The sequence below is a fragment of the Lynx canadensis genome, chromosome E2 (genome assembly GCF_007474595.2).
Source record: "Lynx canadensis isolate LIC74 chromosome E2, mLynCan4.pri.v2, whole genome shotgun sequence".
NCBI lineage: Eukaryota > Metazoa > Chordata > Mammalia > Carnivora > Felidae > Lynx > Lynx canadensis.
In genome coordinates, this window is record NC_044317.1 from 57,594,019 (window position 1) to 57,662,861 (window position 68,843).

Below are 68,843 nucleotides of genomic sequence, written 5' to 3' on the forward strand. Positions count from 1 at the left end.
GAGAATGAGCCCAGAGAAGCAATAGGAAAACCAGGAAAATGATGTGCCTTACAATCTTAGGGAGCAGCGTTTCAGGTTGGAAGGAGGTACCAAGTGCATCGGTTACTTGAGAGGTCAGAAAGATAAAAACTGGGGGACCTGGGTGGCTCAGTCAGTTGAGTGTCCAACATCGGCTCAGGTCATGATCTCACAGTTCGTGGGTTCGAGCCCCACCTTGGGCTCTGTGCTGACAGCTCAGAGCCTGGAGCCTGCTTTGGATTCTATGTCTCTGTCTCTCTCTGCCCCTCCCCCAGTCACAGTCTCTCTCTCTCTCTCTCTCTCTCTCTCTCTCTCTCTCTCTCAAAAATAAATAAACATTAAAAAAAAGTTAAAAACTGAAAAGAAGAAAAAGTTGTTCAGAGTGGTAGGAAACTATATTCGTTTGCTAGGCCACCACAAGAAAGTACTGTGGACTGGGTGACCCAGGAGTTTATGGAAGTTACAGAAATAAACAGAAATTAATTTTCTCATAGTTGTGCAAGTTAGAAACCCCAGATCAAAGTATCATCAGGGTTGGCTTTTTTCTGAGGTCCCTCCCCTTGGCTTGTAGACTGCCATCTTTTCCCTGTGTCTTCACATGGTCACGGTGTGAATGCACTTAATTCCACTAACTGTACACTTAAAGATGGTTGAAGAGGTAAATGTAATGTTATATGTATTTTTACCACAATTAAAAATAACTCTTATTTCTGAAAAAGTCAGTGAAAGAATCTACTCCCGAAACCATTGTTATACTATAATGCTAACTTGGATGTAAGTTAAAAAATAAATAAATTATTAAAAATTTAAAAAAAAATTTTAAGTCAGCGAAAGATTCTTTGAGTGGGAGATGCTGACCACCTAAAAAGAGGAAGAATAGTAATCACAACAGCCAAGGTATGAGAAGGACGTATTTAAAAATCAAAAAGCCATGAAGGCTTGGCCTGAGTTGAGAAGAACACCTTTGCAATTGTTAAAGAAAGGTAGTCCCGGAAAGAGAGCCAAGTCTGTGGTTTTAGTAGAGGACATTGAGGGGCTTTCCAGAGGATGGTGAAGAACAACTTTGCAATTGTTAGAGGAAGGTAGTCCTGGAAAGAGAGTCAGGTCTGTGGTTTTAGTGTAGGACATTGAGGGGCTTTCCAGAGGATGGCTTTTATTATCTCTCAAAGGGGCAGATCATAGGCTGAGAATGCATGGCTGGAGGCATAAAGGGTGTCAGAGATTGAAGAGGGTAAAAATATTGCACTTGTCACCACGGAAATGACAATGAGTTGACCAGGTGATAGCAGTGGGACTGTGGGCAATGCCCAGAGCACGTGGAGTTGGGCCATCACGTATTCAGGGTGGAACCACTCTGCCCTGTAATGAGACTTTCTCCAGTAATGCTCACTTGCTTTAAAAAAAATTTTTTTTTTTTCAACGTTTATCCATCTTTGGGACAGAGAGAGACAGAGCATGAACGGGGGAGGGGCAGAGAGAGAGGGAGACACAGAATCGGAAGCAGGCTCCAGGCTCTGAGCCATCAGCCCAGAGCCCGATGCGGGGCTCGAACTCACGGACCGCGAGATCGTGACCTGGCTGAAGTCGGACGCTTAACCGACTGCGCCACCCAGGCGCCCCAATGCTCACTTGCTTTAGAGACAAGCTCAGGAAAACAAAACAGAACCTGACAGGTGGGCTTTTTCTTCTCCAAGACTGGGGCCTTACAAAGACAGAAGAATGTGAGTCAGGCAACATGGCAAGAGTATTATTGAAATGATGGACTGTGGAGTCGTATCCAAGGGAAAGAGAGGGTGTGCAGTTGGGGGTTCCTATCAAGTTAAGAAAAGGTGATGGTGGGGTTGCTGAGAAAGTAAGGTGGAAGGTGGTTGATGTCAGAGGGATGTGGGAAAGTGAGACGATGGTTGGGGTGGAGGGCACCATCAACGTTGCAGCTCTTAGTGTCTCCCAGATGGTTTCTCGTCATGGAGCAAATAGAAACATGATGATATTTTTTGCAGCTCACGGAGCTAATTAGATAAGCTTGCCACAAACAGAGGCATCCAGGCCACTCTGAGAGTCAAGGGAATCAATACCTCTAGCCCACCTATGACCTGTTCGCGGCACATCTGTGACTAGGAGGTCAGTAGATGACAAAAAGGTGATAAGGCCAGAGAACAGCCTGGGGGGCATGGCGGGGGGAGGGTGGGTAATTTACTTCAGGGAAGGTGAGAGAAGAAAGAATACTTAAAGAAGTGGTTTTGGGGAGCCTGGCTGGCTCAGTTTTGTTTTTTTTTTAATGTTTATTTATTTTCGAGAGCGAGAGAGAGACAGAGCATGAGCAGGGGAGACGCAGAGAAGAAAGGGAGACACATGTGTAAAGCAGGCTCCAGGCTCTAAGCTGTCAGCACAGAGCCCAATGTAGGCCTTGAACTCACAGACTGTGAGACCATGACCTGAGCTGAAGTCAGGCGCTTAACTGACTGAGCCACCCAGGTGCCCCTTTTTAACATTTTTTTTTAATGTTTATTTACTTTTGAGAGAGAGAGAGACAGAGTGTGAACAGGGGAGAGTCAGAGACAGAGAGGAAGACACAGAATCCAAAGCAGGCTCCAGGCTCTGAGCTCTCAGCTCAGAGCCCAAGGCGGGACTCGAACTCACAAGCCGTGAGATCGTGACCTGAGCCGAAGTCAGACGCTTAACTGATTGAGCCACCCAGGCGCCCCCAAGAGCATGCAACTCTTAATCTCAGGGTGGTGGGTTCAAGCCCCATGTTGGGCATTGTGCCTACTTAAGAGGAAGAGACAAGGAAAGAGAAGGAGAAGGAAACAGAATCCCAAGCGGGTTCAACGCTGTTAGCACAGAGTCAGACGTGGGGCTTGAACTCACGAACCGTGAGCTCATGACCTGAGCTGAAACCAAGAGTTGGATGCTTAACCAACTGAGCCACCCAGCTGCCCCTAAATCAAGGGTTTCTGAGGACTTGAGCAGGGAGGAGCTGGAGTAGGGTGGTGGTGACTGAGAGAGCCAGGATCTAAGATTCCCTCCTGTAGGGTCCTGGTCATGGGTTTCCATCATCTCAAGAAACCCCACCTCCCTGGGGAAAACTGAGATCTACGTCACGTTTGTCCCCATGTCCACAAGGCTCACTGCTGGAAAGACAGGACACCAGCAGGGCAACTCCAATTTCAGCTGGTCTCCTTGATGGATGAAATCAACCCAGCCCTTGGCATCTAGAATGACCAATCCATGTATCCAGGTGGGCCCTAAAACCAATGGTAAATGTCCTAATATCCTGAGAAGACGGGGGGCAGATATTTGAGACAGACCAAAGAGGAGAAGACACACACACACACAGAAGACAAGGTGACATAAAAACAGGCGGTAGGGGTACCTGGGTGGCTCAGTCAGTTAAGCCGCCAACTCTTGGTTTCTGCTCAGGCTATGATGGTTCATGAGTTCGAGCCCCTCATCGGGCTCTGTGCTGATGGCACAGAGCCTGCTTGGGATTTTTTCTCCCTCCCTCTCTCTCTGCTCCTACCTCTCTGCTCCTTGCTCTCTACATCTCTCTCAAAATAAAGATATAAACATTAAAAAACAAACAGAGGGTAGATATTGGAGTGATGAGGCCACAGGACAAGGAAACCACAATTCTAAGAAGCTGGAAGAGGCAAGGCACTCATTTTCCCTTAGAGCTTTCAGAGTGAGTGAGGCCCGCTGATGACTCAGTTTCAGACCAAGATCATCATTCAATACCCCATGGATTCCACCGTGGCCAACTGCATGTATGACATAATGGTGATAATGTGTAAAAAGTGGGAAGGAGAAGGTACATACACTGTATGTCTCATTAAGACACACACATGCCAGAGCATGGGAGATAAACCCCATGAAAACTGGGCAGCCTGTCACCTCAAGGAAGTTGCTGAGAATCCGCTAGTCTGAGGACAGTGGGAATATCCCATTTAGATGAAGTCGCTGCATCTAGAGAAAAATCCCCATTGGAGGAGGGCATTTGTGCTCACATAGGAGGCACTCACAAATCTTTGTTGATGAATGAGTGAGTTTCCAGTGGATGTATAGAAATATCTGTGTGATGTTGATATAACAAAGCCCCTTAAAAATCTTTGTAATTCCTGAGTGGTAGGAGATGAGAGGAGGATCTTTTTTATTCAATATAAACCCCTTTCAACCACACCTGAGTTTATGCTAATGAGATGAGTCTTGGTGAGCCCCCAGGTGGGTGGCTCAGGATGGGGGCTGGATGCCTGAGAAACCAATCCTGGGACTGGACGGTTGGAATTTTCAGTGACCATCCTATATTATGGAACTTCCATAAAATTATTATTTTTTTATTTTTTAATGTTTATTTTTTTTTGAGACAGACAGAGTGTGAGTGGGGGAGGGGCAGAGAGAGACGGAGACACAGAATCCAAAGCAGGCTCCAGGCTCTGAGTTGTCAGCACTTGGGGCTTGAACCCATGAACTGTGAGATCATGACGTGAGCTGATGTCAGATGCTTAACTAACTGAGACACCCAGGCACCCCTCCTTTTTTTGTTTTTTAAGAGATGGGATTTTAATTTTTATTTGTTATTTTTTAAGTTTATTTATTTATTTTGAAAGAGAGACAGAGAGTGAATGCGAGCAGGGGAGGGGCAGAGAGAGAGAGAGAGAGAGAGAGAGAGAATCCCAAGCAGGCTCCGTGCTGTCAGAGCAGAGCCCAATGTGGGGCTCTGACTGATGAATGGTGAGAGCATGACCTGAGCTGAAATCAAGAGTCAGACACTTAATTGACTAGGCCACCCAGGTGCCCCCCCCCCATAAAATTCCTCAACAACCGGTTTCTTAGCTTCCTGGTTGGTAAATGCAGCAGAGTATGGGAAGTGGCATGCCCGCCATATTTTGCCCTATGTGTCTCTATTTGGCTGTCCTCGAGTTGTATCCTTTGTTTTTTGTTTTGTTTTGTTTTAAAGCTTATTTATTTATTTTAACAAATTAAATTTTTTTTAATGTTTATTTATTTTTGAGACAGAGAGAGACAGAGCATGAACAGGGGAGGGGCAGAGAGAGAGGGAGACACAGAATCTGAAACAGGCTCCAGGCTCTGAGCTGTCAGCACAGAGCCTGACACGGGGCTCGAACTCACGGACCGTGAGATCATGACCTGAGCCGAAGTCTGACACTTAACCGACCAAGCCACCCAGGTGCCCCTAAAGCTTATTTATTTATTTTGAGAGAGAGAGGGCCCGTGTGTGCACGAAAGAGCCCATGCACAAGTGGGGGAGGGGCAGAGTGGGGGGTGGAGAGAGAATCCTAAGCAGGCTCCTTAATGTCAGCACAGAGCCCGATGCAGGGGCTTGATCCCACCCCAGGAACCTTGAGATTATGACCTGAGCCAAGATCAAGACCCAGACGCTTACCAACTGAGCCACCCAGGCTCCCCGAGATCCGTCCTTTGTAATAAATCAGTAATACTAAGTAAAGAGCTTTCTTGAGTTCTGTGAGCCATTGTAGCAAATTATGGGCCCCCAAAAAGGGGTCGTAGGAACCTTTGATTTATAGTCAGTCGTCACAAGTATGGCATGCCTGGGACTTGGACTGGAATCGGAAGGGAGGCGGGTATGGGGGGGGGGTCTTGTGGGACTGAGCCAGTACCTGTGGGTTCTGTATTACTTCCAGGTCATGAGGTACCTGGAATCAAATGGAATTAATTCCTTGACCCCACAGGGGCACCTGGCTGGCTCAGTCGGTAAAGTGTACAACTCATGAGTTCGAGTCACGTGCTGGGTGTAGAGATTACTTAAAGATAAAATCTTTAGGGGTGCCTGAGTGGCTCAGTCAGTTAAGCGTCTGACTTTTGCTCAGGTCATGATCTCCTGGTTCGTAGGTTCGAGCCCTGCATGGGGATCTGTGCTGACAGCTCAGAGCCTAAAGCTTGCTTTGCTTTGGACTCTGTGTCTCCCTCTCTCTGCAATGCCCCCCCCCCCGCCTCCACTCGCATTCTGTCTCTCTCTCAAAAATAAATCAATATTTTTTTAATTAAAAACAAGATAAAGGGGCGCCTGGGTGGCGCAGTCGGTTAAGCGTCCGACTTCAGCCAGGTCACGATCTCGCGGTCCGTGAGTTCGAGCCCCGCGTCGGGCTCTGGGCTGATGGCTCAGAGCCTGGAGCCTGTTTCCGATTCTGTGTCTCCCTCTCTCTCTGCCCCTCCCCCGTTCATGCTCTGTCTCTCTCTGTCCCAAAAATAAAAAAATAAAAAAATAAACGTTGAAAAAAAGATAAAATCTTTAAAATAAATCATTGGACACTTGGTTTCAGAAGGGTTAGAGATTGGTCATCGGTATGAAAAAAAAAAACCCATATATTTGGTGTCAGATGCATCAGAGTGAAAAGCAGCACATAATCCGTATCCAGGTGAACTCTTCCCAAAAAACCTCTGTTGCAGAGAAGGCTATTAAGCCATCTGGCAGATCAGATGACCTCACAGAGCTCAGCATCAGCCTCCCTGGTCCTGGCACAATGGAGTCATGAACAAAGTGGCCATGGAGGGCTAGGCATGGATTTGCCCCAGCATAGCTCAGCCAGCTGGTAACCCTCCCCCACCAACGTTGCACGCTTCCTAAGAAGACCACCCAAATACCTGGTGGCCTGAGAATCACCTTGGACGCCTTCCATCATGAATGGAGCGATGACTTCTTCCTGCCTGGAATATTTAAATCCGGGTTGCTCTTTGGTTGCCTTGCCTTATCCACTCCTGCCAACAGCCGCATCTATGTACCCGCTGAATGGCCCTATTCACCATCATGTTCACTGTCACACAATATTGCTTCTGATCAAGGAGCTCCGTCTACTAGGAAGTCGGTGGGTGGGTCCGTGCACCCCGTCACCCCTACCCAGCTAGCTTCACAGAACAGAGGTACGGCCTGTTTGGGGCTGGAATACAGCGCCAGGTTGGAGACAACATCCTCCAGGTGGAGGGGGGCTGTCCTACAGGATGGGTAAACACTCTGAACCAGGGGCGCCTCCATGATGCCAGATGACACACACCCAGGAGCCCTAAGGTATCACTTCTCAAGATCACACCCAGTGACTCATTCTTTAAACGTTGGCTTCCTCTTCCTGTCCGGCTGAACTCTGCTGTTTGGGGGAACTTTCTGTTTCCACCAGAGAGGACAACGTAGTGAATTGTGTGAGTGGAGGCCTCTCCTGAACTATTGGGGGGGGGGGGGATCTCAGGAGCGCCACTGTGGGGTCAGGCAAAGATTGGGGCAGGGAGCAGGAAAGAGCTGCCTCTGCACCGGGGGCCAAGGAGGTGTGCGAGTGGAGCCGGGGGACCACCCTGGAGGACCTCCAACTGGCACCGTGTCCTGACTCCTTAGGCAGGGCCTGATGCCAGGCTCACAGAGACCCCTTCCCCTATGCAGACCACAGAAGGACAGAGAGGGTCTGTGCCTACCCCCTCCGCAGGGGCACAAAGGCGGGCATGCAAGCTCCACATCCCTCCCCCACCATCCCATGCGCCCCCCCCCCCCACTTCTGCCGCGCTCACGGCGTCCAGCGCACCCCCCCTCCCCAGTCCCTCCCACCTCCGTAGGGCACGCAGCCTGCTAGACAGGGCTCCCGGACCCCTCCCGACCACCCCACCCGGTCGCGATTCGCGCGGGCTGGGTCTCAAAGCCTCCTTGGTTGTCCGCCTGGAAGGCACCCAGCGGCAGCAGCGCCCGGTTAGCTCGGAGTCGCGCACCGACCGCAGCCGCCACCCAGGCCCCGCCCAGAGGCAGCCGCGAGCAAGGCCGCGCCAGGGACGACTGCGGAGCGCGGTGAGTGAGCCGGGCCAGTAGGGAGGGTCCCAGGCGTCCCGGGCCCCGCCCCGCCCCTATCCCGGGCGGGCACCCCGACCTTCAGCTCCTACTTGCTTCTGGACTCTGTGGCTCAGTTTCAGGGCCCCAGAGCCTCCCTGAGAAAGGACCCCGGGCCCCTTCCTTGCGCCGGGCCTCGGGCACACCAGCTCCTCGGACCCCTCCCTTCTTGCGGGAATCATGAATCGGACGCCCCCAGCAGCATCCCTCTCCCTCCCCGCCCCCCCAGCCCCCGGCCCGGTCCTCCTCGAGCTTCCCTGCCCCTCCCTCTCTCCGGGAGCCAGGAGTGCAGGCCAAAAATATCTCTCAGCTCCAGACCTGGGAGGCTCGGCTTGCGAGCACATCTGAGCGGATGAAAACCCAGGAGTGTGAGCTTTGATTGCTTTTTGCGTCAGGAATCTGGGCCTCCAGCCTAGGCGTCATTTGGAACCTGGGAGTCCCGTGCTCCGACTCCCACCGCCCGAGATCCAGACATTTTGCTGTCAACATCCCTCCCCCCGCCCCCATCGACTGTGAGCTGGGACCCAGGAGTCCCGTCCACCAATGGGCGAGTCCCAGCGTAAATGAGGATTTGGGGACCCAGGAGTCGGGGACCTCAGCCCAGCTCTTAAAGCCTAGGGATCGGCTCTTTCAGGGACCCTGGCCCACAGACCCCATCAAACTGACAGGCCCGGTGCCCCCACCCACCGCGACCCAGATGTCCAAGATTGCATCCGGCCTGGAAGAGCCAGACTGCAGCAGGCGACGAGGGGAGGGGGCCGGAAGGGAGAGGGAGAATTGAGGGAGGTGATACCGGGGTGGGGACCTGGGCTGGGGGCTCCGTCCAAAACAGACGCCAAACAGACGGGTTGCCATGGCAACGGCCTTCCCGGGCCTCCCCTGGAGACTGCGCTAGGGCCGAGTCGGGGAGGGCAGCCCCCAGGAGCCCCCACACCGCCAGCTGTTGTATCTTCCTGTTTTGTCACCACGGCAACAGTGACCTCAGCCCTCCACCCCGCCCCCCTCCCCCCTCCGCACTGGCGGGGCCGGAGAGCCCAAGTCCATGTCTCCCGGGGAGGGGCGTGGTCTTTTCTCGGCTCCGCCTCAAGGGCGGGCCTGGGATACCCCTGGCTCAGGGAGTCCCTTTCTCAGCCCCGGCCCCGCGCTCGCGCCGGGTCCCCGGCCCCGCCCCCGCCCCGGCCCCGCCCCCGCCCACCAACCCCACCCAGTTAGCAAACGCTTCCAGTCTGCAGCTGTCGCCTCTGTCTCAGCAGCAGCCGCCACAGCCCGAGAGGTGAGGCTGCGGGGACCCCCCCGGCGCGGACGCTGCGGTCAGGATTCCTGGGTGCAGAGGGAGGGAAGGGCTGGGGTTCCGAGTGTCTGAGCGTCTAGAAAGACTGGGTCATGGATCAGGACTCGGATTCTGGAGGGGACAGGGCTTCAGACCTGCACTCACATGTCATCTATCTGAGGGAGGAGGGGCTGGGGGCAGGACTCCTGGTCTGAGGGAGGAGGGGGCTGAGGGTCTAGACTCCTGGGTCTGAGAGAGGAGGGGGCTGGGGTTCAGGACTTCTGGGTCTGAGAGAGGGGGGGCTGGGGGTCTGGACTCCTGGGTCTGAGGGAGGAGGGGCCTGGGGCCTGGACTCCTGGGTCTGAGCGGGGAGGGGCTGGGGTCTGAAATCCTGGGTCTGAGGAAGGAGGGGCTGGGGGTCTGGACTCCTGGGTCTGAGGGAGGAGGGGCTGGGGGTCTGGACTCCTGGGTCTGAGGGAGGAGGGGCTGGGGGTCTGGACTCCTGGGTCTGAGCGGGGAGGGGCTGGGGTCTGAAATCCTGGGTCTGAGGGAGGAGGGGCTGGGGGTCTGGACTCCTGGGTCTGAGGGAGGCAGGGCTGGGGGTCTGGGCTCCTGGGTCTGAGGGAAGAGGAGCTGGGTGGGTCTGAGGGAGGAGGGGGCTGGGGGTCTGGACTCCAGGGTCTGAGCGGGGAGGGCTGGGGTCTGAAATCCTGGGTCTGAGGGAGGAGGGGCTGGGGGTCTGGACTCCAGGGTCTGAGGGAGGAGGGGGCTGGGGGTCTGGACTCCTGGGTCTGAGGGAAGAGGGGCTGGGGGCAGGACTCCTGGGTCTGAGGGAGGAGGGGCTGAGGGCCTGGACTCCTGGGTCTGAGGGAGGAGGGGGCTGGGGGTCTGGACTCCTGGGTCTGAGGGAGGAGGGGGCTGGGGGTCAGGACTCCCTCATCTGAGGGAGGAGGGGCTGGGGGTCTGGAATCCTGGGTCTGAGGGAGGAGGGGCTGGGGGCCTGGACTCCTGGGTCTGAGGGAGGAGGGGCTGAGGGCCTGGACTCCTGGGTCTGAGGGAGGAGGGGCTGGGGGTCTGAAATCCTGGGTCTGAGGAGGAGGGATGGGGACTCCTAAGTGCCCTGGTTGAAGGGGGCTAAAATCTAGCAAGAGGAGGTCCTCACGAGAGGAGGCGCTTGGAGCTGGGAGCTTGGGTTTGAGAAAGAGAGGGGTCTTCCCTGCTCCCCACCCCTCCATTCCGAAGACAGAATTCGAACTTCGGGCCAGACAGGCGGTGGGCTGAGGTCCAGCACCGTGCTCGCAAAGGCGAAGACGAAGCTGGGAAGCTGGTGTCCTAGGCTGGGAGAAGCCAAGGCTGAGGCCAGAGGCCTTGGGTTGCTGAGAGTGGAGGCTGGGGTTCAGGGACGCGATTCTGTGCGGGTGATGGGGTGTGGTGTTTGGCGTGGAGGTGGAGAAAGCGTGGGGCGTGGCCGGGGGAGTCCTAAACTGCGCCCAGAAGGCGAAGGGGTGTTTCCTCTCCCTCCGCCTGTCTTCGGAGATGCATTCCTGAGTTCTGACCTCAGGCGGCGGCTGGAGGCGCGGAGGCTGGAGAAGGACCCCCCCCTCCCCTCCGGGTGGTCCCTGCACCACCCCCCTCCTTCCTTGGGGCACTTCTGGATTTGTGGCCCGCCCTGTTTCTCCTTCCCCGCTCGGGACCCGGTAGTACCCGCTTTCCAGGGCGCCCCAGCGCAGGCCAGCCCTGACTTCCTCCTAACGGGTTCTCGGAGGGCGTGGCGGGGAGCTGGAGGCGGCCGCCTCCCGCCTAGCACCTCCCAGGTGGCCCCGGAGGCCCAGCCCCCGCAGGGAGACCTGACTTCCGAGGGTCGGTGGGAGGTGTGGCTACTAATCTCTGGACTGGATTCCAACGGTGTGGTTTCCAGCTTCGAGGTTGGGGTGGGGTGGGGGGGTGGGGTTCCCCTGGGCAAACCCGGGGGTCTCTTCTTGGGGTCCAGGCTCCCAGTCCATGCTCTAGGGACCCAGGACTCACATTTTGGAGGCCCCAGAAATTCAGGCTTCGGGCCTCCCTTCCTGGGACCTGGAGTTTGGACTCGCGCCCCACCCCCCTCCCCGGAATCCACAAGTGGGGCGGCGATCCCGGAGGCCGGCGCGGGGCGGAGGTCCCAGCACCGCCCCCTGGTCCCCGGCACATTCCAGATGGCTGGGCTGACTTGAAGCCCTTATAAGGCACGGAGACGCTGCGCCTGGCCAGGCCGCCCGCCCCCGCAGCCACCGCCCAGGGCCCTCCCGCCGGCCGGGCCCGCGACTTTCTTGGGCTGGGGCGAGGTTAAGATCACTCACACCCACGCCGGCCCGCGCGCGGGGCGTGCACTTTCACCGGGTTCCCTCCACTTCGCTTCTGCAGTTTGGGGACTTGGGGACGGGGCAGGGGCGGGGCTTCCCTGGGGTCACCGCCGGGACCTCTCCCGGCCCGAGGCCAAATCCCTGCCCTGGCTGGGAGGGCGCCGGGGCTGCGGAGGCTGGCCGCGCGTTCTGGGCGAGCTGGTCGCCTGGGTCCCGGGAGGGGCGGAGCGGGGGCTGGGTTGGGCGCGGACTCTCCCTCCCTCCCTCCAGTGCTCTGACTGGCCTTTTCCAGGTGTCTGACCTAATCCACCTCCGGAGCCGGATCTTTCTGCGTCTGGGTCCTCGGCAAAGACTGCTGGTGAGTGGGAGCCGGGACGCCCCGTGTCTGAGGGAGGAGGGGCTGGGGGCCCGGCCTCCTTGGGTCTGAGGGCAGAGGGGGCTTCCCGCCCAGACTTTTGTGTCAGAGGGAGGAGCATCTGGGGGCCTGGACTCCTGGGTCCGAGAGAAGGACCTGGGTGCTTGGTTTCCAAGGAAGGAGACACAGACACCTGTGTACCCGAGGGAGAAGTGTGCCCAGGAGCTGGGCTCCTGCGCCCTCGGGGCCTCTCCTAGGTTCAGTTAGGTAAGGTTAAAGCCTGTTCTACTGCCTGACCCTGGAAGGAGGAAGTTTTATTTCCCTGTGGCTGAGAGAGGCCTTCTGAAATTGTAGGGTGGAAGCTGAGAGATTAGAGGTTTTAGGACCTGGGGGAGGATTTGGACACCTGGTCCCCAGTAGGCTGGACCCTCTCTATTCCTGAGGGTCTGTAGGACAAGGAGACAGAAGGTTCTGGAGGGACAGAAGAAGGAAGTGGATTTCCCAAACCACAGGTGTCTGGTGTGCCCAAGGCTGAGGGCCCAGAGTCCTGGGGTCTGAAGCTGTGTAACAGGACGTGAGAGGCCTGGAGGTTTCCGTGGAAGGGGCTGGGTCGCGGAGAGCCAAGCTTCTTGGGCGCCCTGGGGAATTTGGAGGTTGGACTCCACGTGCGGGAGGGGCCGAGGCGGGCGGAAGCTCGGCGTGCCTGGGTGAAATACTCCACACCCAAATCCCAGGTGGGATTCAGACTGAGGGCCCAGACTCTTGATCTCCGAGGTGAGAGGGCATGCGTGCTGTGGAGAGCTCAGGTCCAGTTCCAGAGACAGGTGGGGGGGGGGGGCGGGCAGAGGCTCTGATCACCTGTGATCACCTGTGAGTCCCGGAGAACGTTCTCACCCGGGGAGGCTGGAAATGCCTGCAGGGTGACAGAAGGAAGGTGGGCAGTGGAGCCCTGGGTACCCAGAGGGAGGAGGTGAAGCCCAGTGAAGAGGTCAGAACCTCTTGTGCGGTCGGGGAGGTTTTTGAGTGGCTGGGAGGCTGAGTCCCTGGGGGAAGGAGGGCAGTTTTGAGAGTCTGGGGTGGTTTCACGGTAGCTGGGTTGCAGAGAGAGGGAAGCAGAGACAGCGGCCCAGACTCCTGGGTTCTGCCACAGGACGTGGGAAACCCCAGTCAGGACGGAGGAGGGGGCTGGCACTTGGGTGACCAACTCAGCCCCTTAGGCCTGCCGCGTCTCCCCCCTCCCCCAGCTTGAGTCCTTTGTCCCCAGGGGAGGAAGGGCTGAGGGCCTGGGTTCCCACATCTGGAACCTTCTTAGGACTCTTCCTTTGCCCTCTTCCCAGCCATGCCGGTGACCGTGACCCGCACGACCGTCACCACCACCATGTCGTCCTCCTCAGGCCTGGGCTCCCCAACCATCGTGGGGTCCCCTAGGGCGCTGACCCAGCCCCTGGGCCTCCTCCGCCTGCTGCAGCTGGTGTCCACCTGCGTGGCCTTCTCACTGGTGGCCAGTGTGGGTGCTTGGACGGGGTCCATGGGTAACTGGTCCATGTTCACGTGGTGCTTCTGCTTCTCCGTGACCCTCATCATCCTCATAGTCGAGTTGGGCGGGCTCCAGGCCCGCTTCCCCCTGTCCTGGCGAAACTTCCCCATCACCTACGCCTGCTACGCTGCCCTCTTCTGCCTGTCGGCCTCCATCATCTACCCCACCACCTACGTCCAGTTCTTGTCTCACGGCCGCTCCCGGGACCACGCCATCGCCGCCACCGCCTTCTCCTGCATCGCCTGCGTGGCTTATGCCACCGAAGTGGCCTGGACCCGGGCCCGGCCCGGGGAGATCACCGGATACATGGCCACCGTGCCAGGCCTGCTCAAGGTGCTGGAGACCTTCGTGGCCTGTGTCATCTTTGCCTTCATCAGCAGCCCGTACCTGTACCAGCACCAGCCGGCGCTGGAGTGGTGCGTGGCCGTGTACTCGATCTGCTTCATCCTGGCGGCCGTGGCCATCCTGCTGAACCTGGGTGACTGCACCAACGTGCTGCCCATCTCCTTCCCCAGCTTCCTGTCCGGGCTGGCCCTGCTGTCGGTCCTCCTGTATGCCACTGCCCTGGTTCTCTGGCCGCTCTACCAGTTCGACGAGAAGTACGGCGGCCAACCGCGGCGCTCAAGGGATGTGAACTGCAGCAATAGGCACACCTTCTACGTGTGCACCTGGGACCGCCGGCTGGCCGTGGCCATCCTGACGGCCATCAACCTGCTGGCTTACGTGGCTGACCTCGTGTACTCGGCCCGCCTGGTTTTTGTTCGGGTGTGAGGCTCCGGCCGGGGGCTCTTGACTCCCCCCTTGTGCCCAGGTTCTCATTTCCTCTTCCGGGCTCCCTCTCTTCCACCTTTCTCCTGTCCTTCCCAATTCCCCTTGCTCTTTTCCGTTTCTTTCGCTTCTGGGCTCCTCTCTCCTTCCCTTCCTGTTTTGTTTGGTTGCCCGTATCCTGTTTGGCCCATTTGCCCTTCTGTTTTCATGGTCTTCTTTTCTGACCTGTTCTGCCTCTCTCGGCTCTTTTCTGATCCTGTCATTTTCTCATCTGCCTGTGTCTTAGCCACCCCTTCCTGTTTTCTTTCTTCCAATTTCCTTGGGAGCTCCAAGACTTCTTTCTTCTCTACCCCCACCTCCAAAGGTGCTGAGCTCCACCTCTTCCCACACCTCTCTCTGCAGCTGTTAATACCCCTGGCCTCCCCGAGGGGCCTCATTGCCAAAGCATGCCTGCCCGCCCTGGCTGTGCCTTGTTGGTGTGTACGTGTGTGTTTGGGGGAGAGGGGGGGAGGGTAGCTAGGGATTGGGCTCCCTTTCTCCCAAGGGAGGGGGGTGTACCATACAGGTCCCCTTTAAGTTAAAAAAAAAAAAATCTCTGGAGGCCAAAGATTTTCCAGTGGGTATGACGCTTAACCCACAGACAGACCCCGGGTCCCTGGGTCCTGCTCGGCACCCAGCCTCGCCTGAGACTGGCTCCAGAACTTGTGCCAGGCTTACTAAGAACCCACTGCCTAGAGGCCATCTTAAAGGAAGTCAAGGGTGAACGTTTTCCAGCCCGACTGCTCTCTGCGTTATCGAAAACCCGTCCGAAGTATTTGTGAGGGGCAGCGATGCGGCCCTCCAGCCTTAGTGTTAAAAATAGCCCGTCCTGCCTTTGCTGGGAGAAAAAAAATGGCCACTGCCTGCCTTAACGGCAATGCTAGCCTGGGTTTGTTTTTTTTCTTTTCCGCTTCCTGGTTATGGGGGCAAAACTTACATTGAGTGGCCCTATTCTAAAAGGGGAAGTTGCTTTTCAATTTCTTTTTCTTGGGGGGGGGACGGGGTTGCTGTTGCCTTAGAGGGATTGCGTTACTTGGAGTGTGGTGCACACACACATACACACACACACACACACACAGGTGTGTTTCTGTGTGTTAGTCGCTTCCTGTAGCTGCTTCCTTGCTTCTCTGGGACTCACATGCATAACGTCATATATATAAATGTATAAATATATATTTTATTTTTTTTTTAATTCCCTGGAGCTTCTGGTCCCCATGGGCCCCTTCTGTCAACCACAGAGGGAAGACTTGTCCGTTGCCCTATTCCCACATCCGTAATTTTTTTTTTTACATCAATATAAAGATAAAAGAAAAAAAAATTGTGCTTGCTTTATTACTGGGGAGGGCTCCAGGAGAGAGGGCAAGGACTAGATTCTTAGGACTGGTGGGAAAAGGGGACAACTTTAATGTTTATTCTTTTTGTTTTGTTTTGTTTTGAGAGAGAGTGGGGGGGGGGGGCGGGGGAGCAGGAGAAAGGCAGAAAGAGAGGAAGGCACGGAGTCCAAAGTGGGCTCCAGGCTCCAAGCTGTCAGCACAGAGCCCGACGCGGGCCTCAAACCCACAAACCGTGAGATCATGACCTGAGCTTAACCGACTGAGCCACCCAGGCACCCCAGAAGGGGACAACTTTATCCTTTGAATCTCCCAATTTACTCTCTCCAACCAGAACTAGTTAGGATCGAAACGGACAAGATTTATCCTTCCTCAGAGTCCAGGAGCACCTCAGAAATAGTGTCTCCGTCTGAGTGCAATGTTTCTTCCAAAATCAACTCTTCAGGTTTCCAATCTCAGGAACAGGCTCTCACGGCTGAGAATCCAGGCACTGGCTCTTCCCCGACTTCTGTCAGTGGCTCACCAGACACTGTCTGTCCTTCCTTCAACTGTCCCCTTCTCCAGGCTCCTGACCTAGCTCAGGTATTTTGTTTCTCCTGAACTAGCATCTCAGCCTCCTCCTTGACTAGCCCACCCCTAGCCCACCTTGGCCCCAGAGGGATGCTTCTAGCATCCAGGTCTGATACTGCCCTCCCCTGCGCAAATCCTTCCACGGCCTACTATCCACTGCCTACAGGTGATACCAAAGCTCCAGTCTGGGCCTTCAGGATCTGACCCTGCCTGCGTTCCCATCATCAGCTCCTTCTTTCCCTTAGTTCTAAGCTCCCTGACAACCGGTCCACAGAAGACCTCGATAAAGAGCAAACGAATTACTCCTACAATGATTCTGTCCCACAGAAATTCCTGTTGTCGGATTCTCCAGCCGGAGGAGAACGCAAATATCTAAACAGAAGTCTGCAAAAATCCCAGGATCATGCAACCTATTTCATGCACTTGGACCCCAGCAAAAGCAACTGGGGAGAGCTATCTCAAAGGAGGGAGGGAGGGGGTTCCCCCCCCCCGGAAGGGCGGGAAGGTCTAATTGGAACAGACGCACCGATTTCCAGCGAGGAGAAGCCTCCTTTTGATCTGTGCAGTGTGCACCCCAGAATTCCGACCTACACCGATGCCTGCCTCCTGCAAGGGAGTCTCGCCCCCTCCCCACCCCATCCCATGCTTGAACCCACTCTGGAAGGCACCAGAGAGAGCAGCTCCAGACCCCGGGGGTGGTGTGCTGGTGATGGAGGAAAGCAGCCAAGCAGACCAAGGTGGGATTCTCAGGTCAGCTTCCAGGACCACTCCCACCCCTACACTTGCCCTTGGGCAGGGCGCACGCCTGGAGGTGGCTGGCAAGGCCAGAACGCCCCATATCTGGGGGAGGGGGGGTTAGGAGGAGAGTCGGATTCCCTCACCACCTCTTCGGCTTCGGGAAGCCCGACCCGAACCCCCAAAATTCCCAGAGAAGGTGTGGTGGGCTCCCCGGGTCCCCGCCCGTGGCGCCCCGCCTCCTATTGCGGGGCACGCCGGGAAACGAAGTTCTCGGCCGCGTCGCCGCAACAGGCGGTCCGCAGGCTCCGACTACAGGTCCCAGGATGCATTGCACTCCGCAGCCCGAGGAGGGCCGTGGTTGCCCTTGGCAACAGAGCGGGTCTCCGAGAGCCGGGACCCGGACGCGCACGGGAGTTGGGGGTAGGGGTGGGGGTGGCGGGGCCGGAGCGCGACCTGAGAGAGGCAAAGACGCGGGCAGAGCGACGGACGGGAGACAGGAGGAGACCGACAGAGCGGCACAGGGTTTTCCAGAGCCAGAGAGGGGGAGAGACGTGGAGGGAGGGGGAGACCCCCAGAGACGAAGAGAGAGGTTCATAGCCAGAGAGGGTGAGAAAGGTGGGGGGCGCTTGGGGGGGGGGGAGAAGGAGAGAGACAAATGAACTCATTCAGAGAGAGAGACCCCCAGCGACAGAGGGTGGGACTGACAGCCCAAGAGTGGGTCAGAGAGGTTTGCAGAGACAGAGACAAAAGTACTTACAGAGACAGGGACACAGTGGGAGAGCGGGAGAGACAGCAAGGACTGAAGAGGTGGGGGAGACAGAGATTGACTCTCAAAAGAGAAAGACGCAGAGGGAGGGAGACACAGAGGCCCACAGAATCACAGACTGAGTCCCCGATTGAGAGAGAGAGAGAGTCACAGGGCCAGAAAGACATACAGAGTCAGGAAGAGGGAGAGCTTCTGGGAGAGAGAGAAGCAGGAATTTAGGAGACCTGCAGGGAGAGGCCGAGGGACACTGATTCACAGTGAGACGGACACCTCTGAGAAAGAGAGAGACCCCGAGACCCAGCGAGGGCCACAGGATGAGCGACAGGCATAAAGGAGACGCGCAGCAGAGACAGAGAGACCAAGAACAAGAGATCGTTCCAGAGGGAGACGTAGACCCAGGCCGGGAGACAGAAATCAAGGCCTGAGCAGCAGACGAGAAAGTGAGACACCAGGCCTCCCCGTTCAGCACTGGGTCCCCAGCACTGACGGCAAAGTTCGTGTCATGAAGCCGAGTGACACAGTCAGAAACCCCGAGATCCGGGTGGCGTCTCATAGGGCTAACCGGGCCCACCGAGGCCCCCCGGGTGGGGAGGAGGACCCGGCCAGGCAACAGGAGGAGGGGGTGGGGGGCGGGGAGGGCGCCTGTCAGAGGATGCCCCCCTCCCTCCAGCCAGCCCCCGGAGCGGGTGTGCGCACGTGTGTTGGGAGCGGGGAGGGCATTTGTCCCGAGCCTCGGGGGGGGGGGGGGGGGGGGCGGAGGGACGCCTTTAAGCTGAAACCCCGCCCCTCGGTCGTCATGGCAACGCCTCCCCCCAGCCGGGGCTCCCACATTTCAGCAGGTGCTTGAGCTTGGAGCTCCCGCCGCCGCCGCCGCCCTTGCCTCGGGCTCCTCGGCGCCCCTGCCCTCGGCTCTCCGCCCTGCCCGCCCGCTCCCCCTGGCGGAGCGGGCGCGCCCCGGGGTGCCGCTCCCTGCCCTGCGCTCCGCGCCTGGAGGTGCCTCGCCCCTCTCCTTCCCTCCTCGCAGTCTCCCCGTGGCTCAGTGCTCTCCCGAGTCTCCGGCTCCTCGCCCTTCTACCTGTTTGCCCCTGCAAGGCGGGATCCTGGTCCCTGCTACGTTCCTGGGGCCATGGCAGGCCTGGGCCCCGGCGGAGGCGATTCAGAGGGGGGACCCCGGCCCCTGTTTTGCAGAAAGGGGGCTCTGAGGCAGAAGGTGGTCCACGAAGTCAAGAGCCACAAGTTCACCGCCCGCTTCTTCAAGCAGCCAACCTTCTGCAGCCACTGCACCGACTTCATCTGGTGAGGGAAGGGGCTGGGGGCCTGAGGGAGGAGGCAACGAGGGATAGAGACTCCTGTCACCCCAGACCCGGAGTGCTCGGGAAGGAGAGGGCTGCAACCCTGGCGCCTGGTCCTAGGGGAGGAGGGAGCTGGGGCCCCGGACCCCTGGGCCTGAGGGAGGAGGGGCTGGGGCCCCGGACCCCTGGGTCTGAGGGAGGAGGGGCTGGGGACCCCGACCCCTGGGTCTGAGGGAGGAGGGGCTGGGGACCCGGACCCCTGGGTCTGAGGGAGGAGGGGCTGGGCACTCGGACCCCAGGGTCTGACTGAGGAGGGGCTGGGGCCCCGGATTCCTGGTTCTGAGGGAGGAGGAGCTGGAGGCCTGGGCTCCTGGGTCTGAGAGAAGGACTGGGGGCCTGGGTTCCTGGGTCTGAGAGAAGAAAGGCTGGGGGTCAGAATTTCTGGGTTCTAGTAAACGAGGCAGCTGGGGCTCGACTCTGGGGTCTTGCTACAGGAGGGAGTCAGACGCAGTGTGGCCGGCAGAGGTGGGAGGCCCAGGTACCCTTATCTGCACTGACCTCTGATCCTTGATCTTGCAGGGGCATTGGGAAACAGGGCCTGCAATGTCAAGGTAAGAGCTGGGGATTCGGACTCCTGGGACCCTCAGGAGGGTGGAGGCTGGGGACCCACGGCCCAGGAGGCTTGACACACGTGTTCTTTGGTCCCCAGAGAGGCGCGGGGGAGCCCGGGGCGGGGGGTGTGGCAAAGACACAGCCTGCGGTGGGGAGGGAGCTCTGACGGCGGGGCCACCGCGGAGGTGGTGCCGGGGGCCCCTCCCTCGGCCGGCTCCAGGTGGGGACAGATATTTGGAGAATCTGTTGCCATGGGAACAGAGAGATTTGGAAAAGGGGAGCTGAAAGGGGGGGCTGGAGATGCGAAGTCAGAGCCCCCCCCCTTCAAGCTGCTGTCGCCATGACAACACCAACAGTCCTAGGCAGGGGCAGGCCCGGGCGGGGTCACCAATGGGCGGGTGGGGGCCGGGCGGGGCTGGCAGTTCTGGGGGGCGGGAGAGGGGGGCGAGTCCTAAAGCACCAGCTGCCACTGCTGAGAACAGAGTGAGTCAGGGAGGGGGAGGCCTGCAATGGCGCCCCCAGACTCACTTCTGCCCAAGTTGCTGCTCTCTCCGTTCTATCAGAGGACATCTCTCTGTTTCTCCCTCCTCCTTGGCCTGCCTCTTTTCTTGCTTTCTTGTCTCTGTCGACGGGATCCTATTTTCTCTGTGTCCCTGTCTCTCTGTCGTCCTCACTCCGTCTCTGCGTCTCTGTGTCTCCCTTTGGCTGTGTGTAGGCACTGGGTTCTCTCTGCTCTGTGATTCTCTTTTGCCTGTTTTGGGGTCCATCTCTTGAATTTCTGTCTCCTGGTTTTTCTCCCCCATTCCATGCTGGGGTCTCTCCTTTGATTTGCTCTCTATTGAACTCTATTTTGGGGCCCCCCCCCCTCTGGTTTTCTTTCTGTTGGAGTCTCCTTCTCTCTGATTTTCTGTCCATTAGGCTCACTCTCTGTCTCTGTGTCTCTATGATTCTCACCTTCAGTTTGCAGCTTTGTGGTTCATCGACGATGCCACGAATTTGTGACCTTCGAGTGTCCAGGCGCTGGGAAGGGCCCCCAGACGGATGTGAGTGCCCGGACACCTGATTCTTCCTCCTTGGGCCGCACCCCCGCCCTCACCCCCTCGGCGTCCGTCCCAATTTCTCCTGCTATTTTTAAGGCTGGGAGGGGAGGGGGGCTGGAGAGATAGGGGGAGCTAGTCTGGCCCAGATTCCCTGCCCTTGGCCTGGAAAGGGGAAATGAGAGGGGCTGAGACAAGCTGGGGACATAGGTGGGGGACAGAGAGGAGGCAGGTGTGAGGGGACCAAAGACCAACATTGGAGAGGGTGGGCTGTCATCCAGGGGTCAAGAGATTTAAAAAAACAGAGAGTTGAGGGACAGACAACTATTGATGAAGATACAGATAAGACAGAATCACAGAAATGCAGAAAAAGATAATGATAGAGACCCAGACAGAGAGACTGAGACAGACAGACAGGCAGAGGATTGGAACAGAGACAGCAACACAGGCGGAAGGAAAAGGCGAGCCACAGGGACTGAGAGAGACAGACAGAGACAAGAAACTCAGAGAGACAGGGCTGCAGATACCCAGAGAGAGAAGCTAGAATAGAAAATGGTAGATATGGAGAATCGCTTAGAAGTTGCCAAGAGGGAGGCCCAGGGAGACCCTGCAACGCACATTCACACATATGTGCAAGTACAGATCCCTCATGCGCACACACGCACACATGTGCATATATATATATATATATATATATATATATCCCCCATGAGCACACACATGTGCATTACAGGTCCCCCATGAACACACACAGATACACACACCTCTGTCTCCCTCCCTCCCCTTCACCCTTCACATGAGGGGAATGTTGGATCCACTTACAAGAACAGTGGATCCTATGTGCCCCTTCACTTTCTGCCTGGCTTGGGGGCTCTTCTCTTTGAGCCTCAATTTCCCCTCTATAAAATGGGACTGAAGGTCTAGTGTTGACCAATAGAGCTTTCTGCAATGATGGAAATGTTCTCTATCTATGCCGTCCAATATGGCAGCCACCAGCCCCGCATAGCTGGCTAGAGGAGCGCTTGAGAGGGGTCACTGTGACTGAGGAATGGAAATCTAAAATTCCATTTAATTTGAATTGATTTAAATTTATTTTTTAATTTTTTTTTCATGTTTATTTATTTTGAAAGAGAGAGAGAACACATGCACATGTGAGGAAAGGGGGGGAAGAGAGAGAGGGGGAGAGAGAATCCCAAGCAGGCCTGCACTCTTAGTGCAGAGCCTGACATGAGGCCCTGAACCCATGAACTGAGACCATAACCTGAGCCGAAATCAAGAGTCAGACCTTAACCTAACCAACTGAGCCATCCTGGCACCCCGGATTGATTTAAATTTAAATAGCCACTTGTGGTTAGTGGCTATTGGGTGGGACAGCATTAATCTAGACATACCCAAGCTTGTGTTTTTTGGTTTTTAGGTTTTTTTTTGTTTTTAATGCTCATTTATTTTTGAGAGAGACAGAGAAAACGAGTGGGGGAGGGACAGAGAGAGGGAGAGAGAGAATCCAAAGCAGGCTCCAGATTCTGAGCTGTCAGCACAGAGCCCAACATGGGGCTCAAACCCACAAACCTGGAGATCATGACCAAGATCATGACCTGAACAGAAGTCAGGTACTCACCTGACTGAGCCACCCAGGCAACCTCCCCAGGCTTGTTTTGATAGTTCAACAAAGCCGAGTGACTTCAGAGTCTAGCCCAGCTTTTGACAGAGGGGTGGAGATAGTTTTATGATTAGCAGATGGAGAAAGAGATGGAATGAAAAATGGAGAGAGAGAAAGGGAGAGAGAGATCTACGGAAGTCCATGGGACATTTTGCCAGCTGGTTAGGCGAAGAAAATTGAAGTTTGCATAGAGAATGTGATTTCACAGAACATATATTGAGCACCCCTTCAGTTCCTCATCTATAGAAGGGGCTGATGATCGTGCCTGCCTTACAGGATTGCTTTGAGGACTAAATGAGTCGAGTATTTGGGACGGTACCTGATATATGACAAGAGACGATATATCCGTTATCATCCTTGTAGAATTACGACTATTTCCCATGAAGAAACAGAGGCAAAAACTGAGGAGGGGTCTTCCTCTATATCACTCCAGCTTTTTTTCCCTTCTTCTTCTTCTTAATGCTTTTGATCTTGTTGTAAGTAACGTGGATCAAGGGCTAAGGAAATGGTGAAGGCTTGGCAAGCATGATTTCCTCTAGACCCCTTTCAGGGAGGCCTCATGGACCCATCTTATAGGGAGGATGGCTGGGTCTCTGCAAAGCGGCGGGGGCGGGGGGGGGGAGCCACAGAGCTGGATGGTGGGCAGAGTCAAAATGTGGACGCTAATCTATCTAATTGGAGCTGTGGTCCTGTCTCCTTTTTAGTAGTGATTTCACCTTGAGAATAATAAGGGCTTCTCTCTGTGGAGTGGTGGAACCTGTGTGTCCCTGTCCGGTGTCCTGCTGAGGGCTGTTATGTTGACCATCACTTAGTGCAGCTGAGTTAGGGTCAGCTGAAGATCTTTAGAGGCCAGGAGCATCGAAAGAGATCACCGCACCTGAGTGTCATTCAAATTAGAGTCCCCACTAAGCTGCAAAGTAGGGGACACCTGAGTGGCTCAGTCAGTTAAGCATCTGACTCCCGATCTCGGCTCAGGTCATGATCTCACAGTTTGCGAGTTTGAGCCCCACGTTAGCCTCTGTACTGACAGTGTGGTGCCTGCTTGGGATTCTCTCTCCCCCCTCTCCTCTGCCCCTCCCCTGCTTGCACACTCTCTCTTAAATAAACTTAAAAAAAAACCTGTAAAATAAAAGCCCGAGAATATCCTGAATTTTCACCTCGGATAACTCTTCTTTTTTTATGTTTATTTATTTTTAAGAGAGAGAGAGGTGAGCAGGGGAGGGGCAGAGAGAGAGGGAGACACAGAATCTGAAGCAGGCTCCAGGCTCTGAGCTGTCAGCACAGAGCCCGACGCGGGGCTCAAACCCATGAGCCGAAATCAGATACTTAACTGACCTAGCCACCGAGGTGCCCCATCACCTATGATAACTTTTGCAATGCATTCCTAGAAAAAGACAAATACCAACTTATTTAACACTCAGACATGGCCAGGGGTGGGGAAGGAATGTCTTACTGGTGTCCTAAATTCATGCTTAATTGCACTCTGGACATTTAGCATTGCTTCAAGATTTAGATTATTTCCACTGGGTAGAGGAGGACACTGAGGCTCAAAATTGGGCACTAACTTGCCCCAAATCACACAGCTGGTAAATGGCCTCACCCTTATTTAAACCCAGGGCTATGTGAGGACCACAATAAAATCACTAATAGTAACCACAGCAGTAAGAATAACCGTACTTAGCACATTTAACATGCCAGGCCCTGCTATGCAGTTTACATTTAATCTTTCTTCTTTTTTAATCATTATTATTATTTTAATTTTTAAAGTTTTATTTATCAAAGAGGGAGGGAGAATGAGTGGGGGAGGAGCAGAGGAGAGAGGGAGACAGAGGATCCCAAAAGGGTCCCATGCTAACAGCAGAGAGCCTAACAAGGTGCTTGAATGCACGAACTGTGAGATCACAACCTGAGACAAGGTCAGATGCTTCACTGACTGAGCCACCCAGGAGCCCCCAAATTTATTATTTTTTAAAGTAATCTCTACACCCAGTGTGGGACCCAGACTCACAACCCCCGAGATCAAGAGTCACATGTCTACCGACCCAGCCAGGCAGGCTCCCCGACACTTGGTCTTTCATTAACTGAGGGGTCCTTTTAATGGAGAGGTTCTATTCCCCATTTCACAAGGGGCTCAGAGAAGGCAGATCAAGAGTGGGCAGACATTGACAGAGGCTGACAGTGAGGGATCTGGGGTTCATTGTGGCCCACAAGTGCTCGAAAATAGCTTTGGGGGGGGGGTGGAGCATAGGGACTATGGGAAGATAGGAGCCGCCACCACCTTCAGGTTCTGTTCAAATCCCACCTTGTTAGCGAGGCCCACCCTGATCACTCTATGCAAATTTAAACGCCCCCACCCCTGGCTGACCCTTGCCTGCTTCGTTTTTCTCCAGAGCACCTGTTACCATGCATCATACTCTTTCATTTATTCACAGTGTTTATTTTCTGTCTCCCTTCCCTAGAAAGTAAACTCCATGTGGACAGCAGTTTTTTTTGTTTCTTTGTTCACGGCTGGTCCTGGCACCAAGAACAGTGCCTGGCACACAGCAGGCACTCAATAAATACTGTAGCGTGAATGAGTGAGGAGGAGCGGGACTGGGAGAGCAAGGCGGAAGGAGGAAGCGTTCAAAGGGCTTCTCTCTCTCTCTCTCTCTCTCTCTCTCTCTCTCTCTCTCTCTGTCCTTACCCCCTCTGATGTCTCCCCTCGGCCCCCAGGACCCCCGGAACAAGCACAAGTTCCGTCTGCACAGCTACAGCAGCCCCACCTTCTGCGACCACTGTGGCTCCCTTCTTTATGGGCTGGTGCACCAGGGCATGAAATGCTCCTGTGAGTAGTCCACGCTTGCTGCTCCTGGCCGAACCTAGCGCTCCGGTGGGGGGGTGGTCAAAGCACAGTGTCTGGGTTCCGGGTAGGGCCGGGGGACGGGGTCTGGAGTTGGGGGGCGGCCAGAAGTGCCACCTCCCGTTTTGTTCCCCCCTCCCCTCACCCAGGCTGCGAAATGAACGTGCACCGCCGCTGTGTGCGCAGCGTGCCCTCTCTGTGCGGGGTGGACCACACGGAGCGCCGAGGGCGCCTGCAGCTGGAGATCCGAGCACCCACGGCGGATGAGATCCACGTCACAGGTGAGGCCCCGCCCCTCTGTCCGGTCCCTCCCCTTCTACCCCCGCCGGAAGGGCAGGGTGCACCTGAGCGGCCCACCCAGCCGAACCGGAAGGTCCCGCCCACAATCCTGACCCCCCCCCCCCCCCCCCCCCCGGTCTGTAAAGGCTGAGCGCCACCCAGCCACGCCCCTTCCAACCTGTAGCCTAGACTCTAGCCTTGACTTGTGACTTTCAGGGCCATTTTTAAAAATTAATTAATTAATTTTATTTTATTTTTAAATTTTTTTAATGTTTATTTATTTTTGAGAGAGAGAGACAGAGCATGAGCGGAGGGGGAGGGGAAGAGAGAGAGGGAGACACAGAACCTGAAGCAGGCTCCAGGCTCTGAGCTGTCAGCACAGGGCCCTACACGGGGCTCAAATTCATCAACTGTGAGATCATGACCTGACTCAAAATCGGATGTCCAACGGACTGAGCCACCCAGGTGCCCCTTTTTTAAAAATTTTTAAATGTTTATTTTTGAGAGACAGAGAGAGAGAGAGAAAGGGCAAGCGGGGGAGAGACAGAGAGAGGGAGACACAGAATCCGAAGCAGGCTCCAGGCTCTGAGCTGTCAGCACAGAGCCTGATGTGAGGCTGGAACCCACAAACCCCATGATCATGACCTGAGCGGAAGTTGGATGCTTAACCGACTGAGCCACCCAGGTGCCCCTTTCAGGGCCTCTTAATGGCCATTTTAGATCAAGGTCCTTGGGAGTGGGGGATGAGAGAAAACCTGGTTCCGAGGGAGGCTTGGGATTACTATGGGTGATGTGGCCAGGGTCCTCACTCTGGGGTCCTAAGGGAGGAGGGGGCTTTGGGTCCGATTTCTGGGTCCCTGGCTGGGGAAAGGGCTTTATGCCTCATCTTCTGGATACCTGGGTCAGGAGAAAGGCTGAGCGCTTGGATTTGGGATTGCCGCTGGGGAAAACTCCGGGGCCTCTTCCTGGATCTCTAACCCAGCCTACACCCCTTCACTTCCTCTCTCAGTTGGCGAGGCCCGTAACCTTATCCCAATGGACCCCAATGGTCTGTCTGACCCCTACGTGAAGCTGAAGCTCATCCCAGACCCTCGGAACTTGACAAAGCAAAAGACCCGGACCGTGAAAGCCACGCTAAACCCTGTGTGGAACGAGACCTTTGTGTTGTGAGCTTCGGGTGCAGGGGATGCTGTGATGACTGACAGAGAATGATCGGAGGGTCCTGGTGGCCCACGAGACCCCAGAGAGCAAAGTGTGGGAGGTGTTAGGATAGGGGGATCCCAAAAAAAGGCGGTGGGAGAGGGAAGAGAGTGGCTGAGGGAGAGGGCTGGAGTTAGAGAAGCAGAGAGACAGATATCTGTGCATTTAATCTCCATCAAAGCCCACTACTTTAGAGTGAAACAGAGATCGGAGGGGCGGGGGGGATGCTCAGAAGAAGGCACAAACCCAAAGAGACAGAATGGGGAGTGGGTGTGAGCAGGGGAGGGTGGCAGGAATAGAAAGAGAAGCCAATCAACAGAAAGACAGAAGGACAGAGACCTAGAGGAAGGAGGGGGGCACAGAGACTCAGGAGAGAGATCTGGAGAGAAAAGACAGGACACAGGGATGGGAAGGAGCCAAGAATGTGGGAGGACCGGAGAGAGACTGAGAGCTGTCTACATGTACTCAAGGTCCTGATATTGGGGGAGACCCCCTTCGTGGAGGATCAGAGACGACAGGACACTTTAGAGAGCAGGAACAGACCCCAGCTCGCCCCAGAAGGGCTTGCCTGCTCCACCAGCACCAGGGATGGGGAGCAGAGGCAGCGGGGAGCTGGACCCTCACTCCGCCGCCCCCTTCCCGCAGCAACCTGAAGCCAGGAGACGTGGAGCGCAGGCTTAGCGTGGAGGTGTGGGACTGGGACCGGACTTCCCGCAACGATTTCATGGGCGCCATGTCCTTCGGGGTCTCGGAGCTGCTCAAGGCGCCGGTGGATGGCTGGTGAGGGCAGGGCAGGGGCGGAGGCTGTGCCTTGGCCTGTCCATCTCTGTGTATAGTCTGTCTCCTTGGGCCACCCTCATTCTGCCTCCCTGCACTTCTCCCTCCCTTGCCCCCATCGCTCTCCCCTCCTCCTCCCTTCCTGTGTCCCCCCACTCCGTGTCTCTCTCGCCTATCCCACTCTGTCCATCACCGTGTCTTTCTCTCTGTGTCTCTTTCCCCCCTCTGATACCTCTGCCTCTCCCGTGGGTGCCCCCCTTCTGCCCCGACTCCTGCCCCACTCTGGTCTCCTTCTGTATGTCAGGTACAAGTTACTGAACCAGGAGGAGGGCGAATATTACAATGTGCCAGTGGCTGATGCTGACAACTGCAGCCTCCTCCAGAAGTTTGAGGTACTCAGGCCCCACTTCTCCCAGGGGGAGCCCAGCCCTGCGGCCCACAGTTCAGAGCTGCCCCCTCCCTGCACCCACTGGTTGCCCACTGGTCCTGGGACTACAATTCCCAGAAGACCCTGGCGCTCCCTTCCCCCTGCTTTTCTAGGGGACTCCTGCCCCACGGTATGATGGGACTTAGAGTTCCTATCCATCCCCTTGGCTTGGGGGGTTGGAGTCCCCACCCCCTGCTCTAGGGCATCCTCCTACCTCTCTCGGGGCTCTGACTCTGCCTTTCTCCTCCACCCCCCTCTCCCCGCAGGCCTGTAACTACCCCCTGGAACTGTACGAGGTGCGTGGAGCTCAGGCCTGGAATGGAGACATTTTCATCCCTTGTGGTCTACGTCTGTCTCCCCATGTCTTCTCCCTCCCCTGGTATCAGTTTTCACGCCCACACACGCGGGATGAGCACAGGTTTGGAGGTGGTCTTGTGCTTGTTGAGTAAACCTAGCATTCCAGAGGTGAATCTGACCCTTAACCAAGTCCCCAAGGTGGAGACACAGTCACAGATACTTAAATTCCAGGATGATGTAGTGCATTAGAGGTAGAGCACCCCCCCCCCTCCCCCAGGAGCCTAGAGGAGACACTCACCCAGCCTGGGGGGAAGGTGCTGGGGGAGGGTGAATCCCTGAGGAGGTGACTGCTGAACTGAACTTTGAGTTTTTCTATTTCTCACTGTGGCCTTTCTCTCCTCCATTCATTTTCTCACTCTCTCAACACCTATTCCCTGTTAGCCAAACCCTGTTCTGGGCATAGAATCAGTCCATTCCCTGGGGAGCTCCGATTTCAAAGTAGGAGAAAGTGACAGATGGAGACATTCTCCTGGAAGGAAGATGCTTGGTAATAGAGGTAGTAGCCTCAGGCACTAGGGAGAATTGGAAGCACCTGGCTCAGCCTGGGAGCGCCAGAGAAAGCTTCCTAGGGAGGGGAGCCCCAGAGGAAGTGCAAGGAGAGGGAGACCATATTTCCAGGCTGAAGGCTAGAAATCCTTCCAGGCAGCCGGAAGAGCAGGCCTGTGGTGGGAGCGGGTGAGGCGTGTCTGTAGCACCACGAGGACAGTGGGGCCGAAGGGGGGAGAGAGTGGGAAGGAGTAGGACATTAAGGCAGAGAGGGAAGGAGTGTGCCTTGTCCTTCACTGGAAGGATTTTATCTTAAACCGGTGGGCCGTGGGAGCATCGAAGGTGGCCTAGGATGGTTTAGGTCGGAACAAGACAAAGGCTGTTTGTAGAGAATAGATGGTGGAGGCAAAGGGGGGAAGAGGGAGGAGGCTCTGTGGAGACTCAGGTGGGAGGAGCGGTAAAGGTGTTCAGGTGCTGGGTGATGCTGAAGATGCAAAAAGGGGGGAGACACAGTCTCTGGCTTTAATGGATTTTGATTTCTGGCTCTGCTGCTTATTTGCTGTGTGACTTTGGGCAAGTTATTTGGTGTCTCTGTGCCAACTTTCTCTTCTCTAAAATGGCGCATGGTGGTGATAACAGGGTTATCTAACAGCATAGAGTGATCTGTCTGAGTGTTAGTTAAACGATAAACCCTCCAGGTTATGGAAAATCAGCACAAGTGCTAAAGCCAAGGAGGGGGGGCAGAGACAGGTTTCCCTTTTCTCTCCCTCTCTTCTCATCCCTTTCGTTCTTGGCTGCTGTCTCTCTTAGAGACATCTTCTTGTCCCCATCTGGGGTCTGACTACCTTCCATCTCTCTCCTTTCTCACAGCGGGTGCGGATGGGTCCCTCTTCCTCTCCCATCCCCTCCCCATCCCCTAGTCCCACGGACTCCAAACGCTGTTTCTTTGGGACAAGCCCTGGACGTCTGCACATCTCCGACTTCAGCTTCCTCATGGTTCTAGGAAAAGGCAGCTTTGGGAAGGTTGGATTCCTGGGGCTCTGGGGGAAGGGGGAGATGTCTGGGGAAAGATCAGATTTCTGGTCCTTAGGAAGGAGGTACATGGGGAAGGACACTAGACTACTGAGCCCCCCAGAGGGGGGTCAGTGGGACACCTGAGTGCCTCTGAGAGGACAGGCATAAAGATTCTGATGCTTTCCCTGAGGGAGTGGTCAGCAAAACCAGGGTGCCCAGTCCCTGAGAGAGAGGGGGAGGACCTGGGATTTCATTTCTTTGTGTCTCTGAAGGGGGAGGGCAGCGACCCCATGATGGACTGGGCCTTTTGGGGCCTCTGTCGCTAGGTGATGCTGGCTGAGCGCAGGGGCTCTGATGAGCTCTACGCCATCAAGATCCTGAAGAAAGACGTGATTGTCCAGGATGATGATGTGGACTGCACCCTGGTGGAGAAGCGCGTGCTGGCCCTGGGGGGCCGAGGCCCGGGAGGCCGGCCCCACTTTCTCACCCAGCTGCACTCCACCTTCCAGACCCCGGTGAGGAAGGAGGGGGCAGAGTCCGGCTCAGGTCGAGCGTCTGCTCTGGGATTCTGAGTTTACAGGCAAAAAGAACCTTCCCCGCCCCGCCCACTCTGACTGGGCGTGGCCAGATGGGTGGGATCCTGATTAGGCGGGACCTGAGCCAGCTTGGTCTTGAGTGGGTGGGTTTTTTTTTTCTTTTTTTCTTTTTTTCTTTTTTTTTTGAGTGAAGGAGTTTTGAGTAAAGGAGTGCGTGAGTGGTGTGCCAATAGCTGCGCGCTAAGTAATGTGGTCGTCATTCTTGGATTCTGAGTAAATGTCTCATCAGAAATGGTGCGCGTCCCGAAGATTGAGGAATGGGACGACAAGTCAGAACCTTCAGAGGCTTTTATTTGTTTGTTTGTTTTTAATTTTTTATGCTTATTTATTTCTGAGACAGAGAGAGACAGAGCATGAGTGGGAGAGGGGCAGAGAGAGAGAGGGAGACACAGAATCCAAAGCAAGCTCCAGGCTCTGAGCTGTCAGCACAGAGCCGGATGCGGGGCTCGAACTCACAAACCGTGAAATCATGACCTGAGCCAAAGTCAGACACCCAACCGACTGAGTCACCCAGGCGTCCCAGAAACCTTCAGAGGTTTGAGAAGGCATGACTGCTTCAAAAAAGCTCTGGATGGGCACAGTTAGATTCCTGGATTTAAAAAAAGAAAGAAAGAAAGAAAGAAATTAGTATCCATTGCAAGTGAAAAAAAAAAAAATCTTTGGTTCCTAGCAGGTGGTCAGGATTGCTTTTGTGTGTGAGTAGCTATGGAAAGAGGTTTTGGTATCCTTAGGATTTCCAGGGAATGGTGGGCCTCAGCCTTCAATTCTAAGAGGGCGGGACCAGTTCGGAGTAATAGGGGATATGGCAGGTTGAGATTCTGAGCTGGCTGGGTTAGAACCAATGGGGCCTCCCAGTTCTGATTGGGTGGATGTGGAGCCTTCCGAGTTTGTCTCGAGTGCGCAGGAATGGACGTGTCCTACCCCCTCTAAGCACCAGTGCCCCGCCTCTCCGGCAGGACCGTCTGTATTTTGTGATGGAGTATGTCACCGGGGGCGACCTGATGTACCACATCCAGCAATTGGGCAAGTTTAAGGAGCCCCATGCAGCGTGAGTCTCAGCTGAGAGAGGAGGGGTGGGGCGAGGGGGACCCCAGCCTTTGAGCTTCTAACTCCCACCTCCTTCTCTAGGTTCTACGCAGCAGAAATCGCCATCGGCCTCTTCTTCCTTCACAATCAGGGCATCATCTACCGGTGAGCAGTCTGGGCCTTTCAGTGGAGGCAGTCAGGCCCCTAGAGGGAAAGGGATCAAACTTACAGCTCTAGGGGCTCCTGGCTGGCTCAGTGCATAGAGCATGCGACTCTTGATCTCGGCATCCTGAGTTCAAGTCCCACGTTGGGCCTAGAGCTTACTTGAAAAACAAAACAAAGGGGTGCCTGGGTGGCTCACTCTGTTGAACATCTGACTCTTGATTTCGACTCAGGTCATGATCCCAGGGTTGTGGGATTGAGCCCTGAACTGGGCTCTGCGTTGATCGTGGAGCCTGCTTGGGATTCTTTCTTTCTCTCTGCCTCTCTTCTGTGCTCACGCATGTGCGTGCTCTCTCTCTAAAATAAACAAAAACAAAACAAAGATCAAAACCTTGTAACTCCAGCCCATTGAACTCTACCCTTCCTTCAATGCCTATCCATCCAACCCCCTACCCCCAGGGACCTGAAATTAGACAACGTGATGCTGGATGCTGAAGGACACATCAAAATCACTGACTTTGGCATGTGTAAGGAGAACGTCTTCCCTGGGACCACCACCCGCACCTTCTGTGGGACCCCAGACTACATAGCCCCTGAGGTAACCCTCCCTTGGCTGTCCTTGGTGCTGCACAAGTTCGCCGAGTGGGTATGGTCAGTTGTCTAACATTCAGAATGTCGGGGGGCTGACCCTGGGGTCTTTTTTTTTTAATATTTATTTTTGAGAGACAGAGAGAGAGAGAGAGAGAGAAGAGAGAGAGGGCGAGTGGAGGAGGGGCAGAGAAAAAGGGAGACACAGAATCGGAAGTAGGCTCCAGGCTCTGAACTGTCAGCATAGAGCCTGACTCAGGGCTCTAACTTAACAAACCATGAGATCATGACCTGAGCCGAAATCAGCTGCTTAACCAACTGAGCCACCCAGGTGCCCCCTGACCCTGGGGTCTTTGCATGAGTCATGGGTGATCTAACAACAAACAGAGCAGAAAGGCCTGTGTGTCAGCATTCCAAGTGGGCAGAGCTGGGTGTCTAAACAGGCTAAGTGGGCAGAGAGTTGGGTGAGTGTTCTAAAAGAGTGGAACCCTCTCTACTGGTAACAATTCTCAGACAATAGCACCTGTTACAGGACTACTCTAAGAAGGTGTACCCTTGAGTGGGTGGGGCCTGTGTCTCTCCACCACCACCCCCCCCCAGCCCTAAGCATTTCCTGAATATTTCAGGTGGGTGGAATATACTCTAACTTTTTGTTAAAGGGGTGGAGCTAATGATCTGACTGTATGTAAGTAGATAGAGTGTCCTGAGTTTTCTCAGTGGAAGGAGGAAGTGTCATCCTTAATCTTTCTGGGTGATTCAATGCTAATGCCCAAATAATGTCAATGGTTTCAAAACATGGCTGGGAATCAGAATCACCCGTGGAGATTTTGAAATATACACACATATTAGTGACTCTCACTCTGGTCTGTTGAGGCTGGAATTCTTTAGGGCTAGGGAACAGCCCCCTAGGTGAATCTTAAATACATCCAGATTTAAGAATCTCTGGTGTCTGAAAATTAGCCCTCATGCACCTGTTATTGTAAGGAGAGGGTCTAGTTACCAGAATATTTTGGCTGGGTGGAACTTTTGACTTGGTCCTTAGATAATCTTCATATTTGGAACCAAAGGAACATTCTAAGTAGGAAAATTTTGTTTCTGAATTTTCCAAAAAGATGGAACTGAAGTGTTCTGAGTGGGAAGAGTTTGTGTTGACAACACTTAGTGTGGGTAGGGTTCTCTGGGGGTGAGGCTAGAGGGGGTCTTAGGCTTCTTAAAGCACAAACCATGATACCTTGCCTTCCATCCTCTCTCACCAGATCATTGCCTACCAACCCTATGGAAAGTCTGTTGATTGGTGGTCCTTTGGGGTTCTGTTGTATGAGATGTTGGCAGGACAGGTAAGGGAAGCTGGGGACAGGCTGGCCTGCCTAAAGGCAACACAGCGGGGGATGCCACCTGTTACAAGGACTTTATCTTAAAGGAGCAGGGTAGGAAGTGATGTCTGTCATCTAAGGAGGGGTGCTAAGCAGTTGGGAATATCACGCCTGGATAGCGCTGTCCTTGGTCCTGAAGCATTATTTTCCCATAGGCCTGGGGTTCTTTAAATTCGTTGTTGTTGTTTTTTTAAATCTTTATTTTTGAGGGAGAGAGAGACAGAGTGCAAGCAGGGGAGGAACAGAGAGAAAGACACAGAATCCAAAGCAGGCTCCAGGCTCTGAGCTGTCAGCATAGAGCCCAACAGGGGACTCGAACCCACGAACTGTGAGATTATGACCTAAGCCAAAGTCTGATGCTTAACCGACTAAGCCACCCAGGCACCCCAGGCCTGGGGTTCTTTAAACGTTTTTTGTTTTTTGTGTTTTTTTCGGTGACAAGGACCCCATCTCAGAACAACGTGTTTAATTTTTTTTTAATGTTTATTTATTTTTGAGAGAGAGAAACAGAGCACAAGTGGGGGAGGGGCAGAGAGCAAGGGAGACACAAAATCTGAAGCAGGGGCTTTGAACTCACGAACCGTGAGATTATGACCTGAGCCAAAGTTGGATGCTCAATTGACTGAGCCACCCAGGCACCCCAGAATAATGTGTTTAAATCTATGAAATAAAATAATAGGATTACAAAGGAAATCAATCATATTGAAATATGGTTATCAAAACTTTAAAATTTTGATTTAACTTAGTTCAGCCAATTAAATACATTTCATTTTTTTTTTTAATTTTTTTTTTCAACGTTTATTTATTTTTGGGACAGAGAGAGACAGAGCATGAACGGGGGAGGGGCAGAGAGAGAGGGAGACACAGAATCGGAAACAGGCTCCAGGCTCTGAGCCATCAGCCCAGAGCCTGACGCGGGGCTCGAACTCACGGACCGCGAGATCGTGACCTGGCTGAAGTCGGACGCTTAACCGACTGCGCCACCCAGGCGCCCCTAAATACATTTCATTTAAATGTATACAGTTGTCTAAATATTACACATAGGGATGTGGATGTATATGTGATTTCCTATTCATGAATTAAATAGTGATATCTCATGGTGATGGGAAGTAAATAGGCAAGTCTACCAGTAATCTTGAAGTTGAGATGACTAATATTTTGAGATAACTGCAACTCTAATGTGATAAGAAATTATCTGTGATTCCTGTTGGTGATGAAGTCATAAGTACTTCATAACTGTTTGTGGTTTTTGCCCACCATTCATAACTGAAGGGAATGAGAAATTGCAGTTAGTGATTTTTAAAAATAAAGATAAGCTTTTTTTCCTATTCAAGCTCACGGGCCCCTTCAGTTGCACAAACAGACTTCCTAGACCCCACATTAAGAATCCTTGCCTTGCTTTTGTGTCTCCTAATTCCAGAAGACTGGAGGCCACTCATCCAGCCAGGAGAATGTTTTTACAGTTTTCCTGCACTTTTTCCTCTCTTCTATTTAAATGACATATTGTCTAATTAACACCCCGCTGATTTTGCATAGCAGAGAAAGACAGAACAGCAAAGAGGTGCAGAGAGCTGAGATAGGAAACAAGGTCCATTTGAGATAGGAAACAAGAGTCTGAGAGGAAGGGAGAGAATGCGTTGGTGGTTTGGTCGAAATTTTCCCCAGGATGTTGGAGGGGGATGTTCATGTTCACGGTGGGTGCTGAGGGTTTGCAAGGTGGGGAAAGGCAGTCTGTCAAGTCCTGACACATTCTCCTCTCTCTTTCCTCAGCCCCCTTTCGATGGGGAGGATGAGGAAGAGCTGTTTCAGGCTATCATGGAACAAACCGTCACTTACCCCAAGTCGCTTTCCCGGGAAGCTGTGGCCATCTGCAAGGGGGTAAGAACTCCCTGACCCCCAGATTCTCCACACAACCCATTCGCCCCACCGCCACCATCCAGGGTTGCCCGGGCAGCGTCCCTGTGCGCATTAGAAAAGTATAATACAGAGATTTTGTTAGAACATTAATTACTGACTGCCGTGCTGTCACCTCCTGTCCCATGATGGCCTCTGTCTCCTTCTCTGCTGCACCCACCCCTCAGCTCACTGCAGGGAGTGCTGGAAGGCCAGGGCCTGCCTCTGCAAGGGGGTGGATCAGGTCAACCTAACTCCTGCCACTTTCCCTCCGGGGATCTTGGGCAAGCCACCGACACTCTGGGAGCCTGTCTCCTCTCTTGGGGTTATGGAGCTAATGCAGGATAAGGAGCCTAGCCTATGGCAGCTTTTCCAAGAACATTAGCACACTTGTGTTTCTGGCTCCTGTCTCCATTCTCTCTGACTCTCACTCTCTGGGTTCTGTCTCCTATCTCTGCCTCCATCTACATTTGATGGGGCCTCCTGTGTCACTACCATTTCTCTGTGTCCCTTGGGCTCTCTGTCAACCCCTTGCATCTGTGTCCCCCTCTCTCTGGGCATCTGTTACCCACTTACCCCCGACTGCCATACACACACACACACACACACACACACACACACACACACACACTGGGTCCTTCTCTCTCTGGAACTCTCCTCCTCTCTGAGTCTCTGCCTTCATATTGTGTCTTTATCCTCTCTGGGGTTTTGTCTCGTGGATCTCCACCCTTCTCTCTTTCCGCATATCTGCCCCCCCTCCCCCTCCCCATCTGCTTTATCTCCCACCTTCTCTGGGTCTCTGCACTCCCCCTGGGTCTCTATCTCTCCCCCCTCTCTCTATGCTGTGTCTCTGTTCTGCTGTTTTTGCTTTTCTGCCTTTCTCGTTCTCTGTGCCTCCCTGTCCGGGACCCTGTCTGTCTGTCTGTCTCTGTGTTTTCCACAGTTCCTAACTAAGCACCCAGCGAAACGCCTGGGCTCAGGGCCGGACGGGGAGCCCGCCATCCGTGCTCATGGCTTTTTCCGCTGGATGGACTGGGAGCGGCTGGAACGACTGGAGATCGCGCCTCCGTTCAGACCCCGTCCGGTTAGCCACCTTGCGGGAACCCTGGTCCCTGGGGATGGGGGACCCAGGAGCTCCCATTCCCATATGTAGAGGTGGGGTGGGGCTCCCTCTGCGGAGACGCCCCAATGGGAGATGCAGAGCCCACGGAGGATGCGCTGATTCCAGAGGAGACAGGACATGGTCACAGGGGACACAGAGGGACACCAAGGAGCAGACGGAATTTCATCTTTCCCTCCCCGTGCTCCCCACAGTGTGGACGCAGCGGCGAGAACTTCGACAAGTTCTTTACGCGGGCGGCGCCAGCGTTGACCCCCCCAGACCGCCTGGTTCTGGCCAGCATCGACCAGGCCGATTTCCAAGGCTTCACCTACGTGAACCCGGATTTCGTGCACCCCGACGCCCGCAGCCCCGTCAGCCCGCCGCCGGTGCCAGTCATGTAATCTCACCTGCCACCACTAGGTGTCCCCATTGCTCCCTCCCCGCACCAGTCTTACACCTCCCCCCCACCCCCCACCTCCACCCCCTTTCCGATTTAGATCTTGCTCCCCAGCATTCTGGCCTCTGCCCCGTGGGTGCTAGATGCCCCTCCCAAGCGTTCCTGGCATTCTAAGCTCCATACAGTCTCTGGAGCCTCACTGTGTTCTAGACTCTGCTGTGCTGAGCCCGGGATTCTCACCCACCTTGGTGTTCTGGACTCTGCGCTACCAGAACCTTCACCACGGTCCCAACTCCGTGGGGTTCTAGACTCCGTGTTGGTAGAATCTCTGTCTCTCTCTCTCTTTTTTTTTTTTTTTTCTTCTCCTTTCTTTCTGGGAAATAGTCTTATGGGGTGGGCTGTTCTAGACTTGGATTCTAGAACAACCCTTCACCTCTGACCTGCCCCCCACTCCCCCCACCAACGACGTCCACCCCATTCTGGAGTGAGTGGGAGGCTGTGCCCCCACGCTCCCGTGCCCCTCGTCCACACTCTAGGGATTCCTGGGATGGATGAAGGATCCCTACCCCCAGCTGTTCTCAATCAGCTTTTGTTCTAGACGCCCCTACCCCGAACCCGTCACTGCTCGCCTGCCAGGTGCATGGCTCCAGTCCTGCTCGGAACCTCCTCCACCTCCCCTCCCTCTTCCCCTCCCCCCCCCTTCCCGTGCCTGCCACTCTGGGGGGGGGGGTCTGTCCTCCTCCCCCTGCCCACTGCCCTCTTCTTTGGCTCTCTCGCCCGGCCACAGCTGCTGGAGAATAAATTTGGGATGCTGATGCTGGGTGTTGGGATGTTTTCTTCTAAAGCTTGAAGAAGGAAGGGGGGCGGGGTGTGGAGGTGGGACAACGTACACGGAAACGCGCTCGCGCGCGCTCACACACATATACAGGCTGGGGGTGGGGCGGCAGAGAGAGGGAAAGCAGAGAGACCCATAAAGTGGGCAGAACAGACCCACAGCGGGAGAGGGAAAGAGCAGCGACCGGGGGTGGGGGTTGGGGGGCGCGAGGGCCCAAAGTGGGCACATGCACAAGGAGGTAGGAATGGACACGCAGACCACTGGGGATGCCGGGTGGAGCCCGCCCCCCGCCCCAGCACAGACACAAACATTCACATACTCACCCAGAGCAACACAGACGCTCACAGACACACTGAAACCCAGAGTCTGGCGCGGGGCGGGGGACGGGGGTGGGGTTGGGGGTGGGGGGAAGCAGTCCTGAGCGGGGAGATGACAGGCCAGCCTCCCGTTGAGGGGTCTGGAGACTTGATCACTGGGAGACCCCACGACAGAGCAGGCAGACACCCAGAACCCGTGAGCTTAAGACTCAGCCACGGAGGCCGAAGACAGGCGGACGCGCCCTCCGGGCCTCTTTGCCTTGACCCACTTGCGGAGAAGGGGGGTGGGGGTGGGGGGCGGTGGAAAGAAGTCCCAGCGGACTACAGTTCCCAGCAGACACCGCGGCGGCCCCTTCCCCCAAGTGCGGCCCCTCTCCGCCGGGGCTGATGGAAAATGTAGTCCCAGACCCGAGGCAGGCCGGTTGAATGGTGTGCCTGTGTCTGTGTGTTTGGAGGGGACTGAGCCCCAGAGCTTCGCAGGCTCCCTCGGGGAGCCCCGGCGTCTCCTCGTCTCTGCAGGCTCTTGGGTTCCGGGGACTCGGTTCAGTTGGATGCTGGGGACCCCCTTGGCTCCCCCAGCACCGTGGGGGTACCCCCGCGCTCTGCCCGCGGCCCCCAGCCCCGCTCCGACCCTCGGCGGGCGGCCTGCCCCTTTAAGAGTGGCCCCGCTGACATCACGGCGGGGGGGGGGGGGCTGGCCCGGCTCCCGGCTCCGCGGCGGCTGCAGGACCCGGCTCCGCTCTGCGCCCGCCTGCTGCTCTGGGGACCCCGGCCCGGGACGCCCCCTCCCGCCTCCTGCAGCCGCCCAGACCCCAGGCTCCGCCCCAGGCCTGGCCAGAGCCCCAGTCCTCCTCAGGGGAGCCCCAGGATTGCCCCCGCGCTCTCTCCTTCTCAGGGTCTCTCTCTCTCTCCCCCCTGTCTCTCTCTCTCTCTCTCTCTCTCTCTCTCTCTCTGCCTCTCTCCCTAGCTCAAGGTCTCTGGGTCTCAGCATCTCTCAGCCCAGGGCCTCTGAGCGTCTTCCTGTCTCTTTCTGTCTCTGTGTCTCTGGCCTCTCCACTTCCAGAGCCCCGGAATCTCTGCGCCTGAGGGCAGAGGGGGGTCTTAGAGATGATCCCTGTCTCTCCTTTCCTCTCTCTCTCTCTCTGTCTCTTCTAGGCCGTCTCTGTGTCTCCCCTGGTCCCCAGACCTGCGAGTCTCAGCATCTCTCAGCCTCGAGGTCTCCGTGTGTCCCGGACCCTCGGCCCCGTCTCTCTGCCTCTCTGTGCGCCCCTGCCCCTCTCGGGCTCTCTGCCTCTGTTTCTATTCTCTCTCCCTCCCTGCCTCCCCCATTCTCAAGGCCCAGCTCCCTCCCTCCCTGCAGCCTCCCCCTCCCTTCCCGCCCCTCCCCTCCTCCGCAGTAGCCAATGAGCGGCCGCCGGTCCCAGCTCCCGGCGCCGTCCGCCGAGTGAGGCCGCGGGCGCGGGGGGTGGGGGGTGGGAGGCCGGGAGGGGGCCGGGACGCCGGGCTCCGGGGCGGGGGCGGGGGGCGCGGGCACCGGCGACCCCGGTGGCGGCGGCGGCGGCCGGGGGAAGCCGCGGGGCCGGTCATGCGGCTGCGGGGCCCGCGGCCCGGAGCGTCCGCCCAGCCCTGAGCGAGGTGAGCGCGAGGGGAGGGTCCTGGAAGGAGTGGGGGGTCCCCTTGAGGTGGCTGGAAGCTAGGGGTTGGGGCTAAAAGGGCCCTGAAGGGACCTGGGGTGTGGGATTCTGGCGGTCCGGACGCCCGAGTTCGGGAGGCAATGGGGGGTGGGGGGACATCGGGCCTAGGGAATCCGGGAGGACAGGGTCCGAGGGTCCTGGAGTGGGGCAACTGTACTCTTAATGTCCGAGTCTTAGAGACCGTGGGCCCTGAGGAGGGTGCAGGCCAGGTCCTTGAGGGAGGCCGTCCTGGATGAGCGGGGAGGGCCCGGGCCCGGTGAGAGCAGGATGTGAGTCTGAGAAGGGGTCCCCAGGAACGGAGAATACGTTCCTCAAGAGATTGGAGGGAGACGGAGTTTGGACTTGGGGCTTGGAGAATGGGACCCCTGGGATCCGAAGGATCCTGAATCCAGAAGAGACTGCGATACAGAAGGATAAGAAGGTGGCTCCAGGCCTGGGGGAGGGTCCCAAAGGAAAAAGGGCTAGAGGAGAATGAGATCTGGGCAGGCCACTTGGAGTCAAGAGGAATCAGAGCACAGCAGGAGGGGGTTTCTGAGGGGAAGTGAGAAGGGTGTCAGTGGGCAAGGTCCCAGCTGAGAGTCCAAGGAGTCATGGCGGGTGGGGGGAGCTGAGGTCAGCTACCTGGGACTCAGGCAGTCAGGGTGACTGGGGTTTTGATGCTTGTTTCTGAGCTGAGTGGACTGGAAGGGGAGCAAGTAGCTGGCGGTTAAGCCCCGGAGCATTGGGAGGGGGGGATGGGAGGAAAAGCTGGACAGAGCTCTGCCAGACTTGCTTCCCTGACTCCTCCAGGAGGCTGGGGGTGGGGTCTGGTGGGGGGTGAGGGCTCTGGGTGCTGAGATGGGGGGTGGGCGGTGATGAAAGTTGTCTGACTCCAAGATCCTTATTGGCATGGGGCAGAGTTTCAAGGCTCCAAGAATTCTGATTAAAGAAAGCGGGGTCTCAAGTCTTGGCTGCATTGAACGGGGGGGGGGGTGGGCAGAGAGAGAGGGAGACACAGAATCCGAAGCAGGCTCCAGGCTCTGAGCCATCAGCCCAGAGCCCGACGCGGGGCTCGAACTCATGGACCGCGAGATCATGACCTGAGTTGAAGTCGGACGCTTAACTGACTGAGCCACCCAAGCGTCCCTTCACCTTCCTAGTTTAAAAAGATGGTGGGGATCCCGGGTATTCAGGGACGTAGAGATCCCTGGATGAAATAGGAAGGGAATCCCAAGTTGAGTCCCCCCAAATCATGGGATTGTGTGGTGCAGGGGAAAGTTCTTGGCTGGGGGATGGGGGACCAGAGTGGGAAGTATGGGATTATGAGCTCCCTAGCTCGAAACTCCAGCTCCCCGACTGGAATTTGGAAGGCCACGGCTATGAACTGGAGATCTCTCGTGTTTTGAGGCTCCAGCATTAGAGGGATTAGAATTTCAGGTTGGATGTGTAATTGGAAGTGCTAACATTGGAGGTTAGAATCTGGAATCTCTGGTAGGGAATTTGGGGACCTTGTGATGGCACATGAAGGGGGAATCATGGACTTCCTGATTTGGGGGTTTAGGGTTCAGAGCACTGATCCCTAGTTGAAAGATGGTCTAGGGTACTCTGGCTAGGGTGCTGAACTGAGGGAGTGGGCGGGTCCCAGCTCATGGTTTTGACATTCTGGAATCTTTAGCCAAAATCCAGGCTCCAGGTCTCTGAGTCCCAGTGTTCTGGGATCCAGCAGCTTGAGAAGGAGCCCCAGCATCCCAGGTGAACCTGCCTGGATCTGGGATGGGGGGGATTAGGGTTCTGGAATCTTACATCTGAGTCATGGGCCACGATCTCAGACTGAGGTATCAGATTGAGTTATCAAATTGAGGTCAAGGCACAGGAGCAGAGTCAGAAGGTCATGGGGTCAAGGTCCTGTGTCAGAATTGGGTATTAAATGTCAAGAGAAGAGTCCAAGTGTTTTAACTTGGGCAGGAGCCTCTGCTCAAGGTCTCGGTTAGTGGGTCCTTGGTTAGTGGGACACTTACTTAGGGTTCTTCTTGTTAGTGACCCACTTGGGGGATTTCTGGTAACTATTTAGAAACAGACTCCAAGAGAAAAGGGTTAAGGTACCACGAGTCAGGATTGGGGAGATATGCCTGGTTCTTGTGTTGAAATGCCTGGTCAGTGTAAGTTTGAGTCATGGGACCAGGCTCAAGGTTAAGGATTCTGGTGGGGGGCTTGGGAAAGGGCCTAAGTTTAGGGTTGGAGGGCCTGGTTCTGGCATTGAGAATATGGGACTTGAGTTTCTAGTCAGAGTCATGATATTTGGGACCCAGGTCCAGACACATGGTTGGAGCTAAGGTCCAATCTCTGGATCTGGGCTGAAGGGTTACAGTTGAAAATCTTATTCTGGGGCTGGCGATCTGGTGTGGGGCCTCTCATCAGGATCCAGAACACAGGTGTCAGGTGTGGGAAGGCCAGGCCTGGGGTTGAAGGTCAACAGTTGATGTCACTGGTTCCCATCCAGAAATGGGGTCATGGGTTAGGGCACAGAGGTCAGAGCCTGGGTCCAGTGTCCAGGTGTTTGCGTGGGGTTGGGGAATCTAGTTAGCCCCACCAGGGCTCTCCAGGACAACAGCTTTCTGTCTCTCACTCAGGCCCCGCAGGGCGCCCCCCGCCGCTGACGATGAGTCATTGCAGCAGCCGCGCCCTGACCCTGCTGAGCAGCGTGTTCGGTGCGTGTGGCCTGCTGCTCGTGGGCATCGCGGTCAGCACTGATTACTGGCTGTACATGGAGGAGGGAACGGTGCTGCCACAGAACCAGACCACGGAGGTCAAGATGGCCCTGCACGCAGGCCTCTGGCGAGTCTGCTTCTTTGCAGGTACGGACCTCACCTGCCGTCCATTCAACTGCCCCTGCCTTGCCTGGGACCCAAGAGCCCTTACCTGTACTTCTATCCCTTGGGTTCCAGAAGTCCAGAAACTGGTCCTGTTTTTCTCCTGGAGACCCGACCTCTAGCCCTTGATGTCCTGGATCTGAGAGCCCCATGCTCACACAATTCCAGGGTCCCTAATCCCTGGAGAGTCTATCAGTCCTTGTCTCCTGGACAGTTCCAGTGTTGAATGGGCAGAATAAAAACCCTGTCTCTCCGGAACTCAGGAGCCTCTCGTCCAGCTTTACCTTCTTGTCTTCCCCCCCAGGCCGGGAGAAGGGTCGCTGTGTGGCCTCGGAGTATTTCCTTGAACCGGAGATCAACTTGGTGACGGAAAACACGGAGAATATTCTGAGTGAGGGGAAGCGGGGGCGGGGGGCAGGCAAAGGGGGGCAGGATCACAGGGAGAGTCCTGGGAGAAAGGGCAGCACCAGGGAAGGGGTGGGGTGGAAGGGAAGGAGTGGAAGCTTGAAAGAAGGCAGAGGCTGGATGAAGAGAACCGGCCAGGTTGATGGGGCGGGGCCTGAGCAGTGGGTGGAGTCAACAGGAATGGGGTGGGGCCAAACCAAAAGGGGTGGGGCCTGGGCTAAGGAATGGGGCCAGCAGTGGAGGTATGGGAAAGGGGAGGAGCCACAAAGGGGGTGGGGATGGTGGGAGTAGAGAGTTAGGGGGAATGGGAAGGTGTCACCCCCCCCCCTCAGAGTCTCCCCTCACCCCCTGTCTCTCCCTTTACCCCTCTCTCAGAGACGGTGCGCACAGCCACCCCCTTCCCCATGGTCAGTCTCTTCCTAGTGTTCACGGCCTTCGTCATCAGTAACATCGGCCACATCCGCCCACAGAGGACCATTCTGGCCTTCGTTTCTGGTATCTTCTTCATCCTCTCGGGTGAGCCCAAGGAAAGGACTTAGGGGCTGGGGGACTGTTGCTGGTTCCAGGAACCTGTGGTCTCTCTTCCACTAAGAAAGGCGCTTCCTTGCTGTGTGATCTGGAGGGGTTGCAGAACCTCTCTGAGCCCCACTTTCCTTCTCTGTGAAATGGAAATCACAGCACCCATTTCACAGCTTGTTGGGAGGACCAAATCATAGCGAATGTTTATGGGGTGTTAATTAGGTATGGGGCTCTGTTCTGATGCTCTCCACAACCCTGCGAGGTAAATGCTATCAACAGCCCCATTTTACAGATGCAGAAACAAATGCTCAGAGAGATGAAGTCATTTGCTCGGGCCCATACAACCAGTGACACAGAGCTGGGACTCAGCCTCACACCCTTCGCCTCCAGAGGCTGTGTTTTTTAACCACTCCTGATATTTTAGCAGTTAACATATCATAAGGCTCTTTATTTTCTGTGCAACATTGTATTCGAAAATTTTTCATATAGAAAAGTGGAAAGGATTTTGGAATGAACACCCATGGGCGGACCCACCACTTAGAGTCAACTGTTACCCTATTACTAGACTTGCTTTGCCCCGTATCTGTCCATCTATCTATATTTCTATCCATCCATCAATCCACCTTTATTTCTTTATGCAGTTCAAAGAAAAGTGTCCATAAATTTCACTCCAAAGTATTTCACCATGCACATCATTAGCTACATTTCAATATTTGTTTGTTTCTTCTTTTGAGACATGAGGATCTTTTGCACAAGTGATCTCACACCTTTTCCATAACATCTTTGCCAGGGAGTGTTATTATTAGCACTCACTTGATAAAATGGGGGCACTGAGGCCCACAGTTGTGCAGGGAGTTGCCCAAGACGCATAAACTGGTGCTGGGGGACCGAGTGTCCTGAGCTCCCCTGCAGAGTTCTGTCTTAGGTGTTACCCTCCTCCAATGTCAGCACTGCTTGGTCCATTTCAGTCCATCTCAGCTCAGTTCAGCCCAGGTCAACTCAGCCCTAACACATTTAACTCATCAATCTGGTCCAACTAACCCCACTGCATTTTGACTCAGTTCTTCAACTTGGCTCAAATTCATTCAACATAATTTAGTTACGCTCCATTCGGGTCCTTCTAATTCAGTTGATATTTTATGAACAAAGCCTGCATACGTCTCATTTCCATTCTGTCCCCTGGGGCCTGCACTTGGATCCCTCTTTAGTGTTGGCTCCACAGACAGTGGAATATGGATGTTTGGGTACCCCCAATCTCCTCTCTGCTCCTCAGCCAGCTTTCTCCAGGCCAAACCTCCCCCCTGCCTCCGACCTAACCTGAAGAGACGTTTTCCAGAGAAACCAGGGTGCAACCTGCCTGTAAACTTGAATCGCAGCATGTAGAGCCAGACACTGAGCTAAAATAAGGCACATAGAATATCACCATCCCAGAGCAGAGTCGAAAGGGCTCATCGTTTTTCATACGGAAAAATAGTGTCCTAGAGAGAGAGAGGAAGTGGGGCGAGGGTAGTCGCTTTTACTCAATCTACCCAAAACACTAGAAGGAAAATCCCATTGTTTGCTGTTCACAGAAGGGGTAGCGTAGCCCAGTGACAGAGTAGTCGGTTAGCATAGAGGGTGTTCTCCCAAAACCCAGGCTCATGCTCCTGTGGTGCCCCAGGACCTGACTTCCCAAGATCAGGCTGAGGATCGATGGTGCTGTCATGGCTGGAGGTCAGGCCTCTGATGTAACAACAGAGCAATTTGGGGAGATTGAAGCCTGCTTTCTAAAGTCCTTCCTTGAGTTCATTTCACAAAATATGGCCTATGGCCATGTGCTTTCAAGGTTTTGGGGTGTAGTGACTGACAGTTCATACTGCTGTGAACCTAGAAAACCCTGCATTCAAATTCTTCCCCTTAACTTCATGGGCTACAGTATGGAATTGCTGAGAGGAAATATCTTTTTTTTTAATGTTTTTATTTTTATTTTTGAAGGAGAAAGAGACAGAGTGTGAGCAGGGGAGGGGCAGAGAGAGTGGGAGACACAGAATCCAAAGCAGGCTCCAGGTTCTGAGCTGTCAGCACAGAGCCTTACATGGGGCTGGAACCCACAAGCTGTGAGATCATGACCTGAGCTGAAGTCAGACACTTAACTGACTGAGCCACCCAGGCACCCCTTAAAAAAATGTTTTTAAGTTGATTTATTTTGAGAGAGACAGAGAGAGCGCACGCACGTGGGGGAAGGGCAGAGAGAAAGAATCCCAAGCAGGCTCCACACTGTCAGCCCATGGGGCTCGAACTCATGAAACTATGAGATCACGACCTGAGCTAAAACCAAGAGTCAGACGTTTAACCGACTGAGCCACCCAGGTGTCTGGAAAGACAAATCTTAGGGGATAGCAAACCCATGTAGGGCCAAATGGTACCTATTTCAGGCTTTGTGAGCCATAGGGTTGTAGTGTCACAACAACCAGAGGTGCAGCGGTGGGCATGGCTGTGTCCCAGCGATACTATTTATAGATCTTGACATTTGAGTTCCATGTAATTTTCACGAGCCATGAAATATTCTTCTTGTTTTGTTTTGTTTTGTTTTTCTCACCATTTAACAATGGAGAAACCATGCTTAGCTCACAAACCATACAAAGACAAGTGCTGGAGCAAACGGTAGTTTGCTGAGCCCTGGTCCAGATCATAGATGTGAAGGGCAACCATACATATACATATACATGGTACTAATCACAGCAACAGCCAAAATTATAAGCACTTCATGGAGCGCCATGGTTTGGGGAAGTCTTAAGTGCTTTATGCAGGTTATTTCATTTTCTTTACCTTGTAAGGCAGATGCCACTGTGATTCTCATTCTCCAGGTGAGGAAACAGAAGCACTCACAGGTGACCTTGCTCCATAGTGGAAGCAGGATCCCCCACCCAAGCTTTCACTATGGCACTGTATTGCCCCACCACAATGAAAAATCACACACAAAAAATGGGGCACCTGGTTGGCTCAGTCAGTAGAGCATGGGACTCTTGATCTTGGGGTGAGTTTGAGCCCCATGTTGGGTGTAGAGATTACTCAAAAAAATAAGAAAATAAAAAATAAAAAGCTTTTTAAAAAATCATAAAAATTAAAGAGATTTAAAAGTAGAGGAAAGGATGGAAACAGTGCCAGCGTCTTAGATCCTAGAACAGAATAATCTAGTCTATCTGCCTCATGTTCCCAGTGAGGAAACCAAGACTTGGAGAGAGAGACAGGAGTTAGTTGCCCAAGGGCTGGTAAATGGTGGCTTTGGCATTCAATTCTGGATAAAGTGGTGGGAGATTTGGGGCAGGGGAGGGATTGGGTCACACCTGGGTGTTAAGCATCTTTCAGGGAGCATGTTGAGGATGGACTAGTGGGGGGGGGGGAAGAAAAGAAATTGGCAAACCAGGGAGGAAGCTTATGCAGTGGTTTGGGCAAGAGCAGCTGGGGCCTGAGCTGGGCTAGGGATGGAAAGCTAAAGGCAACAGGATGACTTTGACAGAGAAGTAGATCGACAGAAGAATCAATGGAACCAGATGACTGACTCGATATGGTTGGCGAGAGAAGCAGGGAGGAGGATGGAATGTCATTGATTTTCTTTTTCCAGGTCATAAGAAGCATGCTTCCCATGCAAAGCCCATATTAACCCCTGACCCGCAACATGCATCTACTCATTCATTTGCTCATCAAACATTTACCCAGACATCCTACATGCCAGGTCCTGAACAGAGCACTGAAGATGTGGCTGAATCCTAAGTGAGAGCTCACATGCAGTCAGTTACAAAACAGCCCCAATTACCCAGCAAATCAAAACTACACACTTGCTTAAATCCCTTCAATGCTCAGTGGATTCCCATTGCACTTAGAATACATCCAAACTCCCCATGCTAGCCTACAAGGTTTTCCATGATTTGGCTACTGCTCAGATCTCTGACCTCATTTCCTAACCCACTAACACTCTCTTCATTGCTTACAACCTCAGCCACACTGGCCTCCTTCTATTCCTTGAAAATGCTCATCTCAGTCCCATATGAGGACTTTGCACTCATTATCCCTTCATGCTTGGAAGTCTCTTCCTCCTGGTACTCAAAGGGCTTGAACTTTCTCCCTTCAGAGTTTGTCTCCCTGACAACAGTATGTAATATTGCCTCACCCCCACTATACTATGTACCACATTGCAAACTTTATATTTGTTTCATCACACTTACTGCTATTGTCATCTTATTTGCTTCCTGCCTCCTACCAGAATGTACCCTCCAAAATACATGGACACTTACAAACATTCTCTCATTTGTGTCTGCAAAGCCTAGATGAGTTGCTGGTACAAACTACACATTGAAATATTTGTATGAAGGATGAATGATAAGGACAGCTTAAGGCATTCTGGGAAAGGGGAAGATGTATTAACTGTAGGGTGGTCGAGGGTGGTGGTGGAGTGACCTGGGAGGGCTTCCAAGAGGAGGTGACATCTGAGTAGATGAAGCTGAAAGGGCGAGGGGGAATTTTTCAAGTGAAGAAAGAATAGTGCCTTGTACGCTGGTGGAATTCACAGCAGGTGTTAATGCCCTAGAAAGCATCTAAGGCAGAGGTAGACTCATGTGCAGCTCTCCATGGTCCTGAAACCGTATTGTTCTAAGGCCGGGTTGTTTCTATTCAGCTTGGAATGTAGGTGATTCTTGCCTAGGGTGATATTCTGAAACAGATGTGGGGCGAGGGGGGGGGATGTAATGGGAGTTGGATCACAGAGAAAGGAAGTGGGGAGGGAAGGAGGGAGAAAGAGAAGAAAGGAGAAAAAAGGGGGAAAGATTATTTTTGGAGAACTAGAGCCACTACAAAATATCCAGGAAGTAGAAAGAATGATGAGAATAACTTTTGCTATTGTTTTTACATGACTTTTAATTACTAAAAACAAAAAAAAGAGCAAAAAAAAGCCACAAAAATTCTCTCTCTTTGGAAATATTTGTTTATTTGTTTCCTTATCAACCTTTGCTCCTGACTTGCCTTATGCAGAATGTCTGTTGTTTAGAACTGTAATCTAAAATGGAATCAAGGTGGTTAGCAGGAGTCAGATCGCAGAATCTGGGATGTCAGGCTGAGGAATGAAAAACTTCTGTGCACAACAGGGAGCCAAGGAAGAATTTTGACAAGAGAAGGCTAGAGTTTGTATGGGTTTTAGAAAGAACCAGTACCTAAAGCAGGGAGATAGGGATTTAAGGGCAATGGTAGAAGCATTGACAATAAACCTTAACTGGGCCAGAGGATTTGTGGTTACAAGAAGGTTTTTTTTTTTGTTTGTTTGTTGTTTTGAGAGAGAGAGAGAGAGAGAGAGAGCGCAGGGGAAAGGGGCAGAGGGAGAGAGAGAGAATCTCAAGCAGGTTCCACACTAAGCGCACAGCCCAACACAGGGCTCTATCCCATGACCCCGGGGCTATGACCTGAGCTGAAATCAAGAATACGGGGCACCTGGGTGGCTCAGTCGGTCAAGCATCCGACTTCAGCTCAGGCCATGATCTCACGTTTGTGAGTTCGGACCCCACATTGGGCTCTGTCCTGACAGCTCAGAGCCTGGAGCCAGCTTTGGATTCTGTGTCTCCCTCTCTCTCTGCCCCTCCGCTGCTCTCTCTCTCTCTTTTAAAAATAAATAAATGTAAAAAAAAAAAAAAGAATTGGATGCTCAACCAACTGAGACACCCAGTTACCCCACAAGAAGGGGTTTTGATTTATGAGAGATTCAGGAAGTAAAATGGACATTACTTGATGACTGAGAATCTTTGGTGGATGAGAGAGAGAGAGAGAGAGACAGACAGACAGACAGAGAGAGAAATCAAGATGACTCCCCTGGTACCTGACTAGGGTACTAGGGACATGGGTACTTGAGTGAGTGTGGATTGTAGGATTCCTTTGCTATTTCTTGTCTTTAAGCCTGGTCATCTTTCTGGATCTATCTCGGATGCTTTTCCACCACACTTTGTGGGCCCACTCTTCTTGAATACCAAAATTATGGAATTCTAGAAATTGAAAGTGCTATGGATGTTCAAAGCAAGGAAAAGTTAATTCCTAGAGGAAATGGAGAAATGGGGGGATTTAGCATGCATTCAAAAAAAGAAAGCAACTAATGAGCTTTGCTAGAAGCTCGAGTTGCTTGGCAAGTATACTCATCCATTCAACTGGTATTTATTATTGTGCTACATGATAGCGATGCAAACAGGAACAAGGTAGTCTAGTTCCAAGTATCCCAGTGGGGGAGATGTATGGTGGAAACAATTACAGATACAAATTACATGTTAGGTAGTAATCAGAATGACAAAAAAATAGGACAGGGGAAGGAGAGTAATGGGGGGCATTATCTCAATCACTCCGATCTTTTTTAGATGTTATTTTTTTTTTGAGAGAGAGAGAGAGAGAGAGAGAGAGAGAATGAGCGGGGGAGGTGCGGGCAGAGAGGGAGAGATAGAATTGGAAGCAGGCTCCAGGCTCTGAGTTATCAGAATGGAGCCCAATGGGGGGCTTGAACGCACCAGCCATGAGATCATGACCTGAGCTGAAGTTGGACGCTTAACCAACTGAGCCACCTAGGCACCTCACTCCAATTTTTTTTAAAGTTTATGCATTTATTTTGAGAGGGCAGGGGCAGAGAGAGAAGGAGAGGGAGAATCCCAAGCAGGCTCCCCACAATCAGCCCAGATCCTGATGCGGGGCTCAATCCCACAACCGTCAGATCATGACCTAAGCCAAAACTAAGAGTCCGATGCTTAACTTACTGAGCCACCCAGTTGCCCCAATCAGTCCAATTTTTTAATGAAAACTTTGAAATCAATAGAAGAGTGCAATGAGCGTTGTATACCTTCCTCCACCCGAATCCTGCACTTTTCTGATGTTTTGCCATATTCTTTCTCTTTTTTTCCACCCTCCTCTTTTTCTCCCCTCTCCCCATGCTTTTCTGGGACGTTACCATTTAAAATTAAGTTATGGACATCACAATAGTTCATCTCTAAACACTGTAGGATGCATCTCTTAAGAGGAAGGGCATTCTACTACACCACCATTATCATACCAAGAAACCTTCCAGTAATGCCATAATATAATTTATTCCATTCGCAGACTGTCCCATTGTTTCAAGAATGCCTTTTATAGCTCCCCTCCCCAAACCAGGATTCAAGCTTGGTTCACACACAGCATTTAGTTCACGTCTCTTTTACTCTAGACTAGTTCCCCCACTATTTTTTTTTTTACAACACTGACTTCTAAAATGTACTTCATTATAAAAATACAGAAAGAATAGTATAAATAAGTGAAATCCCGTGTATCCTTCCCTCAGCTTCAAAAAGTTACCAACATATGGCGAATCTTTTTTTAGTCCCACGGCCGTATCTCCCTTCTGCACTTCGCTACGTTATTTTAAGGCCAGCCTCTGCCATTAAATCGTTTTTACCCACAAATATTTCAGTATATCTCTGAGAAATAACTACTTTGTCATTTAACATAGCCATCATGCCTAAACAATTAAGAATAGCTGCTTAATATCATTTAATATCTAGTCAGGGTTCTCCTTCCCCACGTGTCTCACAAATAAGTGCCTTTTTACAGTTAGTTTGTCGCAAATCAGGATTCAAATTCCACCTGTGCATTTAGCTGATAGATCTCTGAAGCGTCTTTTAATCTATAATAGTCTCTCTCCTATTTTTTCCTTGCCACTTATTTGTTGGTGAAATCTGGTCATTTGTCTTGTAGAATTCCCACCTCCAGGATTTTTCCCGTTGCTCTCTCATGTTGTGTAATATGCTCATTCATCCCTGTGTTTACCTATAAAACTGTTGATCCAATCCAGGTTTATGGGTTTCTGGTGTGTGTGTGTGTGTGTGTGTGTGTGTGTGTGTGTGTTTGGCAAAAAAAATACTTCAAAGATAGGTGGTGCTGTTTATATCCTACTGCATTGCATCCAGAGACACAATGCCTGGTTGTCTGTCTTTGGGGGGTGTTAAGAATGATCACTGGATGCAGTGTTACTGGCTTGACCCATATCACTGGCCTTTGGAAGACTGCTGACCAAGGTGTCAGTTAGTATAGAAGGTCCCCGTCTTAGATCTGTTTGATTGTTTTTCCATGGCGTCGTTTGATTTGTTCCTTGTTGCTTGCTTTCTCTGTAACCTGGGAGTCATGTCTACACTAGAGGCTTTATTAGATCCAGGTTAAAAATGTTCGGCGAGCAGATACAGAGGAGTGCTGCGTGCGTATATCCCATCACTTCGGGTGGTGAATAATGTCAGGTCGTTCCCCGTGAGGGGAACAAAGTTTGAAACTTTGGTAAAGATAATTGTCAATAGGGCTGTTCATTGAAAAGGGAGTTTCCTCTTTCTAATGAATAAGTGATTTCTAGGGTGATACTTTGGTACCTTGGGGAGGAAAAATCCTGTTTTGGAATACCTAGTTTGTTGAGTTTCTTTTTGTTGTTCTGGAAAAAAATTTCAACCTATGGAAAAATTAGCCAAAAATAATGCAGTGAACTCACATATACCCTTCCAGTGGACCAAATTTTAATGTTTTGCCATGTTCTCTCTCTCTTTCTATCCATATTGTATCTGAGATATATATATATATATATATATATATATATATATATATATATATAAACCTAAATATATGTATACACTTGAACATAAGTAGCAAACACCTCACCCCTAAATACTTCAGCAAGTATCTCCTAAAAACAAGTGTATCCATTCCCTTTTCTTTCTTTTTTAATGTTTTTATTTATTTTTGAAAGAGAGAGAGAGAGAGAGACAGATCATGAGCAGGGGAGGGGCAGAGGGAGAGGGAGACACAGAATCCAAAGCAGGTTTTAGGCTCTGAGCTGTCAGCTCAGACCCTGATGTGGGGCTCGAACCCACGAACCGTGAGATCATGACCTGAGCTGAATTGGACGCTTAACCGACTGAGCCACCCAGGCGCCCCTCCATTCCCTTTTCTAACCACAGTACAATAATCAAATTCAGGAAGTTTAACATTTATACAATATTATAGCTAAAACAATCCATATTCAAATTTCACCAGTGGTCCCAATGCTGTCTTTTGTAGTCATTTCTGCCCCCTCTCATCCCAATTCAGTTTGCAATCTAGGAGCATACGTTGTATATCCCCATCCTGTCTCTTTCGTTGCCTTTCATCTTTTATATAGTTCCTGTGCCTTTTTAAAGAAGAAATATCTTTCATGTTGACTTTTTTTGAAGAGCTCAGCCAGTTGTCTAGTGGAATGGCCACAGTTTCCTTAGGAGTGGATTCAGGTTACACATTTCCAGCGGGAAGGCCACGTAAATGGAGTTGTGGCACGCTCGCATCAGGAGGTAATGGTGTCAGTCGACTCCACTATTGGTGATGTTCGTTTTGGTCACTTGCTTGAGATGGTATGTTAAGTTCCTTTATGATAAAGGAAGCTTTTATTTTTATTTATTTATTTATTTATTTATTTATTTATTTTTGAGAGAGGGAGAGAGAGAGAGATGAGTGAGTGGGAGAGGGGCAGAGAGAGAAGGAGACACAGAATCCAAAGCAGGCTCCAGGCTCTGAGCTGTCCGATGTGGGACACGAATCCACGAACCTCGAGATCATGACCTGAGCCAATCTCACAATCCCTCAGTCATGAGATCATGGTCCATGAGTTCAAGCCCTGCGTGGGGCTCCATGCTGACAGCTCAGAGCCTGGAGCTTGCTTTGGATTCTGTGTCTCCCTCTCTCTCTGACCCTCCCCCCCCCAAAAAAAAATAAATATTAATTTTTTTAATGTTAATTTATTTTTGAGAGAGAGACAGAGTGCTAGCAGGGGAGGGGCAGAGAGAGAGGGAGACACAGAATCCAAAGCAGCTGTCAACACAGAGCCTGACACAGGGCTCAAACCCATAAACTGTGAGATCATGACCTGAGCTGAAGTCAAATGCTCAACTGACTGAGCCACCCAGATGCCCCAAGAACCCTCTTCATTTTTAAAAAATATTTATTTATTCTAGAGAGAGAGAGAGAGCACTAATGGGAGAGAAGCAGAGAGGGGGGGACAGAGGATCCAAAGTGAGCTTGGCACTGACAGCAAAGAGCCCAATGTGGGGCTCGAACTTACAAACCATGAGATCATGACCTGAGCCAAAGTCAGACATCTAACCACCCAGGTGCCCCAGGAACCCTCTTCAGACTAGTCCCTGCATTCTTTTCTGATATGTCCCCATCTTTTTTTTTTTTTTTTTTTTTTTTTGCATATTTCCTTCCTTTATGGCACAATTACACTTTTATTGCCTCTCTCCCAGGCTTCAAATTAACTACTTCTTCTGGAAGCCCTAGCTTCTTATTTAGTGACGGATGATATTAGAGACCAAACTCTGGGTGCTTGCTGTGCTCATTGCTGCTGGGGTGTCACTGCTGCTAGGATGCTTCAGGGCACAAAGTGGGGAATCATGTGCTTGTAAAACAGGAGTTTTATACTGACGCCCCAGGGTTCTTCCTTACCTCACCCCATTCTAATCTGTGTCTTCCTTTTTTCCAAATGAAAAATTCCAACTCCCTAAATATCAGTATATTTGAACATTTGCTCAACCCTACCGTGCTTAAGAACTGCTACCTCTAGACCACTGCCCCCCAAATCCACTAAGGTTCAAGATTTCTCTGCAGATCTTTTGTCTTTAGAGTGAAATATATCATGAAAGTACCGTATTCAAAAGTCACTTGGAATAATACTTTTACTCCTTCCTGTGGTTGTGCTACTCGTTTGATATAAACTTAGCTTCATTTATTTTTGTTTGTATTCAATTTTAGGTTTTTCTCAATCCTTGTTGGTTTTATCTTTTGAACATATAAAACATTAGCATTGTTCCAAGGGTCCCGATCATGCAAAAATCAGCAACGCCACTTTTCTCTCATCCCTTCCTTCCTCTTCTCACTTACCTCCTGTAGGTGATCAGCCTCGTTTTTTGTTTTCCTTACCATGTCTCTTTTTGCAAAAATAAACAGATGCACATATGCATTTTATGTACTTTTTTTTTTCCTTAGAAGCTAGCATTCTGTATACTCGTATATTCTTCTGTGCATTACTCTTTCTTGTTGTTGTTGTTGTTGTTAAGCTGAGTGACAGTGTCTGGAACTCTCACTGAATGGCACACCAGTTCATAGAGACCATACTCATTCTCATTTCACAGCGGCACAGTCGTCTGCTCTGGGATGTTTTACAATGTATCCCACTCATCCTCTCTGTAAGTTCATCTAGGTCATTTCCATTGTTTTGCAGTTATGAGTAACGTGGTGAATTAACATGTGCATATGTGCTTTCGTATGGTTGGACAGATAGCTTCAGGGTAAATTCTTATGCGTGAGATGGCTGAGTTAAAGGACAGATACATGTGTGGTTTTGTTAGATTTGGCCAGATTCCCCTCCACAGGGCCTGGGCCATTTTACACTCCCACTAGCAACACATAAGAGCTGCCGTTTCCCCAGCTTCACCAAAAGAACATGTTGTGAAGGTTATTAACTTTTGGTGACCTGATGGTTGAGAAACAGTATCTCTTCACAGTTCCCATTTCTTCTATTCTGAGTAAAGGAGCATTTTTTAAAAATGTTTTTATTTATTTTTGAAGGAGAGAGAGACCGAGCGTGAGCAGGGGAGGAGCAGAGAGAGAGGGAGACATAGAATTTGAAGCAGGCTCCAGGCTCTGAGCCATCGGCCCAGAGCCCGACGCGGGGCTCGAACTCCCGAACTGGGAGATCATGACCTGAGCCGAAGTCGGACGCTTAGCTGACTGAGCCACCCAGGCGCCCCTAAAGGAGCATTTTTAAAAATGTTTATTTATTTTGAGGGAGAGAGACAGAGAGAGAGAGCAGGGGAGGGGCAGAGAGAGAGGGAGAAAGAGAATCCCAAGTAGGCTCTGCACAGTCAGCACAGAGCCCGATGCAGGGGTCCATCTCATGAACCCATGAGGTCATGACCTGAGCCAAAACCAAGAGTTGGATGCTTAACCGAATGAGCCACCCAGGCACCCCAAGAGCATTTTTTTTTTAAACAAGGAGCTCAAAGAAGGGACAAAGGAAGAGAGATGTAAATGAAGTGAAAGAGAGACTTGGAGAAGCCTGGAGGAAGAGTCTTGCAGTTGGAGGGAACAGCAAGAGCAAAGGCCCTGAGACAGAAATAAGCTGGACAAGTTCAAGGCAGGGTGAGACAGTCATGCGATCTAAGTAGAGGGAGCTCAGAGAAACTGACCAGGGATGAGGCTGGTGACACTCAGATCGTGTATGTGTTGCAATTCAGGGGTCAGGAAAGTTTTCCTGCAAAAGGCCAGATATGAATATCCTCAGCGATACAGGCTGTATTTGCCACTGTGAGTGCGGGCCACACAGGAGCAAAGGGGCGTGGCTGTGCACCAATAAAATTTTATTTATAGTCCCTGACATTAGAAATTCATATACTTTTTTCTTAAGTTCACTTATTTATCTTGAGAGAGAGAGAGAGAGAGAGAGCACAAGCTGGGGAGGGGCAGAGAGAGAGAGAGAGAAAGAGAGAGAGAGAATCCCAAGTGGCCTCCACGCTGTCAGCACAGAGCCCAACTCGGGGCTTAAACTCAAGAACCACGACATCATGACCTGAACTGACACCGAGAGTCAGAAGCTTAACCGGCTGAGCCCCCCAGGCCGTCCCTGAAATGCGTATACTTTTTGAACTGAGGTATTCTAATTCACAAAACACAAAGTTGGTATGATTCAGTGGTTTTCGTATATTTGCAAGGTGGTATAACCATCCCTATCACCCGATCTCACAACATCTTCATTACTCCAGAAAGAAACCTCTTACCCTTTAACAACAGTCGGAATCTCCCCTCCACCCCATTCCTTGGCAGCCGCTAATCTACTCTCTGTGTCTACGGATTTGCCTATTTTCAACATCACATATAAATGGAACCCTACAGCACGCATCTGTCTTCCTTCCCTTGAGCTTATTTTCTAAGTTCATCCACGTGGCGGTATATATCAGTATGCCGGTCCTTTTTTTGGCTGAATAATATTCCTTTATACGGCTATACCACATTTTGTTTATCCACTTAGTTGATAGACATTTGGGTTGTTTCCGCTTTTTGGCTATTAAGAATGCTGCTACAAACATTCATGCAAAGTTTTTGTGTGAACATATGTTTCCTATTCTCTTGGGTGGAGATCCCTAGTGGAGGAATCGCTGGGTCATGTGGTAATTCTATCTTTAACACTTTTAGGAACTGCCAACTGAAATTCGCATACTTTTTACATGCCACAAAATATCATTCTTCTTTTGATTTTTTTCCCAACAATTTAATTCTATGAAAGCCATGCTTAGCTAGAAGGGCCATACAAAAACAGGATGTGGGTGGGGTTTAGCCCATGGCGCATAGTTGCTTGTTGTTGTTATTATTATTCATACAGTCTCAACCCAGGCCTCATCCTTTAGGACTCAGACAAAGACCATTCTTCCAGGAAGCGTTCCTTGGCTTCCCCTGCCCCTGCCTCTGTCCCTGCCCCTCACCTATGTGGGCTGGTGCCTCTTCTGGACCTAGAGAACTCTGTGTTACTACTTCCCTTACTGTGCATATCACCGCCTATGCCACGACTGACCAATGCCCACATCTGCCTTCCCCAATTGCTCTGTGAGCTCCTGGACGGCAGATTAGGGGAGGAGTGAGGAGAGGAAGTTCATTCATCTCTGCGATCCCTGCACCCAGCCAAGGCCCAGCACAAGGGGCTTCAGAAAAAAAAAAAAGGAATTTAGTTCAGGACCCAGCAGGGAAGAGAGGGGAGGGGGCAGGAAGGGGCGGCAGTGATATGGGGGAGGGGCTGGGGCTGGAGCAAGGGATTCACTGCTAACGGCCCAAGGGCCCCCTCTGCTCCCCCCAGGCCTCTCCTTGGTGGTGGGCTTGGTTCTTTACATTTCCAGCATCAATGACGAGGTCATGAACCGGCCCAGCAGCTCTGAGCAGTATTTCCACTATCGCTACGGGTGGTCTTTTGCCTTCGCCGCTTCCTCCTTCCTACTGAAAGAGGTGATGTCTGCGGGCCCCAGACTTGAATGGAGAGGGCTCTGGGGGCCCTCATTCCTGGGTCCAGGAGGAAGAGGAAGCTGGGGGTGTAGACTTTGGATTTAAGAGGGAGGTGGCAGCTGAGGGCCTAACCTCTGGGTCCTGGAGGAGGGGTCTGGGAGCTCCCAACTTCTGGGGTCCTGGGGGAGGAGGGGCTGGGAGGCTGGACTCCTGGGTCTGAGCGAGATGGGGGTGGGGGGTCTGGAGTCTTGGGGTCATCGGGAGCTCGGGGTGGGGGGCCAGCCTCTGGGACTCTGATCATGCGTTGCCACAGGGGGCTGGCGTGATGTCCGTGTACTTGTTCACCAAGCGCTACGCGGAGGAGGAGATGTACCGTCCGCACCCGGCCTTCTACCGCCCGCGACTCAGCGACTGCTCGGACTACTCCGGCCAGTTTCTGCAGCCCGAGGCGTGGCGCCGCGGCCGCAGCCCCTCCGACATCTCCAGCGACGTCTCCATCCAGATGACTCAGAACTACCCTCCAGCCATCAAGTACCCGGACCACCTGCACATCTCCACCTCGCCGTGCTGAGGCCTGCCCCTCGGAGCCCCCCTCTCCTCCTCTCCCTCCTCCTCCTCTTCCTCCTCCTCCTTCTCAGGGGTCTCCAGCCCCACAGCTCCGCACCCTCCCTCCGGGCTTCGGGATGAGCCCCGGAGGACTGCGTGCACGCTACAGCCGCGTCCGCTTCCCGGTGGCCCCGCCCCGCCGCCCTAGGCCCTCCCACTTTCCAAGGGCTCCTCCCCCTGTCGGTCCCGTCCACTGGCAGACGGCCCCGCCTCCTCTCCCTGGGGCCCGCCCCTTTCCTCGGGCCCCGCCCCGCCCCTCCAGTCTCCTCCCCACCGGTTTCCCTCCTGTGCGCACCCAGCGCGCACCCAGCGCGCAGGGCCCGCGGTGCCCAGCGCCCACCCACCCTGAGCCCCGCAACCCGCCGCCGCCTCGCCGCAGGGGCGCTGGGCTGGAGAGTAGGTTCGGCAGCCGCCTGGAATGCCAACCATTCTCTTCTCCCCTGGGCCCCCGACTTCTCTCTTCGCCCGCCCACTCTCATCTCCCGACCTTCCCGGTCCTTGGGTGCGGTGGGCGGCCTTCCTGCTGTGCCCGCGGCTGCGGGGTGGAGCGGGGCGCTGGACGCCGGGGCGTGGTTAACCTGGCGTTCCCTCCCCCCCCCCGCCCCCCCGCAGGTCTCCGCTCCCCTGGGAGGCCCCGTTCTTCCTCACCGGCTGGGCTCCTCTTGACCTCTTGAAGGTCGCCTGCCTTTTAGGGGGCGCCGTCTAACGGATCTCCTTGCTTTCTCAGCTGCCCTTGGCTTCTTTTTCTTCCTGCTCTTCTTCCTCTTCCTCCACTCTGTCTCCCTCCTTTCTGCCCGCGCATCCAAAGCCCCTAGGTGCATCTAGCCCCGCACACCACAGGACAGGGATGGAGACCCTAGGGTTCGAGGGAATTCCTCTGTGCCACTTCCACACCTGTGCCCGCCTCTTCCCCCTCGAGGACCCGTCGGGGGAGGGAGAGGCAGTAGCGGGGGTCGAAACCCCCCAAACCTCGAAGTCTTCCATTTTCTGGCACTCCCCCTTCATTGAAGTCCCCCTTCCCATCTCAGACCACCCCCCCCAACTCTGGCCTCTTTCAAGGGTCCGTCCGCCCCCTTGGACAGATTTGGGGGGAAGGTCACCAGAAACTCGTCCTCCACCCTTATTGGGGGAGAGAGGGCGAGGTAGCACAGTGTTGTACAACGAACCAGAAAGGCCCCCGGGGTGGGGGGAGGGGGGCAGGGGGAGGGACGGGGGCTTTTAGTTTGCATCTTAAGTGGGAGGGGGGAGGGGGGACTGCAGCAGTTAACCTGTCTTTACGCAGCGATTTTTAACGAGGCTGGGGGGAGGGGGGCTTTGGGGTGGGGGAAGGGGTGGGGTGGGGGGCCTGGCTCTGTTATTTGCCGTGTATCATATGTAAATACCAACAGAAACTTCAATAAACTTTATTTCAAACACGTCTCCGCCTGCCCAGGGGGAGGGCATTGGATACAGGGTCTGGGTCCAGGTCTCTATAACCCCCAGGGGTCGGGGCCTCGCGTCCTGCAGAATAAGGTTAGATTGGTTTCTGTTTAAGTTGCTTCATCATCATTATTAACAGCAACTCTTTATAATTCGGTGCGTGTAAAGCATGTAGGACAGCAAATGACACCCACCAGGACCAATAAAAATTAACTCTTGGTGTTAACCGTGACCACTTAGAGTACTGTTACTATTACTTGCCTTCCTTCTACGTTCATTGCTTCATTTAGTTTTCTCCCCAAGCCTTCACGTTGAGTTTGCTGAAGTCACTTTGCAGGTAGGGCCACGGAGGTGAAATGACTCACCCAGGGTCACAGGTGGAAACCCGGCAGAGGCAAAGCTGAAAGGAGATTCATCTGGTTCCAAAACTTGAGCTTCCTTCCCCCTGCACTGGGAAACAGTGGGTCTTCTTAAGGCTTGATTCTGTCACTGTGCTGAGAAATCAATGCCACCACCACGCAGGGCGCATCTACTGTGAGCTGCACACTCCCCTCCTGTACTGGATCTCACGAGATGCTCCCAACAGCCCTGTATCAGAGGCTGCAAAGCAAGTCCTGAGATCTGTGATCTCGCCTGCTCCACTGAGGGACTGAAAACAGCCTGGATGCTTAACGAGCTGCTTCTTGAAGTGTCTTCCAGAGGAGACACAGTGCTAGCCCTTTGGCTCTTTGCCTTGTCCGGGTTTAGCCTCTTGGGTACAAACAGGACAGCTCCGGCCGTCACCACCACACTTACCAAGCTACCATTAGGTGCCAGACTCTGCTGCACGCTTTCCATGGGTTCTCCCAAACCTCCTGGGAACGAGGCTTTGCAGACGACCCCACTTTGCAGATGAACCGGCACTGGGCACTCCCCTCGGGGAACTGAGATCACCCAGCCGGTAAGGAGCAAAGACTTTCCACCCAGGCCTGTCCGATCCCAGAACCTACTCTCTCTCTCTCTCTCTCTCTCTCAGCCACTATGTTTCACTACCACGACTTTGATGCAAACTCATTCTGTGACCTTGAGAAGTCTTTTAAACTCTGGGGCTTCAGTTACTTTTTTCTGTAAAAAGGAAGGGGGATGGGCTAGAAGGACTCCAAATCCCTCTGGAACAGGGAGAGTGGCAGGGGCAGGTTAGCAGGAAAGTAAGATTCAGCAGGATCAGACTCCCTGAGGGAAATACTCTGAGTCATTTCCAATGATTTCAGGAATTTCTGGAGGTCATGCTTGAGAGCTGGGGTGGAAAGATGTTTCAGCTTCTGTGTCAAGACGAATCGATTCCTAGTAGCAGGCTGGAGCTCCGTGTTGAGAAAGATTCTGCATATCTGCTCAGTGGGAAAGGATCTCCCATTGATTGGTGCTGTCTTGCCCACAGGAAGGGTAGTTTCAGCGCAAGTGCTGGGTATTTGCAAATTTTGTCCAGAATTTGACAACCTAGCTCCCTAAATGTATACCTTCCTTTTTAATTTTTTTTTAAAGAACCAAGCTAGCTTTTCATTTTCTTTTGTTTTGTGTTTTTTACATTTTGAAAATGGAATGGGATCTTAAAGATTAAAGATTTGCTTATCTTTAAAAAAAAATGTTGTGAGAGGCGCTTGGGTGGCTCAGTCAGCTGAGGGTCTGACTTGGATTCAGGTCGTGATCTCTCGGTTTGTGAGTTCAAGCCCCTTGTCAGGCTCTGTGCTGACAGCTCAGAGCCTGGAGCCTGCTTCAGAGTCTGTGTCTCCCTCTCTCTCTCTGCCCGCCCCCTGCTCACTCTCTCTCTCTTTCGAAAATAGCTAAACATTATAAATAAATAAATGAATACATGCTGTGAAAAGTCAGTCCTACTTCTGACTTCTTGAACTCCAGAAGTCCCCCTTGCCCTGAATTATCTTCTTACCATGTATAATTTCAACATTACTATATGCATATGGAGGTATTTACACATGTGTTTCAATCCGCCCAGGTATGGAGCCCATATATATTTATTTGACACAGCATTTATCATTTTATACACATAGTTCTGCACCTTCCAATTGCACATGGCAAAGTATTGTGGAGAATCAGTATCAGTTATGTAACTCTACCTTATTGTTTTTCAAGGATGCTTAATAAGGATAGTTTGCATAAATTAATTGCATAATTTATTGAGTGTTTTCTACATGCCAACCACTTTGCATTCAATAACCCAAGGAAGTTGCTGCCTTTTATTTTCATCCCCATTTTATAAATGAGACCCTGGAGGCACCGAGAGATAAATTAACCTTCTCCTGGTCACCCAGGTGCACCAGATTTTCAAAAATATAAGCCAGATGCCCGGGTGGTTCAGTCAGTGAAGGCTCCAACTTTGGCTGAGCTCATGATCTCTCGGTCTGTGAGCTGGAGCCCGCGTTGCATCAGGCTCTCTGCTGTCAGCACAGACCCTGCTTCAGATCCTCTGTCCCCTTCTCTTCTGCCCCTCCCCCATTCTCTCACTGTCTCAAAAATAAAACATTTATATACATTTATAAATATGTATTTATAGAAGCCAACACCATTATATATTTTTTGCTTGGGAAAATACAGTTATTTTCACTAAAATAAGTTGTCTATGTAAGCATGCAATGAGTTTACTATTATTTTGCTGAAATCAATACAGATTTTTACATCTCCTCTGTTTGGATTTTGAATACGTAATGTATCGATAGACATAACACACATAACCAAACACTTCTGGGGTGCCTGCAATTTTTTAAAAAAGTATATGTATTTATTTTGAGAGAGAGAGACCAGGGGAGGGGCAGAGAGAGAGAGGGAGACAGAGAGAATCCCAAGCAGGCTCTGTGCTATGAAACTCACGAACCATGAGATCATGACTTGAGTCAAAAAGTCCAGAGTCAGATGCTTAACCGACTGAGCCACCCAGGTGCCCCAGGTCCCCTGCAATTAAAAAAAAAAAAGTGTTTTTTAAAAATATGTATTTATTTTTGAGAGAGAGAGAGAGAGAGAGATTGAGAGTGGGAGAGGGGCAGACAGAGAGGAAGACATAGAATACGAAGCAGGCTCCAGGCTCTGAGCTGCAGCACGGAACCTGATGCTGGGTTCAGACTCACGAATCCTGAAATCATGAGTCAGAAATCCTGAATCCAGAAATCCAGAAATCCAAAGTCAGACGCTTAACTGACTGAGCCCCCCCCCCCAATTTTTAAGCATATAGAGGGGTCCTGAGACCAAACATGTTAAGCATTGTGGCTGTATGTCATGGAGGCAAACAGCCTGTCAGATGTAGAGATTCACGTCATTTTTTTCAGTGGCTGTGTGTGTCCCTTGAATGGAGATAGCTCATTTTAGCAATAAACTCATTTTTATTATAAATGTAATACCTAGTCATGAATTTCAAATTTAAGCAGCAGAGAAGGATAGAAAGAAAAAAAGTACCTTTCATCTTTTTACTGATCTCAACCCCAGCTTCACTTCCCAGAGGGAGTGATTGTTATCAGTTTCCTTTTGTCCAGTAGGCGGCCCTCCACCTGGGTGATGATGCCCCCAGGGGGGTGGGGGGACATCAGGCAATGTCTGAGGGCATTTTTGGGTGTCATCCTTGGGAGGGGGTGCTGTTGGCCTCCCATGGGGTGGGTGGAGGCCAGGGATGTTGCTGGACACCCTCTAGTGCACAGAATGACGGCCAGCACAAAGAATGACCTGGTCCAAGATGGGACTAGTGCTCAGGTCGAGGAAATCGGCTTTAGACAATATCCATGCATTCATATACTCTGCCTTGCTTTTTCACAATTTTTATTGACACAAGTGAGATTTTGCTAAATCTGTCAATAGGCAGTGACTCTTGTAGGGGACTCAAGGTCCCTTTGGGAACCGTAGAAAAGCTGTGGACCCCCAGAAAAGAGCACCCACATTCACACAATTTCATCAGCAATTTCCAGAGCTTCACAGACACCCTAAAAACCAGAATTCCCAGGATGTGTGATTTTGAATCATGGTCCCAGGACCTCCCATCTGCAATGAGATCACTTCCCTCACCCCCTCCCCACCTTTACAGACAAGCAGATAAAGTGCCCAGAGCACAGTATTTGATTCGGGGTCCCTCAGGGAGGCAAGGAAAGGCAAGGATTGGAACTCAGGCCACCTGATTCCTCAGCACTGGAATATTTCCACTTCACCCTGAATGAGGACGTTTGAGAAACGCTGATCTTCTCTTCCTGGTACAGCGGGAAAACATGCCACCACCACTCTGTTCCTCTTGAGAAAACACAAAGGCCCCAGCTGTTGTTGACCAGATATGCTCAAGCACCTGGGAGAACGCTCACTCAGGATATGAGGCGGGGAGACGGGTCGGACAGGGATGGGAGGTTGTGATTGGCTGCCGGAGGACTCTAGAATATGTATCCACTTGTTCCCGGAGTCTTTTGCTCCTTCCTCCATCCATCTGTCTGTCCATCCATTCAGCACCTGCAGACTGAGACTTCCGGTCTACCAAAACCAAACTGGGCACTGGGGGATATGGAAGTGAACCAGCCCCGTGCCTGTCTTGAACAGTCCCTGGCTCTACTGGAGGGTGGGGGACAGACCGACAAGCCAATCACAATGCAGAGTGACTGTGCTTTAATGGGGGGCACTCCAGGGCAAGGTACAGCTGTCTCCTCTGATGCAGCCTTGGGAAGTCAGGGAAGGCTTCCTGGAGGAAGAAGCATTTCAGTTGAACCTTCGTGTTGGAGATGGAAGAAGATTCCAGTAGGTGGAAGGAGATGGAAGGAGATTCCAGGCCGGGGAGCCACGCTCAGGAACCTCAAAAGTGCTAAGGAGCTGGGCAGAGTAGGGGAATCCACTCTGTTTGTGGGAGGCAGTTGTCAGGATGGCATAAGACAAGGCTGGAATCCAGGGAGGAGAGGGCCCTGCACACGGGGACTGGCTGGTTGTTGGGAGTGATGGCCAGGGAGTTATGGAGAGGGGGCATTAACGCAACACTGGCTGAGCATCCATAGCGACCTTCACAGTGCAGCCCGCTTTACAGTCCTTCAGTTACCCATTGCCGTGTAACAAAAAACACAAATGCCGTGGCTTAAAGCAGCATCTATTTCTTATCTGACACTTTCCACGGCTCAGGAACCTGGCACAGTGCAGGGAGGTCTTCTGCTCAGGGTCTCCCAAGGCTGCAGTCAGGATGCCAACTGGCTGTGTCCTCATCTGGGAGTTCAGTTAGGGAGAGAGCCACTCCCAAGCTCCCTCGGGAGATAGGAATCATTTCCTTGTGGTCATACGACTGACGTTTCTGTGCTCTTGGTAGCAGGATGGCCCTCTCTGGAGCAGGATGGTTTGGGTTTGCTCCTGCAGGACAGCAGGAGAAACCCTTGCTCTGAATCTCTCTGACTTCTCGACCATTTGAAAAGAGATCGCCTGATTAGGTTAGGCCCACCCAGGATAACCTCCCTTTTGATTAACTACAAGTCAGTTGATTTGCGGACCTTAATCACATGTGCAAAATCCCTTCACCTTGCCATATAATGTTACCCAATCACGGGAATGACACCCCACCTTACTCACAAGTCTTGCCCAGACTCAAAGGGAGGGGATCCTACAGGGTGTATACCACGGGGGGCGGAGGGGTGGGCAGGAATCTTAGGATCTTCTTAGGGGTCATTTTGGAGTTCTACCAACCACATGGGATCAAGGGAAGTAAGGGTGGAGGACCTTCTCAAGCTAGGGGCTTAGCAGACTTATCTCTGAGTCGACAGCTTACAGGTCTCTAGGTTAAACCTACGGGAAACCTTGGATAATGTGACACGACTTTATGAGCAAACTTAGGAATGAGATCTGAAAGAGGCCATAACCTGCACCTTCCGGGGGCGCCTGGGTGGCTCAGTCGGTTAAGCATCAGACTTCAGCTCAGGTCATGATCTCACAGCTCGTGAGTTCGAGCCCCTTGTCAGGCTCTGTGCTGACAGCTCAGAGCCTGGAGCTTGCTTCTGATTGGATTCTATACCTTCCTTTCTCTCTGTTCCTCCCCAGCTCACGCTCCCTCTCTCTTTCTCTCTTAAAAATAAATAAACATTAAAAAAATAAAGTAAGAAATTAAAAAACAAAAAAACCCTGCACTTTCTGTGACACTCCTTCTGAGGGGTCCTTCCATGAACAGAAGGGTTGGTCACTGGGTCTATCAAAATAAACAAACTAACTAATTAATAGAAAATAAAGAGAAATTTAAAAACAAACAAAAAAAACCCCTGCACCTTCTGTGACACTCCTTCTGACGGGTCCTTCCATGAACAGAAAAGTTGGTCACTGGGTCTATCAAAATAAATAAATAAATAAACAAACTAATTAATTAATAGAAAATAAAAAGAAATTAAAAAACAAACAAATAAAAAAAAACCCTGCACCTTCAGTGACACTCCTTCTGAGGGGTCCTTCCACGGACAGAAGGGTTGACCACTGGGTCTACCATTTGTATCTTACAACACAAAGTCCAGAGGTGATATCTCATTTCTCCAGAGGACAAGTAAACAGAGGAGGCAGAATTCCACCCCTAGGTACATGCCCAAGAGATGTGAACACATATGTCCATGGAAAAACTCACACACAAATGTTCATGGCAGTATGTGTACAACGGCCAAAATGACGACCCAAATACCCGATGGATAAGTAAAACATAATGTATCCTTACAATGGAATAATATTCATCAAGAAAAGGAAATGAAGTCCTGATATATGTTACAGCATGGGTGAACCTTGGAAACATTGTGCTAAGTAAAAAGTCAGACACAAATAAACAAATATTGTGTGATTCCATTGATATGAAATGTTCAGACCAGGCCAACCTATACAGCCAGAAAGTAGCTTAGTGATTGCCTAGGGCTAGGATAGGGTGTGGGGGGCTGGGCGATGGGGACGATGACTGAGTCAAGGTTACTCCTTGGGCTAAGAAGGATGCTCTGCAATGATCTAAACTTGATGGTTGCCCTATTCTATGATTACACGAAAAGCCATTGAGTTATATACACTTTTCTTGGGTGAATTGTATGGTATGTAGATTCTATCTCAATAAAGCTGCTGACAAGAAACCAGATATATGGTCTCTGAGGCAAGAAATCATGATGTAAATAAAGTCTATCACTTACTGCCTCAAAATTAACGAGTAGAAGAACTAAAAATATTTATATGGGGAGGAAGGAAGGGAAAAGTGAGGTCTACATGAGTTAAATCCTTATCTATCAGAGAAAAGGAATCTAGAATGTATAATGCTGACACATTCAGAAGATAATTATTATTTACTTCCTTATTTAGGAAGTAAGAGAAGAAACAGCTAAAAACATGCAAAGGCTTTTCCAATAAGGAACAAGATTTGAGGTGGGACAGACTAAATTCTTTTTTTTTTTTTAAGTTTATTTATTTTGAGAGAGAGAGAGAGGGAGGGAGAAGGGGCGAGTAGGGGAGGGGCAGAGAAGGAGGGGCGAGTAGGGGAGGGGCAGAGAGGGAGGGAGAGAAGGAGAAACCCAGGCAGGGTCCTCACTGTCAGCACCTAGCCCCATGCAGGGCTCGAGCTCAGGAACTCTGAGTTCATGACCTGAGCTGAAATTAAGACCGACTGAGCCACCCTCCGGGCACCCCTGAGTTCTTTTTATTATACCCCTTGCTCCTGGCATCTGGTGGGTAGAGTCTGTGGATGGATGCTGGTGGACATTCTGAAGTGGCCTGGGATGCTGGGATGCCACCCCCCCCCCCCCCAAGAGAAATACACAGCTAGCATCACTGGTTCTAGGTTTAGAAACCCTGGCTTGTTTTATTACCCTCATCGTTGTGTTCACCCTTGGAAGGTTTCTGTTTTTTGTTGTTTATTTTTAGCAGAGAAAACAGCGCAGGCTCTGGGATCCGAAGCCCTGGCTCTCATTGCCACCGCACTTCCTACCTTCCTGATGTGCTGACCTCTCTGTCTCAGTTTACACATCTTGAAAATGGGGGCTAACCGCAGAAGCTGGAGGACCAAGTCGATGCCTGCAAATGACTTTGAGTCCGTAATATTTAGCGTTCAATTTATGTCGGTTACCGTTATTGTGCACAGCTGCGTCCCTCTCCCTGGCAAAAGAGCAGAAGAGGGACAAATAATTCTCGAATGAATGAATTCCAGGCCCCTTCCCTTGAGGCTGGTGCTTCCTTGCTTCTGAACCAGGGGTGTCAGAATGCCTCTCTAAACTCCCCCCCCTCCCCTGGGGGGGGGCATGGTGAGAATTAAGTAATCTGACCTCTGGAAACTCCATTGGAAATGTGAGATGCTGTGTACAGAAGGCTCTGGCTCCTCTGGGGGAGCGGATTGGATGAGTGGGGAACACAGGTTTTCTCTGTCTCCACCAGTCCCCAAAAGGGAGGACCTGTTCCCCCAAAATGGCATGTTAAGTGGCTCTGAAGTTCACCCACTGCTGACCACCCCTGTCAACCCCCACAAAGAAACTGCTTCATCTCCAACTCTGCCTTTTATTCCCTGAGTGGTTTGGGCAAATCACGATACATCTCTGAGCCTCAGTTTGCTCATCTGTAATATGGGAATGTCAGCGTCCACATTGCAAGGATTCCGTAAGAATTCCGGGAGACAAGGAAGCTTGCAAACTGCCTAGCTCAAGTCTGTGGTCATGGCCAGCTTTTGGTTTTGGATACCATTTGCCTGAGGTCACAGCCCGGAACAAACTGCTAGTGGAGAGCAGTGCGCAAGACCTTGTCTCACCGATGTTCTCGATTAATTGGAGGGGGGTTTTGTTCCCATAATCACCGAGTCTAGAAAGGAGGAAATGTTTTGCCCAAGGTCACAGGGTGGCTACGGCCATCTCTGAGATTTGAGTCCAAAACCAAACTTTCTGACTCTAATCTCAGATTTTCCTACCCCCTGGCTACTGGCTAGTTCTGTAACTCCAACCATCATTATTCTTAAAAGTTGCAAAGCTGTCCCACCCAACCCCAGGCAGATTTCTTTGAGGCATATTTCCACCCGAGAGCTTCTCATACTCTGTTTCCCCACTCATGCCAGTCCCCGTCTGGGGGGGGGGGGAGCGGGAATCTAACTCTTTGAGCTAGGGGCAGGTAGGGGGTGAAATGAAAATTAAATATATATATATATATATATATATATATATATATATATATACACATATATATATATTGGTGAAACTCAAAGGGCTTGCTATCCTGGTAAATTGAATCGAATAGAATTTTATTTTCAGGGGCTCTTTGCCCTTGGCAGTTGTGGGGGGGGGGAGGAGGCCCGGGAAGTTGAGCTTTCCCTTGGATTTGGGGAAAGGGGACAGCTCCTGGGGTCCTTTTGGAAAGGCCCTCCCCTCATTTCCGGCGCCGCTGCTAGCCTTGGCTGGGCGCCTGGATCACTGTTGCTATGGCGACAGGAAGAGGCGGTGGCGGCGAAAAGCGATGCTGTGGAGAGAAGGAGGCTAGTGGGGGTGGGGTGGTGGCTTTGGAATG

The 68,843-nt window shown here is 52.4% G+C and overlaps 3 protein-coding genes and 1 long non-coding RNA gene across 9 annotated transcripts in view; all 4 read left to right on the plus strand.

The window, feature by feature from the left end:
* Positions 1-161, plus strand: part of LOC115502739 — a 15,455-nt gene extending 15,294 nt beyond the window's left edge. The window contains exon 3 of the long non-coding RNA XR_003965181.1: positions 1-161. This exon is cut by the window's left edge and continues 586 nt beyond it. This is a non-coding gene — a long non-coding RNA (uncharacterized LOC115502739).
* Positions 162-7,172: 7,011 nt separating this feature from the next.
* Positions 7,173-15,484, plus strand: MYADM (myeloid associated differentiation marker). Of its 6 annotated transcripts, XM_030298343.1 has the most exons (5): positions 7,173-7,188; positions 7,701-7,819; positions 11,760-11,825; positions 12,335-12,596; positions 13,160-15,484. In XM_030298343.1, exon 5 carries the CDS (start codon positions 13,162-13,164, stop codon positions 14,128-14,130), a length of 969 nt encoding a protein of 322 aa, XP_030154203.1. In that variant the 5' UTR covers positions 7,173-7,188; positions 7,701-7,819; positions 11,760-11,825; positions 12,335-12,596; positions 13,160-13,161; the 3' UTR covers positions 14,131-15,484. The 6 variants fall into 6 exon arrangements, with proteins under 6 accessions (XP_030154203.1, XP_030154200.1, XP_030154202.1 ...); XM_030298340.1 differs by lacking the exon at positions 12,335-12,596 and having other exon boundaries at positions 7,174-7,188; XM_030298342.1 differs by lacking the exons at positions 7,173-7,188; positions 7,701-7,819 and adding an exon at positions 9,036-9,131.
* A 227-nt stretch (positions 15,485-15,711) lies between these two features.
* Positions 15,712-37,508, plus strand: PRKCG (protein kinase C gamma). Its single transcript, XM_032591385.1, has 19 exons — positions 15,712-16,817; positions 18,760-18,867; positions 19,443-19,474; positions 20,436-20,518; positions 24,885-24,996; positions 25,161-25,292; positions 26,300-26,456; positions 27,136-27,270; positions 27,572-27,659; positions 27,961-27,990; positions 29,408-29,560; positions 29,878-30,066; positions 31,104-31,195; positions 31,276-31,338; positions 31,795-31,933; positions 33,180-33,260; positions 35,067-35,174; positions 36,133-36,273; positions 36,504-37,508. The coding sequence occupies exons 1-19, from the start codon at positions 16,663-16,665 to the stop codon at positions 36,690-36,692; spliced, it is 2,187 nt and encodes a 728-aa protein (XP_032447276.1). The 5' UTR covers positions 15,712-16,662; the 3' UTR covers positions 36,693-37,508.
* A 4,645-nt stretch (positions 37,509-42,153) lies between these two features.
* On the plus strand, positions 42,154-57,964 carry CACNG7 (calcium voltage-gated channel auxiliary subunit gamma 7). The gene is made up of 5 exons (XM_030298371.2): positions 42,154-42,368; positions 42,688-42,774; positions 43,164-43,304; positions 57,196-57,341; positions 57,652-57,964. The coding sequence occupies exons 1-5, from the start codon at positions 42,173-42,175 to the stop codon at positions 57,907-57,909; spliced, it is 828 nt and encodes a 275-aa protein (XP_030154231.1). The 5' UTR covers positions 42,154-42,172; the 3' UTR covers positions 57,910-57,964.
* The last annotated feature ends 10,879 nt before the right edge of the window (positions 57,965-68,843 follow it).

Bases quoted from the DNA above. Each gene is read 5' to 3' on its own strand.
- MYADM (XM_030298343.1), top strand. From the start codon at position 13,162: ATGCCGGTGACCGTGACCCGCACGACCGTCACCACCACCATGTCGTCC.
- PRKCG (XM_032591385.1), top strand. From the start codon at position 16,663: ATGCCTGCCTCCTGCAAGGGAGTCTCGCCCCCTCCCCACCCCATCCCA. The intron at 20,519-24,884 runs GTGAGTGCCCGG...CTCGGCCCCCAG, and splicing joins GGAAGGGCCCCCAGACGGAT to GACCCCCGGAACAAGCACAA. The intron at 29,561-29,877 runs GTTGGATTCCTG...CTCTGTCGCTAG, and splicing joins GAAAAGGCAGCTTTGGGAAG to GTGATGCTGGCTGAGCGCAG.
- CACNG7 (XM_030298371.2), top strand. From the start codon at position 42,173: ATGAGTCATTGCAGCAGCCGCGCCCTGACCCTGCTGAGCAGCGTGTTC. The intron at 43,305-57,195 runs GTGAGCCCAAGG...TGCTCCCCCCAG, and splicing joins TATCTTCTTCATCCTCTCGG to GCCTCTCCTTGGTGGTGGGC. The intron at 57,342-57,651 runs GTGATGTCTGCG...GCGTTGCCACAG, and splicing joins CCTCCTTCCTACTGAAAGAG to GGGGCTGGCGTGATGTCCGT.